Genomic DNA, 71,234 nt, shown 5'->3' on the forward strand with positions numbered 1-71,234 from the left:
ACTAAACATGTTTGACCACATCAGTTATTGACACACTAGGTTATCTTTCCATGAAAATGGGTACCACTAGGTATCACTCTAAGACAGAACCATAATTTGGACTCTTTAGAAAACTGAGGTGGATGTTTTGCCTTAGCTATGGAAGACGCTGAGTTCAGATTATGGGGTTTGAATTCCACTTCCTCCTACAGAAAGGCCTGGAGCAAACTACAGGTCTAGAACACAGTATAGAGGTGGGCAGGCATAGGGACGTGAGGAGGGCTGAGCTGGAGAAATGAGGAGACAGAGACCCCGAGACAAGGAGAGGCATCCCTTCAAGGCTACTCCAGATGACCCTTCAATGCTGATAAAAATAGGTACTTCTTCATGTCCCCAGTGTCCTTACCTGGGTCACAGCTGCTCCAGACATCCTTAATCACACCATGTCTCTGAGCATCTGCTTCTTGGAGATCCCTGACTCATGCTGTTCCTCTGGCTATGGATCATCGAGCGCTACTGTCTCCAATGCAGCCCTTCCTTTGCTCTGGATTCGTAGAATTGTCAGTGAAATGTCCTGTCCAGCTAGGACCCAGGACACTGAAAATGTGTGGCCGGGAGCAAGGGTGTATGGGCAGACCCAGGCAGAGACATTCCTTTCTCTGGGAGCTGCCCTAGTTAAACACTGGTGTCACTGGTTCAGTTTTGTCGACACTGTCGATGGAGTCTATCTGATTATCAATCACCCTCAGGTGGAGAGTTTTAGCTTCAGGGATGGAGAAAGAGAAGGGAAGATGAAGGTCACTGGTCCTTTACTCCCAACTAGTAAGATGTATGAGCACAGAGGCACACTTTAGCTTCCCTCTGATTGCTATCTGCAATCAGAACTCCTGTAGGACTGAGCATACCCTGTTTTCCTTGGGAGAGACATTTAAATAACACTTATTGTCACTGTGATAAAATACATGAAAGCAGCAGATTAAGGAAAGATTTGTCTTGGCTCACAGTTTGAAAGGCTCACAGTTTGAAAGGCTCACAGACCCTCTTGCTGTGGGAAGCAAGGTCTCAGGGCTGGCTCCTTTTCATGGCAATGATAAAAGCCTAAGGCGGCTTGCTCACATCTTGGTGGATCAGAAAGCAGAGACAACAGCTGGAAGCTGGTCCATGCTAGAACTCCATGCCCCCCACCCCCTACCCAGTGATCTATTTCTTCCAGTTAAGTCCCAGCTCCACAACTGCCCCCAAACAATGCTACCAGGGATACATACCTGAGCCCAGGAGAGACACTCACCTTCAAACCACAACAGGGAGGTAAGGGCCAAAGAGCACAGATTTGAAACTTCCAGCTAATATGGGCATTTGGGTGCCTGAGCAATCATTAAGTAAATAATGCTGAATGCCTTAAAAATGAGTACACCTGTGTGTATTGGGAAACACGGAGGAGGGAGAGGAGGAGGAGGAGGAAGGAGAGGAGGAGGAGGAAGGAGAGGAGGAGGAGGGGGAAGGAGAGGAGGAGGAAGAGAGGGAGGAAGAAGAGGGGGAGGAAGAGGAAGAAGGAGAAGGAGGAGGAAGAGGAAGAGGATGAGGAAGAAGGAGGAAGAGGAGGAGGAGGAGGAGGAGGAGGAGGAGGAGGAAGAAGAAGAAGAAGAAGAAGAAGAAGAAGAAGAAGAAGAAGAAGAAGAAGAAGAAGAAGAAGAAGAAGAAGAAGACCTCTATATAATAGAAGAGTGTTAGTCATTGCCCCAGCTGGTAAGAGCTTTTCATTTATCTGTTCTCTATTTTTCCTCTACAATGATCGTGTAGTTACTTAGGTTATTAAAAACACTTTACTGTGGTTCAAAAAAAATTAAATTGGTATCTAGAGGCCACAACAAAAGGCTGTGTCTGTTCCTACTTATCCTATGAGGAGAAAGGGAATATATCATGTTTTGGAAGGATTTTGCCTAATCCCAAATGGTTAAAATAAAGAACTGGTACCTTCTGGGGTGTGTTTAGTTGTCTGTAAAAGAATCAGTTGCACACCTGAATTTGAGCTGCCTGCTGGGAGAGATGGAGTCAGGAGAGGAATAGGTAAGGAGCCAAAAAGGTGGAAACAGAAGGAGGTGTAGGCAGGATCTCTGAGGTGCTGCCCTGGGGCAGTGGAGCCCACAGAGACTCACATGCATAGGTTACAGGGATTCAGGCTGCTGGACAAGCTTCCCTTATATGGCTTGCTTGACAGGCATATCCCTGAACCAATGTCTTAGGAAATGCTGTAATAAAATGACCTCAAACGTCAATCAACAAATGTATTTGTTCCCCAGTGTGACGTCATTTTAAACGTGACAGGAGAGTTTGTGGGGAGGAACATGGAAAGAAAAACGGAGCATAAGATACAGCTAGAGGCTGGGAAGACTAAAAGCAAGATATGGTCATGCTGTGTGGGAAGGTAGGTCCCAGTTAGTGTAGCTCTGTAGAGACTGAGGAGGTCCAGCCAGTGCAGCCTGGGGCAAGCAGGAGGAGGTCCAGATTAAAGACAAAGGAACCTGAGGGAAGAGGGCTGTGAGATTCAAACTCGAGCCCATATAATGCATATGTGCAAATTAGAAAAAGGTGCCCCAGCTAAATGAGTGCCTCTTGGCACTCAGGGATGTGGGCGAGCAGAATTCGGGCTAGAATTTATTCTTCTGTTTGTTCCTGTAGCCAGCTGTCCTCACGAGGCAGACATCTTGCACACATGACAATAGAGATTCCCAGCAGTGTTGCTGTTGGGAAGAGTCTAGGCTAAAGCATGGTATAGACACAGGTCACAGGTGAGGGGGTGGGGGCCCAAGGCAGGTTTATAAGACTAGTAATAAGCTAGCGTGTGAGGCAGGGAAACTGAGTCAGAATCCCACTTGTATAGACACAGGCTACATAATGGGTACACAAATGATTTTGGAATCACTTCTTCCAGAGTGCCTCTCTGGCCATGCCACTTATTCCAGATGCTTCTGGAGTATTCTGCCTCTATAGCCCAACTCTGGTAGAGCCAGGAGGGAGCTACAGCATCCATAAGTAGAACGGGTCCACAGAAGCATTGGAGTCCCTTGAGGGCCAGGACTGGCAAGGGACTGGCTGAGTAGGTGCAAGACCTCTTAAGTGTTCAGCCATCCTTTATGAAGGTGGCTGTGCTGGCCATCTGAAGGAGAAAAACCTCAATTAAGAAAAAGTTTCCAGGACTGGAGAGATGGCTCAGTAGTTAAGAGCACTGAATGCTCTTCCAGAGGTCCTGAGTTCAAATCCCAGCAACCACATGGTGGCTCACAACCATCTGTAATGAGATCTGATACCCTTTTCTGGTGTGTCTGAAGACAGCTACAGTGTACTTAATAAATAAATAAATCTTAAAAAAAAAAAAAGAAAAAGTTTCCATAAGATCAGATTGTAGGCAGGCCTGTAGAGCATTTTCTTAGTGATTGATGGAGGACGGTACAGCCCATTGTGGATGGGACACCCTTGGGCTGGTGGTCCTGGGTTCTATAAGAGGCTGAGAAAGTCACCAGGAGCAAGTCAGTAAGCAGCACCCCTCATGGCCTCTGTATCGGCTCCTGCTTCCAAGAACTGTTTGAGTTCTGGTCCTATCTATCATGGTGAACAATTCTAGGGAAGCAAAACCAATTTAAACCCATTCGTATAGGATTTGTATAGGATCCCATTTGTGTAGACAGAGGAAGCATGGTGGGTTCTCAGAAAAACTTGGAATCACTTCCACTTGCAGAGAGCCTCTCTGGCCACGCCATTTATTCCAGGCACTTCTGGAATCTGCTTATACACTTCAACTCTATAATAGCCAAGAGGGAGCTACAACACGGGAAAGCAACATGCGGTCCACCCGGCCCCAGTGTTGCTCCTTTCCTCCCCCTGGTTGCTTTACTTGTAGTGTGTTATCTCAGCCACAGGAACACTGACCAAGATAGCTGCTTTCAAATATTGCATGTGTTAGAGCCACTAAGAGGTTCCCAAGGCTCACCAGTGTCCTACTCTGCAGTTCTGGGGTTGGGGGACGGGATTCATACTCTGTCCTTTTATTCTGAAGAGGAGATCCCTTATTTGAACTTCTGCTCCTCCTCCCTCCACATCCCAAGTGCTGGGATTTCACGAATATGCCACCACATCCAGTTACGTAATGATTGGGATAGAACCCGTGTGCCAGGCAAACACTCTGCCAGCTGAGTTGTATTGACAGGGATCAGAGGAGAATGTTGGCTGCCCTGTTTCCATCCCTCTCAGCTTTATTTCCTTGAGATGGAGTCTCTCACTGAACCTGGGGCTAGTGGGGCTAGGCTGTGGGCTAGTCAGCCCCAGTGGGGCTCCTGTCTCCACTCCACCCAGTACTGGAGTTACAGGTATGTGTGTAGTTACACTCTTATGTGGGTGCTGGGATCTGAACTGGGGTCTTCAGGCTTATGCAGCAAATGCTCTTACACACTAAGCCATTTCCTCAACTCTTGTGTGTGTGTGTGTGTGTGTGTGTGTGTGTGTGTGTGTGTGTCTACTGTCCACTATCCACTTTTTGTTTAAGGCAGGGTCTCACTGACCTGGGGCTTATTCAGTAGGCTAGGCAGGCTGGCCATCCAGTTCCAGGGATCCACCTATCTCTGCCTGCCCTGCATTGGGATTACAAGTGAGCACCACCCGGGGTTGGGGATTTAGCTCAGTGGTGGAGCCCTTGCCTAGCAAGCACAAGGCCCTGGGTTTGGTCCCCAGCTCCGAAAAAAAAAAAAAAAAGAAAAAAAAAACAAAAAAAACAAAACAAAACAAAACAAAAAAAAAAAACAAAAACAAGTGAGCACCACCCAGGCCACCAGTTTTAAAGAAAGAAGTGGGTTCTGTAGATCAAATCCAAAGTCCTTATGCTTATGTGGCAAGCATTTACTGACTGAGCCATCTCTTCAGTCCTGAATGCTGTGTTTCTAGCAAGTTCCCAGGTGGTGTGAATGCTGTTGGAGCAGTGGAAGTACTTAGACTCCCACTATTCCAGAGATTTTTTTTTTTCTAAGACCAAGGCCCTGAGGGTTTGGTCCTCCACATGTCTTTGTTGGATCCAAGGTTCCTGAGGGTTCCGTTGGAGGTCTCTGCAGGGCTGTATCTCAATCCTTTTCCTGGCTGGCTGTTCCATGCCCTCCTAACTTGTTCTCTGTTTTGTCTCAGTCAACAGATCTCTCTGAGGAAGAACCAAAGGGTGGTAAGGAGAGTGTATTGGCAATGAGGGTATTTTCTTGTTGCTATGACCAAATACCTAGCCAGAAGCAACTTAAGGGAGGAAGGGTTTATTTTGGCGTATAGTGTAAGAACAGATACAGTTAACCTGGTGAGGAAGGCATGAATCAGCTGGTCACATGGTCTCCAAATCAGGAAGCACACAGTGACAGGGAAATGGGGGAAAGATTTCAAACCTGAAGACTCAGCCACTTTCTTCCTTCTGCTAAGGCTCCACTTGGTAAAGGTCCACAGCCTTCCAAAAATGGCAGCACAAGACAGAAGTTTTAAAACATAAGTCTATGGGAGACATTTCCTATTCAGAGCATCACAGAGGGGCTAGGGCAATCTCCAGACCTCCTCCTACCCTGGTGCCTTGGATGTCCCAGAGGCGACCCTGGCATTTCTGGGACCCTACCTCTGGAGGTAAAAGGAACCCTGAAATCTCAGCTGAGTTCCAAGTGAATCTAGCCTCTGACCCAGAGGAGTTTCTGCCCCACTTGGAGTCTCAGTTTCCCTCACGTAGGCGGCCCCGGATGTTTCACACCCCCCCCCCCGAGATCTTTCCTGGCTGAGGACAGTGGATCAGAGGAAAGAGAGGGTTTGCTGAGGAGTGGGTGGGAGCAAAGATGACATCATTATGGTGAGCTGGGCTAGAAGTTTGGTGTGAGTCACACATGACAGGAGAGCAAGGAAAGGCTTGACTAGGGAGTCATATAGTCAAACCATGGGCCACAAGGCTGGGGGTGGCATGTTTGAGGGTTCAACGGGGGACAAATTCTCCCATAGTGCCATTTAACTCGGGTCCCAGGGGGTGGGAGTGCAGTTCTAGAAAACTGTAGTTCCTTACTGAGAATGGTCACACTGGAGTGATGGCCCAGTGCCACACGGATATGTGACTGATGGGAAATCGTCATGCAACCAAGCTTTGATACAAAATCCCTACTCCACGAGGCCTGCCCAGCCTCATCCCACTGTGTTCTTGGCTCTGGTTTCCGTGGTGAGGCTACCTTTTACATACGCCTCTAGCTTCTGCCTGCCTCTGAGCACATCCTATCTGGAAACCAGTAATTGTTAGCATTTGTAGCCCAGGTTTGTTCAGTGATGGATACCCAGTAGGGACCTCCAATGAGGAAACCACCCAATGTCATCAAAGGGTTGAGGGTCTAGTGTCCCTTCCTATTCCTTCTCTGATTGTCACTCCTTTGGCTTTTTCTGGGATCTGTTGGTCATTCTGTGAGATAAGTGGCTCAAAGCAAGGCTCACCACCTAGATGGAGACTTATCATGCAATGGCTCCAAAACTCTGTCTCTTGGGCGCTGGGCGAGTGACTGGGAGGCTTTGCTTGCATTCTGGGTCACAACTGGCTACACGTTCCTTCTGTCTCGCTTCTCTCTCTCTCTCTTTTTTTTTTTTTTTTTTTTTTTGGTTCTTTTTTTCGGAGCTGGGGACCGAACCCAGGGCCTTGCGCTTCCTAGGTAAGCGCTCTACCACTGAGCTAAATCCCCAGCCCCCTGTCTCTCTTCTCTTAAGGGCCCCCCTCAGCTGTCAGTTGGCAGCTGTTATCCGTGTGTGTGTGTGTGTGTGTGTGTGTGTGTGTGTGTGTGTGGAGAGAGAGAGGGAGAGAGAGAGAGAGAGAGAGAGAGAGAGAGAGCGAGCTCTTTTATTGCCCATGAACTCATGGGGGTAGGCTAGACTGACTGCCCAGCAAACTCTGGGGATCCACCTGTCTGTACTTCTACAGCGCTGAGATTACAAGGGTCACGCCATTATGCTTGGCATTTTCTCTTTCTTCTTCTGGCAAGGCTGGGTTTGGGGGATCCAAGTCAGGTCCTACCACCTTGGCTGCTGATTCTAACAGCTGTTACTCCTGAGTCCCCCCCCCCATCCTCCCGCCACACACACACACACACACACACACACACACACACACACACACACACACACTCCCTGACACAGGTCACAGTTACCAGTGTATCTATTACTGTCTTATTAAAAAGGCTTCAAGGCGGGTAGATTGTCATCCAAGTGCCTGCCATCTCTAATCCTTGGGGTGTACCAAAGCTCCAGGGAGACTTTGGCAGTGGTACAGGTTTCTATGGCCCTTAGGGTCTGCAGGGAGCTCCCAGCCTATCTCAGCTGCAATCGGAGGGAGGCGAGGTCTCCTCAAAGCCGGGGCTGTGGTCAGGTGGGGGCTTGCTTCGGAGGTTATATGAGGTACAGGAAATATCTGGAATCTACGGGAATGAGAATACGGGTCAGAGGTCACCTCAAATTAAAATGGAAAAAGTCCCCTGTGTGAGGGCAATCAAAGGAGGTGAGGACATGTGCTCTTCCGGGGCCAGATGTTAGTGGTTAAAATTCCTCTGGGGCCAGCGGTAGGCCCAGGAGCAGCCCTTAGGGCCCCTCGGGGTGGGAGCTCTGAGAACAAAAAGGGACTCCTTAAGCCCTCCAAGGCACTGACCCCAGGATTTACTGAGCATACAGGGCCTTGGCCCACCAAGCAGGGTCCTGGTGGGGACTTGGGAGGGGGGAGATGGGCAGTCTGGGTCTCAAGGTCCTCAGGAACTTCTCACTCAGACCGCCCCTGAGTGAAACAGGATCTTGGTCCCTGCTCCAGCCGGCCAGGACAGCTCATTAGCTGGAGGGCCAGATTCTCCAGATTTATAGCTGGAGCCCTCACATCTGAGAGCCAAGGTCTTTTGATGTGAGCTCAGGTTAGGGCAGGGGGATTCAGCAAGGTTGATGCTGAGTGACTTTGTCTTAGCCCTCAGTCCCTAGCCCTCGCCTCCCAGGCTGATGGCCATGGCGGTGAAGGAGGACAAGGCCCTGCTGGAGTTCATCTAGGTCCTGGGGACTCCTGGGTAAGAACTGGAGTAGAGTTAACGGTCCCTCCCTCCCACCCCTGGACCTGGCCCAGGTCTGGACCCCATGAGGACAAGTCCAGCGGAAAGGCAACACATATAGAACTGGAAAAAACCGACAAAATGATAGGGTATGTTATGAAGACTCCAGCTTGCTTAGTCCAGGGACTTCCATTGGCCAAGGGGTTTGTTATGGTTCATTCTTGCTTTCTGGCTTAAGAAGAATAAAGCAGGAGCTGGAGAGATGGCTCAGTGGTTAAGAGCACCGACTGCTCTTCCCAAGGTCCTGAGTTCAAATCCCAGCAACCACATGGTGGCTCACAACCATCTGTAATGAAATCTGATGCCCTCTTCTGGTGTGTCTGAAGACAGCTACAGTGTACTCATAGATAATAAATAAATAAAATATTAAAAAAAAGAAGAATAAAGCAGTATGTGTGTGTTCATGTATGTGTTCATGTATGTATGTGTTTATGCATGTGCACCTGTGGAGTGGCATATGCAGAGAATAGAAGGTCAGGAGAGAAAGAACAGGCAGAGCAGAGAGACATGAGGAACAAGACATGAGAGAATGAACCAGCAACGGAGAAGAGAAAGCTCCAGAGGCTCTAGTTCTTGATTCTGAGACCTGCCTCGTCTGAGTCTAGCTGGCCCAATCTAGGCCTTTCAGGTGTAGCTCAGCAAAGTTCGCAGGGCTTGAGCTGTCTGAACTGCTCTTCCCTGTGCAGCAGAAGTAACAAGTATTTAGGAGTAAATATTAATTCTAAAACACGGACAAAGTATCCCAGCCCTGTCCCCAGATCCCTGGAGTTCCAGGGAAAGGACAGAGGGAAGAGGAGGAAGAAGCAGTGTGGCAGATCAAGTCTTCCTCCCTCAGTGAAATAGAGCCAACACCCCAGAGTGAGAGCCGCCGGAGGGTGTTAGTGTTTAGAGGCAGGGAGGGCAGAAGGGCAGGATGGGATAGTCTGCAGCAGCAGATGCCAGGAGGACCAGGCTTGGGGTGGGGAAGAGAGGTCAGTCTTGCCTGAATAACCTGCAGAACTTTCCAGAAGTAAAAGGTACTGCATGCCAAGCCAAGTCTCACCCAAGCTTGGCTGAGACTGTACCCCTCACCCTCGTGCTAGGCAGGAAAAAGGAAACAAACAAACAAAACAGTGGTGTGACCAAGGGAGTACCTTTTGATAGTTATAAAAGATGGCGCTTTCTTCAGATAGATCCTGGAGTGAGGCTGGCAGATATGGGTAGGGGCACGGTGACTCAGGGAAGGAAAGAAGGAAGGCTAGGGTAAGTATACCAAGACTGAGTCCACTCGCCTGCAGCCGGTTTAAGGCCAACACCTCTGCCATGTTCCAGAATTATCTTCTTCCAAGCCACTGCTTTCCCTGGTTACTTAATCGTTTACTTGTAGGGGCTACACACTCCCTCTGTGTTTCTTAGAAGTTTTGCCCCTGGGTGTGGCCAGGCACATCTTACCAACTGGAAGATCTTTCCCTGCTAGCTTTATTAAGGTTTAGCAGTGGTGGGACTTTATACTCAGATGCATAGTTTGATCGTTTGAGTGTCTTTATCTCCCTACAAACACTCCCACCCTCCATCGCTCAGGCAACCCTCCTATTGAGTTCTGCGCTACAATGTTACCATTTGCAGTGTTTCTACAAGTTGGAATTTTGTCAGCCGACTCACTAGGCTTCTCCTAGCTGTTTCACGCTAACAAGCTAACACAGTCATTTCTCAGGCTGCTATAGGACACACTACTATTTTGTTCTTGATTCTTGATTTTTTTTTTTGGTTCTATTTTGTGCGTGTATATGTTGTGCTTGCACCTGTGCATATGCGTCCTCACGTGTGAAATCGTGTGTGTGAGGGAGCACGTGGAGGCTAGAAGTTAACTTTGGGCATTTCCCTGTTCACTGAGGCGTAGTTTCTTGCTGAACTCTGAGCTTGCCAGTTCTAGTCAGGTTGCCTGGGCTCACGGGTAGCTCCCATGCCTGCCTGGTTTTCGCGGGGGGCATTGCAGATCTGAATTGAGGTCTTCACACCTGCACAGGTGCTTTACATGCTGAGCCATCACCCTGTCCCTGTGTTGTCCCTTTTTATGGTAGAGGATCACATTATATCGATATCCAAGAATCAGATCATCCACTCCCCAGGGTGTGTCCTTCTCACGTTTCAGGGATAATGAACAGAGTCCTGGCGGGAGGAGACCCATTTCCTCATCACCCACCCTGCCCAGGAGAGGAAAGAAGGTCAGTGTCTGAGCTCAGGACATGAGAGGTGGACACTACAGAAAGGCAGACTTGGCACCTAACTGTTGCAGTATTTGAAAGGACTTCCTGGACAGGTTTAATGTCATAAGCCACCACCACTCTTTGAGGCCTACTAGGTGACCAAGTCCACCTTGGCTCCCCTGCAAAAGTCAGAAACAAACCCTCATGTGTGTGTGTGTGTGTGTGTGTGTGTGTGTGTGTGTGTGTGTGTGTGTGTACTCATTCAGGATTGAGAGCTATTAGGAACCAATTAGGACTCAGCCCTGAATTGTTGGCAGTTGCTTCTCCCTCCCACACTGTCTTCCTGGAGGAGGCAGCCTTGTCCTGGGAGTTTCCAAGGATACTAGCAATAAGAACCAGGAGGCAGCTTTGAGTCCCTGAGAGCCCAAGAGCCCTTCCCACAGCACTGGCTTGACACAGACGGCCCTTTGGAAGGCTCTCCTGCCTCTGATTAGGAAAATGTTCTCTCCAACAGTCCTGGAATGTCTAAGATAAACTTGAGGGTAGCAACTATGTAAAAACCAAGGCACTATAGTTGGGATGTTCAGGGCCAGGCAGGCCCAGACAAATCTGGTGGCCTCTGCCTCTACTGTTCTGGCACCACCAACACCCAGGTCACCACATCAGCCTTTTTTCTGGGAGGCAGGGTGAGAATGCCAAAAGTCAGGCTTCAGCCTTCTGCTCCCTCACACCAGCCCCCAGCCTCCCGCAGCACTCGGCCTCTGTCTTTGATCTTTTCCATGCCTTTCCAGAAGACACAGAGGGACGAGGATGGGCTGACAGTTCAGAAACCAGATTGAGGCCTGTGACGGTTATCTGTCCCCTTCTTCTTGTGGTCTCAGTTTCCCCACATAAAGCATGAACCAGGAAGAATTCTAGATCTTTGAGGTACTAATGTTAAGGGGGCTAAGAACTTGGAGTGACCCCCATCCCCCTTGAGGATGTAGAGGACTGGTGCTTCTCTTTGGCATAGAGAATGTCTCAGCGCTGCTCCCATAGTCTCCACTGGTTGCTTCCTCAGGGACTATCTCCAGCCTTGGTCCCCCATGTGGACTTTGGGTGAGGCTTCTTGGGGCCCAAGGCTTTGGTAGTGGGGTAGAAATGGGCCAGCAAGGCTGGGACAGGGCTAAGACTTAGATCCTGGCTTCCGGGGCAGCACGGTTTTGTTGTTGTTTTGTTTTGTTGCTTTTCTCTCCCTGAAGAAGCGACTTGTCCTAGGACACCTCTGAGAACTTCCTTGCTTTTCTGGGCCCTGATAAAGGACTGGTCTCTCCAGAAAGAAGAAGGAATGTGGGGGAGGGGGGGGAACCACAGGACCAGGCCAGGCGAGAGGAGAGGAGGGCCGCTCCACCGAAACCAGGTCAGCCTCCTGCCATTCCTGACGAGTATCCCAGCGAAACTGGCGAGCACACACCTGAGGCCATTTGCTCAGCGTCTGGGGTTTTACGATCAGAGCCGTCTGAGAGAAGGAAGGGATGAGTTCATCCCCCCCCCCCCCCCCGCCCCCGCCCCGCCTCCCTCTTGTGGACCATGCCAGGCCCTGAGGCCTCCACAGCCTGGCCCTCGGGCACCAGATCCATGGAATGCAGGGGAGAGATGATGTCTCCTCGGCTTGGAGCCTGCCCACCTTGGCCCCGTGGCTGTGGTTAATGGGAAGAGGCTGCCACAACATGTCCTAACCAGGATGGGGGTGGGGGTGGGGGAAAAGAATGGGGAAGTTGAGGCAGACAGGCAGGCAATCAATTTTTGTCTACTCCTGCTTCACCCCAGGTCCTGTCTCAGCATTGAGATGACAAAGCATTTTATTTCACAGGCTTGACTTATAGTCAGAAACACGACAGAAGGTGACCCTGTTTTCTGGAAAGTTCTAGAAGGTCATCGATGATGTCTGCTTCCCAGAAGGTACCCTCCCCTTAACCTCTTTCGTCATAGGACTTCCTCTTCATCTGGGACCTGCTTCCCTTTTATCCACTAGAGTCCCTGCTCAGGACATTGGGTGATGTGTCAGATAGACTTTGAGATGCAGTCTGCTGTCTCCTAACCTCTTTGCACAGCCCAGCTCAGAAAACCTGTCTCATTTTCACTACGGTGGCTCTGTATGCAGGGCCTCAGCTCTTTTCTTAGAAACTAGCTCTGCCAGAGATCCCATAGACATGTCCCAGACCCCCGACTCTCTGTGGCATGGCAAAGGCTGTGGAAACAGCCCTTAGGGCTGTTTCATGGTTTCTATCAGCTGCCCCAAAACTGTCCTCCTCAGCTCTCGTACCTTAGTCAGACCTTGGGGGAGACTTTCTGAACTCCAAAGGCTTAGTCCTAGGGTAGGGGCAGCAGGCTCAGGGCTGCCTTCTGTGGTGAGGATTAGACAAGGTTGTGGGCCAGCAGAACACTCTAGGGGTCATGGGGTCATGGTCTCAGGACAGACTGGCTCTAGTCAGATTAAGAGTCTATGGTCAGTCTGGCTTCTACATGCTTGCTTTTCTAAGTTCTTTGTGCTGCAAAATGAGCTGCTTCCCCCTCTCTCCCTCTCTCTCTCCCTCCCCTCCCCTCTCGTGTTTTGCACAAAAATCTATGCTAGAGAATTTCTCACATCGTCAGTCCCTCTCAGTCATGGCAGAAGCCAGATTTCCCCACAACCTCCTTAGAGAAGATTATGGGGACAAGACTCTACTGTCCCAGTGTCGCTGATGAAGAACGCAGGGGTTTTCTTTAGAGCCTGCGGTATGGGGAAGTCTGATCCTTCAGTGTAACAGTAGCAGAAATCTGGTCTAGCTACATAGTGAAACCGTGATAGCAGCTCCTAGCCTGTGGCTTCTGTATTCTTAGCTTCCTAACCTCCAAGTCAGCCTTGGGTCTCTCAAGGGCTCTGAGCTTCGTAATGTCCTTGATGACTTAGCTAGCTGAGTGGATTGTGTTGTGGTCTACTTCTCTGCAGAAGTCTGTCATTCAGAAAGACTCACTGGGTAGAAAGAGATGGCAAAAAGGAGCTGGGCCATAGCAACAGGTTTTAGAAGGGCTGGGGACGGGGCTGGGGATTTAGCTCAGTGGTAGAGCGCTTACCTAGGAAGCGCAAGGCCCTGGGTTCGGTCCCCAGCTCCGAAAAAAAAGAACCAAAAAAAAAAAAAAAGAAGGGCTGGGGACTCTGGGGATGGAACCTGGGGGCAAAAGTGCTTGCCCGACTGCTGTGCTAGCTTGGGTTCTATGCCCAGCATTGGGGGAGCATAAAGCAAGACTTCTTGTCTAATGGTCCAACTATGTCTGCATTTATGGGCCATGCCCACACTTAGCATCTCATTTGTTCCATAGGTGACCCATATTTTAGTTTTTGGGTGCCTTCTGTGTCTCAGGTGATAATGAATCACATGGTAATTAATTTAATTGGTACAGAGAAGTGAATCCCTGTTACACATAAACTGAAGAGGCTAAATGTTCCTCAGGGTGCTTTGGGGACCGTTACAACTGTTTGTGTGTCTTCTGCTTCCAATATTCTGCTGCTGACTGAAGTTTCTTCTCTTCTACTCTCCAGGCCTTGTACTATATCACACATCAGGTTCCCTGAGGTCCTTTGCTCCCTAAAGAGCACCATGACAAAGTGGAGACCATCCCACAGAGTGGCAACTTGGGGACAGTAAAGGGAGAGAATTGGTGACCGCAAACCATCTTTTCCTTTAAGTTTAAAGGAACCTTTTATTTCTTTTGGTTTATGTGTATGAGTTTTGCCTGCATGAATGTCAGGGTACCATGGGTGTGCCTGGTGTCCTCGGAGGCCAGAAGGCAGCACTGGATCCATGGGGACTGGAGTTACAGATGGTTATGGGCTGCCTTGTGGGTACTTAGAATCAAACCCAAGTCCTCTTTAAGAGCAAACAGAGCTTTAACCCACCGTGCCGCACATACGACCAGAGAGCCAAGAGCAGTACAGGGTCCCTGCAGCTGGACCACCACTATCAGGAGGGCAGCAAATTGTCCCTCTCTTCCTTCTAAGCCCATTGGTTCCATTGAGATCTCAGGAGCAGGGTAAATCCCAGACTCCTCTGGAGTAGTCCCTAGGCAAGGAGAGAGGGCACGGTCAATATCAGACAGGACAGCTCTTACTCTGGGCCACACGAATCCCAGGTCTATCCAGGGTTGGAAGGACGTCCGGAAACTATTGGCATCCAGGGGAGCTAAGGCTGTTGCTTGGGTTGCACATCCAGTTGTGATTGTTGCCCAACCATCTGACTACCTTGTCCTCTAATGCCCCTCCCCCACTGCTCTTTGACCCTTTCTGGTTACCCTTAGTTTGGAGGAGTAAGTCGCTCCAGACAAGAAAGGTTACATGGGAAGGAATTTTCTTGGGATACCATGTGTCTAACATCCCTGTTCTCATGGAAATGAGGCGCTAAAGGCAGATGGACACTTTCCTGTTACTTTGTGTCCTCTTTCCCTGTCTTGTGTTCTAGCCCTGTTGACTGGATGGACCATCAAATCCATCTAAATCTTCAGATTTGATCGCACCCCTTAAAGTTTACAGAAGTCGTTTTGAAACATGTTACATACCTGGTGCCCAAAGAGGCCAGAGGGGGTTCTGGATACCCTGGAACTGTTGTGAGATAACACGTGGCACCTAGAATCAAACTCTGGTCCTCTGGAACAGTGGCCAGAACTCTTAACTGCCGAGCCATCACTTCAGCCTTGCTTGTAGACGTCTTTGTCTAAAGATCCCCTTCCGTGCACTTGGCTGGGGACTGTAAAGATCCCCTTCTGTGTGTTTGCAACTTCTGTGGCATGGGACTATTTCCAACCCCAGCCAATGTTCTTGTCTTCTGCAATTTCTGTGTTTATTATTAGATCACTTGGATTGATGCTCTTATATTTTAAATATTTCTTTTTCCCTCTGCCCTCTCATCCTCTCCCCCTCCTATCTCCTCTTTCCTTCCCTTCCTCTTTTCCTGTTCTTCCCTCTCTCTTCCCTTCCTTCCTTTCCTACCACCTCCCTTCACCCAAACCCTCTTTTACATAGATAGGGTCTCGGTATCCCAGCCTAGCCTCGAACTTGCTGCCTCCTAGAGGATGACCTTGACCTTTAGAACCCCCTCCTGCCTCTACTTTCCATGGTCTGCAATTTCAGACTTAACCATATACCTGGCTTGTGAGGTGTAAGGATGGATCCAGGGCATCCTGCATGCTAGGCAAACACTGAATAATACTCCTACCCCTATTTTTAAATCTCTGTCCTACTTTTCATCTTTTGGTTAGTTTGCCTTAATGTCTAGATTGCCTGAACCTTATCTCCCACCACTTCTGTTGCTGCCGCCATGGTTTTTAGTTGGCAAGGGTGTTTTGCTTTTGTTCTTAGCATGTTGGTTTTTACACTATGCTAGGGTAGGGCTTGCCAAACACAGACTGCACCGGGAAGGACCCTGGGCACGTCTTTTTCAGGGAATCCTCAGCATGAGAATGGAAGGTTTTCTCCCAAGCTGGCCAGATTTTTCAGTGTTCTCTGCTCTCTGTCTAGGGGATCCAGTATTCACCCCTCAGCTGAGTTTAATGCCCTAGAAAGGGGGAAGCAGAAGGAAGTCAGGAACAAAAGGGTTTCCTGCTCTTCCTCTTCCTTTCCCTGTTCTTCCCTTCCCCTTCCTCTTCTTCCTCTTCCTCTTCTGCTTTCTCTTCCTCCTCCTCCCTCTCCTCTTCCTCTTCCTCTCTCCCTTCCTTCTTTTCAACTTTCTCCTTCACACCTCCTTCCTCTCTTGTGCCATGACTTGAGCCCGGGGCCTTGCATATGACAGGGAAGCGCTCTACACTGAGAGGCATTTCAGTCCCTGTAACTGTGATTGAGCTTCATTTTCACATGCTCTCTTCTTGAGCACCTTTCACCTCTCCCTCATTTGAACTACCTTTACTCCTGCTGCAGAGGTCTGACCACGAAGGGTAGAACTGTATCCATTCTGATTCCCTCCCTGGCTCTCCTCCTCCTCCTCCTCCTCCTCCTCCTCCTCCTCCACTTCATCACCCCATCATCTTCTCCTCCCCTTTGCCCCTCTCCCCTACCCACTTGTTTCCCTCATTCTTGTGGTTTATGATCTTTTAAAGGTCACCATTGTTGCCGCAGTGAGATGTCAGGAAAGGGATTAGATGTTCGCTAAGCTGTCCTTTTAGCTGGAAACCTCAAGTATCCCTTCTCTTCAGTCCTGGCATCCTGAAGTGAGAGGATTTCCCTCCTGCCCTGTCTTCTCAAACAACACTTGCCTGTCACTCTGGAACCTCCAACTCAGGACTTACATTGGGTTTGTGTCTGTTTTCTTCCCAGTAGTTCCACACCCCATGTGAAGCCTGCACGTAGTGTGGACAACCAAGCACCAACTGGAAATCTCTAGAAGGTTCATTGTCCCTAGGGTTGTGGCTGATCCTGGATGGGAAGAGCATGGACCAACTTGTGGGTATTCCCAATGTTCTACAACCAGTGTCAGGACACAGGAAACAGAGGATAGGGTGAAAGCCCAGCGAAGCTGTCTCCTGTGGTGTCAGGAGAGAGCAAGGCAAGCCAACAGAGCTAAGTCAAAAAAATATGAGTAGCTATTGAGCCAGGGAAGGAAATGGGAAGAGGAAGATGATTCAGGCAGGCTCTCTGAGAGCAATGCTGGTGTCTCGTGCGAGATAGATCTGTGCTAACACACCTGTGAATGTGATGGAGTGCTGGAACATGCCTGGTTTTGTTTCCAGCCACTGAGTCTGCACACTCATAGTTAGAGAGTCAGTCACGCCAGCGTGCAACATGATTCATGGAGAAACATAGTGGCCTCCCATCCACATCTTCCTCCTGCTGCCGTTCCTTTCCAGGGAGCCTCACAAATATGATTAAGTTAAGGACCCTGAGCTGGAGACATTGCTCTGGATTGACTGGTAGCTCAGAGAAATCACAAAGACCCTCAGTGAGGTGAGCAGCAGGATCAGAAAGAAGCAAAAGGGAGATGTGCAGAGGTCAGAACACAGGAGATGTGAGGATGCTGTTTTTCCCCAGAAGAAGAAGGGAGGGACCAGAAGCAGGTCACCCGGAAGCTTTTAAACCTGGGACAAAGCAGGAGTGAGCAGGATCACAACCCTCTTGGTATCCTGGTTTTCCCTGTAAGGACCCATTCTGAAACTCCTGACCTCCCGAAATGTGAGTCACTGATTTTAGCTGTGACATAAGGCTATGGTGGTTGGTTGTAGCGATCCTAAGAACAGTATAGCAGCCGTGGGGCTTCCTAGGAGGAACTGAGGTACCTGGAGCCTAGCTAGAGTGAGTGGGATGTGTGAAAGAAGCCAGGCAGGTAGGCAGGGATTACAGGCCTTCCTGAATCATAAACATTGGCCTCAGGCCTCAGGCTCCTGGTTCAGGGGCCTGCTGGGGAAGACAGGATAAGAGAAATGACTGGGGGCATAATGACAAGGGAGGGGTGGTTCAGGGGCAGGGACAGAGCCTGGGAAAGCAGAGTCTGGAGACCTGAGACACACAAAAGGGCAAATTCCTCCCCTTTCCTGCCTCACCCAGCAGTGGGGTCAAAGGCCCCAAAGGGCTACTGAGATAAGAGAATGACTTAGTATAGACAATAAATTCTGGGAAGGTTCCCAAGGGCTCAGCTTGGAATAATTGGCTTCCTGTGTGCCCAGCCTCTTGACTACACAGACATACACACACACACACACACACAGAGAGAGAGAGAGAGAGAGAGAGAGAGAGAGAGAGAGAGACAGAGACAGAGAGAGAGAGAGAGAGAGAGAGAGACACCTACCTGGGATCAGCTTGGAATAATTGGCATCCTGTATGCTCAGCCTCATGACTACACACACACACACACACACACACACACCCCTACCTGAAAGTGTTCTAGCATGCTTAAGACCTTTGTCCTTATCCGGCTCCTTTCTGACAGTCTTGGGAAGGCTGCTAACCTCAGGGAGTCACAGATCTAAAGCATGGCCCTAGGGATTCTTCTGATGCCAAGGCTTCCAATAACGGCTTCCTTTAGGGTGCCCATGCCAAGGATCCAGACATAGGTCAGAGGTCAGAATCCTAACCAGAGATGTGTGGTCAAAGGATGCTCAAGCTAAACTCCAGTCACTTGTGCTGAAAGATGACAATAGTTCAAACATCTGGGGTGTGGGGCACCCTGCTCCCCCGTCCACTTTGCCATGTAGGATCCCCTAGAGTTCACTCTTTTTTTTTTGGTTCTTTTTTTCGGAGCTGGGGACCGAACCCAGGGCCTTGCGCTTCCTAGGTAAGCGCTCTACCACTGAGCTAAATCCCCAGCCCCTAGAGTTCACTCTTGTTCACTCAGAACCTCCTTGCCCGCTCCTCTGCAGATACCTGGCTCTCCCAGTCACACACCTTCCCTTCTGCTTGACTTGGTGTCGGAATAAACCTCTCTGGGCACATCAACAAACACCCACGTCTTTCCATTTTTTTTTTGTTGGTTTTTGTTTGTTTTGTTTCCTTGAGACAGTCTCTCCATGTAGCCTTGGCTGTTTGAAGCTCCATAAGTAGACCATGCTGGCCTCAAACTCATAGAGATCCTTCTGCCTCTTGACAAGAACCTGTCAAATGCCAAGAGGCTGGAGCGGAGTATGAGGAATCTGGCTCTGCACCTCACCAGCTGTGCGATCAGTTGAGAGTCTTTGAAAGGCAAGGAACGAGAGAGCCCATCCCACTCCGGCAGACTCAAGCAAATATGATTTATGTGGGATCCTGCCCCTGAGACATAAGGCTTCACTCAGGCTTCAGATAATGGGACCCAGCCTAGGCTTCCTGCTTTCCACTTCAGTCTCCAGCCCTCTGCCAGTGTCCTCTCAGACACACTCTGTCCTGTAGTCTCAACATAGCTGTGAGTAATCCCCACACAGTGTACCACTTTGTCAAATTATATTTTCACATTTAAATGCACACAGCACGTAGACCTAAGTAAATTTAAATCAGTTCTGTGTTGTACAAAATGTAAGTGGATTTATACTACTTATGCGTTATAGAATATTATCCTATATGCTTACATAATTTAGATGGATGTATTTATATATTATGCTGGTTGGTTTTCGTCAGTTTGACACAAGCCAAGACGTGTGTGAGAAGAGGAAAATCATAATGGAGAAAAATGCTTCCCTAAGATTCTCTGTCCGCAAGTCCCTGGGGCAGTAATTGATGAGTGGGGAGGGCCCAGCACACTGTGAGCAGTGCCACCCTTGGACAGGTAGTCCTGCAGTGCCTAAGGAGTCAGGCTGAGGAAGCCACGGGAAACAAGCCAGTAAGCGGCACCCTTCCACAGCTTCTGCTTCAGCTCCTGCCTCCAGGTTCCAGCCTTGAGTTCCTGCCCTGTCTTCCTTCAGTGATGGATTGTGACGGGGGACGTCTAAGATGAAATAAACCCTTTCCTTCCCAAGTTATTTGTGGCCATTGTGTTTCATCACAGCAGTAGAAACCTTAGCTAAGACACTAGCTTTAAGCAAACTGTGCTAATTGTATTAAATCATTTTGAATTTTTATAAATATGAAACATAGTTAAAGAGAAAAGGGGGAGTTAGTTATTTTAAAATAAAGGGTTATTGCTTCTTAATCTTTTGTCAAAGATCAAGCATGAAATGAAATAGTGTCCTCCTCTCCTCTTCTTCCTCCTCTTCTTCTACCTCCTCCTTCTCTAACTCCTCCTGCTTGGGTCTTCTGGCCACAGCAGAGGACTATGCTAATTGTAGATTAGAAGGAAAACTTTATAAAGCTCTGTCATGTGTTTTTAAGAGTTGGGTGTCCTTAATTCAACACTTTGATGTCTACATATACATGAAAAATAATTTATATACATGATTATTTATTATATAATATTTGTAGATAGTGAACAATTTAAAAATCAGTATCCAGCAATATAGGCGGCTGGCTAAGCAGGACGTTTCTATGCTAATACCGTGCACTTGATTGGCATGTTCCTCGCGGTTTGGAATGAGCTCTCAAGGTGTCAAACAAGAAAAAGGATGAAGAATATTGTGTGACCATTCCTGTAAGAGTGTGTGTGCCGTGTATGTGTACAAATTTGTTTTCTGCATAAAATATGCTATGTCTGGGTGGTATGAAAGGTAAGATACGGGGTTCCTCTGGGGGGGGGCACGTGAAGTGGACCTTTTAAATTTGACACTCTTTTAAAGCACTTTGAAGAAAGGAGAACAAATACCTAAGTGAATGAAGCAGTGGTACCAGAGTCTGGCCTGGGGTGATGTGAAGTGACTTCCATTCCATTCCTCCCATCCCTACGCTCATCCCTGTGCCCTTGCTATATTGAGCACATGCCAATATCCTATTGTGTCATTACTATGCTTGTCTGCTCTACCGGACCACACACAGCTCCAGGGAAATCTCTCTGCCTCTAACAGGCCCTTGAGCATGAATTCATAAATGACTGGTGGATCCACGGGAATACACTGAGGAGAAGAAACAAAGTCTGTTTTCTGGAAATCCACAGGCCCATAGTGTGAGAAGCATCACGTATGAACGTTCCAATGACTAGAGTCCACATTTGACAAAGACGCTGTACTCTGGAGGGCTGAAGGAAAGGTACCTGACGTGGTTTGAATCTGAAATTCCCACAGGCTCATGTATTTGACCTATTGGTCCCCAGATGGTGGTGCTATCTGCTCAGGTTGAGTGAGGAACCATTAGGTGTCAGGTCCTAGCTGGAGGACGTTGGTTGCTGAAGGCTGGATCTCTTATGGCCGATAGCCCAGTCTCAGTTCTGGTTCAAAGCTGACCGATTCCTGATCCACCAAGATGTGAGAAAGTAGCATCACATCCTGCCACCACAGCTAAGAGCTAGTTCCAGCCCCCAGCCTTCCCTGTTGTGATGGACGGTTTCTCCTTAAAGCACGAGTTGAAATAGTTCTCTCCTCCCCACTGAAAGTGGCTAAAACAATACCCTTGAGCCGAGATAGGGTCACAGCTCAGAGGTGTTGTCCAAGCATCCCAAAAGGCAGAAGTTGGGAAAGATGAAGCATAAAGGTTGCAACAGAGGGATCCCACATGATAAGACATGGGAAACAGGGGAAACACAGACTTGCCTGGGCAGGATTCACTTCTCCCTCAGGCAGAGGAGAAGGACACGACCTCTTTCTACTGAACCACAAGCCTTAGCATCAGAAGCCTGTTGGGAAGTCTCAGTGACACCGGAGCCTAACCTTCAGCTGCTAGGTCAACACACAAAGATGGAGCTGGTCATCCAGTCTGTCCCCCTGCATCATTCTCCAGCTCAAAGACACCTTCAACTAATGCAGAGAAAAAACGTGCCCTTGTCCTGCCCAGTCTTCTAAGGAAGGTTTTACTTGGGAGCTCCAAATTCATTGCCGCAGCCCAGTGTTTTCAACCTGCGGGGTTTGCATATCAGATATTTACATTATGACTCATAACAGTAGCAAAGTTACAGTTAGGAAGTAGCAGTGAAATAATTTTGTGGTTGAGGGTCACCATAACACGAGGCATTTACTGTATTAAAGGGTCACAGCATTAGGAAGGTTGAGAGCTCTCACGGGACTCCACAGGATTCTTGGTCCCTTTTACAAGAGAACAGAACAATCATGTTTAACATCTGGATGTGCTGTTGCCCTACTGTGAAACTAACTCAGGGATAAGAACACTGGGCTTAGCATTATCTCCTGATAAACAAGCCGGATGCATTATACAGGAGCTTAAGAGGTGTGAAGTATCAAAGAGAGTACTGCTATTCAAGGCAGAGGTCCTTGAGTGCTATTGATTTGGAGTTCTGTTTGTTTGCTTTACCACCCCAGTTGTGCTAACAACAACAGAGCCTCCTTCCTTATGCCCGCCCCCTGCAGTTCACACAGAGCTAGCCTGCTGGAGAAGTAGGTTCAGTCTCAGAGCTAGCCAATCAGGGAACTCTATACCCCAGTCATAAGGATTGTACAGAATTGGGCAGTGCCTTCATACTGGGCCAATCAGAGTCCTCTAAGGCTTTCCTGGTGGAGCTCTTGAGGAAGCTCCATGCTGTGATCAGTTAGGTCTCTGATCTGGTAAGAACACACTGGGGAAGCAGAAGTAGACACAGAGTGCTGGTGACATTACCCTGGCCTTTGGATCCACTGCTACCTGAAGCCAGGTCAACTGTAAGTTCCACCAGTAGATTCCTTATCGTCATTTGCATCCTGAAAGGTCAAATTTATTGTGTCTTTAAAAAACAAAAACAAAAAGCCAAAATCTTTCCTTGTTTTCACTATCCCATGATTCCTTAAGGCCCAGGTGACAGCCTCTTCCAAGAAGTCTGCCCGAGCCAAGCTATTATGTAGAATATGCATTTGGACTGCGTTCCCTCTTCCTGCTTTGTGTTTAAGATTACAACTGGGGAAGAGGGAGGCAGAAGTTTCTAGATACTGTGGTTCCTTCCAAGTATCAGAGGAGCTCCTGAGGTTAGGAGTGTCATGCTGGTTGTGAAGGTCTCTGTACTGGGGTCACCGCCAGGATGGAGGCAGGGTGAGAGAAGAAGTGAAGTGTGTGTCTGTGTGTGCGGGTGAGCGTGTGCACACAGAGACGGCGTGCATGTCCGTGTGTGTGGTGAGTGCAGGAGAACTGAGCAGAAAGACAGGCTCTTCAGGCAGCAGGACCAGTTCAGAGACAAGTTTCTGCATGGCTAGAAAGCACCCCGGAGCCCAGGTGTGTGTGGTGATGGCCCCAGCAATGCCCTCTGTGTGAAGAAGGGTGTAGTCTTGAGTTGGGACGTCCTTCACAATTACTGTCATAGCTCAGCTTTATCTTGTCACCTATAGAAACCTGAGTTTACTCATTCCTGTCTCTCCAGCTTCTACATGGGCCATTATAATTCAGACATAGGAATTATCGATGAAGGAATATATGAGGAAATAAACAGGGTCCTGATGATGGGCTGGCTAGAGTATGCTCTCCTCCTGTGAGCATCCCAGAGAGGAAGAGGGGCCCCTTTGTGCAGTCAGTGCTCCCCGTCTCCTCTCCCTCTTACCCCTCACCCTGCCGCCTCTGCCTCTGCCTCTTCTGACCCCACCTTCTTCTCTGTCTCAATTTGGACATGACACCCCAGGAAGCCTTCTCATGCACATGTTCAAAAGAGGTGTCCTTCAAGGTGCCCAACAGGTTTGTCCCACAGTTTGTGAACTGCTCATCTAGTGGCATAAACGCCAATGTGCATGTTGGCATTGTTCTTCTATACGGAGTCCCAGAACAGGGACCTCTAAGGTTCTGTTTGGCGTCCCTTCCAGTTTTTGGTCACCATGGTTAACATTTATATAGAGGATGTACCTTGTGTACCATGGTGGCCTCTTCTTGCCATCACAGGCTCACCCGCTGCCCAGCATCACAAAGGAGGCCCATGCTGCACATGACTAGCCTGGAAAGCAACAAGATCTTAAATTCAAAGTGACTAACCACCACTTTCACACCAAGGTCAGGGCAAAAATTCATGCTGAGTCATGTGAAGTTGGGGACCATGACTCGGTTTATTTACTTCCACTGCCTACAGAGACCTGGGTTTAAATGGCTGACTCTCTCAGATTCTATGCACCATAGCTCATTGCCAGACACAGGAGTTAGTGCTAACGGGATAAATGAAGGAATGAGTATAAAGGCCCATCTGTGGAATTTGGGTTGCACGTCCTCATCCTGGTCTGCCTGTCTGTAAGATTATGATTAGGGGAGAAGGTAGAAGTTTCTGGATATTGTGGTTCCTTCCAAGTAGCAGAGGAGTTCCTGAAATTGAAAGTGTTATGCTGAGGTTGGGGATTTAGCTCAGTGGTAGAGCTCTTTCCTAGCAAGCACAAGGCCCTGGGTTTGGTCCTCAGCTCCGGAAAAAAAAAGAAAGAAAGAAAAAAAAAAGAAGAAAGTGTTATGGTAGTTGTGAAGGGTTGTACACTGGGGTCACTCCTGAGCAGAGGCAGGGTGGGAGAACATGTGGAGAGAGAGAGAGAGACACACACAGAGAGAGAGAGAGAGAGAGACAGAGAGACAGAGAGAGAGACAGAGAGACAGACAGACACAGAGAGACAGAGACAGACAGAGACAGAGAGATAGAGACAGAAAGAGAGACAGAGACAGAGAGACAGAGAATATTTGTACACATGCGTGTGCTAGGAGCCCTCCTGGCCATCTATAACGCACATAATCTGTATGGTCTGCAGTGTGCTTGTTGCTATGTCCTGGTATTCAGCAGGTTGCTCGCATTAAATACACTTTGGATCATGATAGTTTCAACTTACAATGGATTTGTGGAGATGTAACCCACTTGTAACTTGACAAGAGTCTGTACACCCTACATCCTTCCTCAGTGTCTCAGGAGTGGGCCCACATTAACTTGGGAGCCATCCACACTGAGGTGTGTTTTAAGAGCCACTGGGATGCTTTCTATTCTAAACTCCAATGTGTGTTCCTGCTGTTATCAAGACTGGAAAGACCAGGTTGGGGTGGGGACAGAAATGGAAAGTTCTGCCTTATCAGTGCTAATCTTGAAAACCTGATACATAGCCAAAGGGAGGTGACATGTTGTGAGCCTTTTTCTCAGTAGAGAAATCATAACGGAAGACACAAGTGTAGGAGGCAACAAATAGGGTGGCTCTGAGAGGAACAATGACATCATTTAGGTGGAGGAGTCTGCGGGAGGACTGAACGTCTGTGACCAAGGGCTGACATAGAGACTGAGCCCAAAGATGAGCCTGAGATATGGGAGGGAGGGAAGAAGGGAGAGACAGAGAGAGACACACAGAGAGAGACAAAAAGGAAGAGAGACGGGAAGAGAAGAGAGAAGAAGATCTAGAGAGGAAAGGCAAGGAGAGATGAGAACCCACCCACTGCAAGCCCAAAGAACATTCCTGTGAAAAGACTTTGGCAGCCAGTAAATGCTGCCAGCAAGTTGAACAGGAAGCCATCATGGCGCCAGCAACATGAGCACCTTTGGAGACCTTGACTAGAACATTTTAGTGGAGTGCTGGCAACATATGGTTAACTGTGGTGGGCATGGAGAGGATAGAGTGTGAAGATATGATAGTTATGCACTGCACGGTGAGGTTATGTCTGGCGAGAGTGGTCCAAAAAATCATAATGAAGTTGAAAAAGCCCTATCACCTAGTATCGTACCTTTTCTTTGCTTAGAGATATCCAAATACACAGATAACGTCCCACTGTGTTATAGCTTTCTGCAGTATTTCCTATGGCAACATGCTCTCCCATGTGTAGCAATGGGCTAAGCCATTCTCTCCAATCTACTCTAAGTGTGTAATAGGATATAGCATCTAGGTTGTGTAAGTACTCCCTAGGACATTCACACAATGACAAAGTTACCCAACAATGCACTTCTTCGAAGGTATTCCCATCGTTAGTGACATACAACGACTTGCAGATCTCATAGAAGAAACTGCCATGGTACAGAGAGAAAACTGGAGCTGCTGGAGAGTAAAGGACCCTTGGCAGAGGCATCCATCCTCATTTGTAAAGGAGTGGCCACTCCTAAAGCCTGCATGGCCATGGGAGAGCTTCTAGAGACACAGGTAAATGTGGCACAAGACCGATTCACGAGAGACATGTTGTTCATGCAAGAGGGAAGGTTTCTGCTCATTGATAGGCTGGCTTCAGATGGGAACTCGGGTCAGTGGGACAGATGCAGATCAACTCATTGATTACATCAAATCAATGAAAGGATTCTTGGTGATATGCCAAGAGAGAGAAGAGACATAGAGTGAAAATATCAGGCACAGAAGGACATCTCTTAAAAGACTCAGTGAGATGCAATCGGTCAGCACGTTCTGCACTTCTTCCTGAACCGCCTTCAGCCCCTTGGTTTGAAGGTGGCTAAGAAGGAGCAGGTGGCTAAGAGGTAAGTCCCTTGGGGAACCAGAGCTTCGGCCTGTCTAATGGGATGGGTCTTCTCTGTAGGCATGTAGGGACCCAGTGCTTTCTGGCCCAACCATGAACACCAACAGTCATGGTCCTTGCTCGTCTCGGACTCGCCAACAGAGAAGTCTGCTCAGGCCTTGGCAGACCCTTAGTATGTCCACCCCTCAAGCTACAGTAGCCTGAGGAACCAGAGGGGTGAGCTCACGTGCTCAGAGTCTCAGGGAGCAGCTTTCATCAGCAATTCACACCTCCCTGCAGGGTGACACAGAGCAAGCATTTCTACATGGCAGATCAAGGAACACATAGATCTTTGTGACTGGGGCTCTGAGCCCCAACCCCAAACATGCTTGAAAAACAAGCAGGCTCTCCTAGGACACAGCCTAGCCAAGAACGAACTTCTGAGAAGGCGGTTTATTGGGGTGCGTGCGTAGGTCTATCTCCCTCTTCATCAGGTACCCACTTGCTTACAGAGAAAGGACTTGTTCATCTCCATCTTAGTCATCCATCTATCCCTGCACAGCAGCTGCTTTTTCCACAGCTTACTCACCCTTCCTGGAGCAAGCCTAGTACGGTGCCTTGCACAAGCAGGTGCTTCATTAATTCTCACTGAATAAACAAACAAATGGGTACTGCAGGGCAGCCATTCACGAGAGAGAGAGAGAGAGAGAGAGAGAGAGAGCCTCGACCTCCTCTGTAACCAGGTTGTCACAGCTCAGTGACACAAGCAGTCCCCAGACCCAGAGCTGGTCATCACTGGCACAGTAAGGCTCTGACCTCTGTATAGCAAGACTCCTGATGGCCTGCTGAGCTAGGAGGTCTGCTGGCCAGACATGTGGGGAAGGGCTCACTCCTTCCATGAGGCTCTCCATTCTGGGGTGCATAGAAGAGAGCTCGAAAGGGTTTCCCCCCACAAATTTCTGACCTGGTTGCAAGTATTCATGTGCATGTGTGTGCATGATTACATATGTACATGGGAGCTAATAGGTATGCATGTGTTTGTGTGGACAACACATGGGTGCACAGCCTGCTTTTCGCCTGCTAGGTGCTCTTGCCTGAGGAGAGATCAGCTACCCTACCCCATTTCTGCTCCTCTTTCTGGTCCTGGTGCTTCTGCCCCTGGAAGAAGTCTGAGAAGCCAAGAGAGAGCTCTGGGTGGGTCATACCGTACTTGCTGCAGTCAGGCCCGGAGCTTGGAGTAAGAGACTAAGGCAGCCAAAGGTCCAGGGAGCAGCCTAGGGCAAAACAAATGTTTCAAGCTGCTGAACAGAGAGGTCCAAGGTGCCCTGGTGCTTAAAAACCCCATCCATGACTTGCCTTCAATTGGCAAGGAAGGAGCTACTCAGAGGAGAGTGGGGTGAGCCTGTGCTAAAAGTGAGGGCTGAGAGAGGAGCTAACCCTTGCCCAGCAGAGCTGGGTTCAAGACAATAGCTCCTGAGGGCTTGAGGACAAGCAAGGAGCCTGTGAGTCAGCCTGGTGGCTTCTGGACTGTTTTAAGTTTCCTGGGTCTGCCGCAACAATAGCCTGGGCCCTTGAACATCAGAAGTATCTGCTCACAGTTCTAGAGGCTGAGCACGGTGATGGAGGAGTTGATGGGCAATTTCCTCTGAGGACACTCTTCTAGATGGCCATAGTCACACTATATCCTCACGTGGCCTCTCCCCTGTTTGCATGGAGGACAGTCAAATGGAATTAAGGCCCAGTGACTTTGGGATCATTGTCCTAACTGTGATTGTGAGTTACATAATAGAGCTGCTTCACTAGATAATATTGATCTGTCAATAGGGTATGAGCTCCTCCCATACATAGGTGCTTATGTATGCACATGTATGTATGTATGTATGTATGTATATATGTATGTATGTATATGTTCATATGTATTTAGATCCAATGTGTACTTGCATACATGAGTGCTCATATACATATAAGAATTTGTATGCATATAGAGAAGTGTGTATATATGTGTGCATGGCACATATATGTAGCAGCCTGCTCTGTGCCTGCTAGGTTAATTTGCCTGATTTTCCCTGGATCTGGAGAGAAGGATGGGCTAGGCAGAGAGCATTTTGTGGTTGAACTGAAGGAGCAGTTTAGGTCCATAGCAGGCTAGAAGCAGCACCAGAATGCTTACCCTATGTCCTCAGTGTCCCTGACTCTCTGTCTACTATTCTAGTCTCACTGCTCAGAAGTTAGAGTCCCCAGCAGCCACCCGTCTTTTCTTCCTGTATCATGTGGGAGGGAAAAGAGGCTGCTCTGGGAAGGTGACGTGATTCACTGCTGCCAATAGGGTTGGTAGCCCATCACGATATCTTGTTTGCCATGACTCACTCAGAAACCAGGCTCTAACAAGTGGACTGATTTACCCTAGATCTGACAGGTCCTAGTACTGTGGAGGGCAGGGCTCAGTCCCTGATGTGCCTGATCCCTTAGAGACCCTTGGGTGACTAGAAATCATCCCTGAGCTCCACACGCCGCCCCCCCCCCCCAAGCAGACTCCTCAAGCTGGGCCTAGACTGCATGCTGTTTTCATGCTGACTCCTTACACCAGAGAGACCTATGCCCTTTGCTCCTCCCCCTGGTTTCATCTGCTTTGAACTGGCCCTGCCTAGTTTTAGCAGGAGATGAGTCTTGACTGAGGCCTTGTTTGGGTGTCCAGTTGGAATGCTCCACCTTAATGTTTCTAAGATAGTTTGAGGTGCCTGGCCTTATAGTCATAGCAGTATGGAAGCCCTAGGGGATTGGGGGGCAGGAAGCCTTCTTTTTGCTGGCCATGGCAGGTGAGAAAATGCTAAGGATGATCCTAGGGTAGGACTGGGGTCTGGAGAACTTATCTCGACTGCTGGATCCTTCAAGAAAGGCCACTAGTACAGGGACTGTAGAGTGCTTCTATCTGCAAACTCGACTCTCCTCATGAACTGCCGTCTCTCCATCCTGGCCACAGAGGCCTATGAGTGGATAGATGGCCATGTTGTCTCAGCCTCCAGGACAGCCAGGTGACCTGGGCTGCTTGGAATCTCTTTTCTCACATAGCCTCAACATCTAGGCCTGTTCTTAATCCAACCTCCAGCAGAAGCTAAGAAATGGTGACTAAGGGTCATACATGACAGAACTGGACAGTCTCCTTCAGAAACCTCCTGTCTTTCCCTGGCTGTTCATAATAGTCCTGTCACCATGCCAGGAGCGTGCCTTTGCCACACACAGCACCTGGGAGGAGGCAGATACTCTAATGCACCTGTATTTGATGAATGAATAAAAGGGTCTCCAGACAATTCACATCCTGTTCCCCAGACGTGAGGTTATCTTCAAAAGACTTGTTATTCAGTTCCTGGGTGCAGGTGGTGGTTAGGGCTCCCTCCTCTGTTTACCAGGAGCCCAAAGGAGCCTGCAGGAACCAGAAGAGGCTTCAGTTCTGTAGGTCTACTGCTGTGAGTATGAGTCCTTTCAGTGAATTGACCTTGAGCCCTCCCTGCAGGGAACTGAAATTGATTATTTCCTTTCAGACCAAACCTGAGGCACTTCAGGCTTGGGGCTGGCAGGGCAGTGAGAAGTTATGACTGAATCTGGCTGGCCTCCAGCAGGAGTGGCATGGGAATGTGGCCTTTTGGCCCTTGAGGGCTGCCTAGGGGAATAGGTGGGGCAGCTACCCAGAACCAAACCTTAGTGTGGCCTCTGACTGACACTTCTGAACAAACCCAGCCTTGGTGGTCCCCGGGGAGCCATTTCTTCATCTTCCCTCTCTATCCGGGTTTTCAGTCCATACCTCTTAGTGGTTGAGGGAGCCCTCAGAAGGCCCCCAGGATTCCCTTGATCCTGTGATGACACAGGCTAGCAGAGTGGAGCTCCCTAGCTGTGTCCACTGCCCTGCTCCCAAATACAGTGACACTCACCTTGGTTGGAGATGATGTCATCTTTATGCGGCTTCCCACCCGTGCATCTGATAAGCTCCATGTTTCGCTGTGCTGCATCCTAGGGAGGTTAGTTAGTTTCCTAGGGTGGAACCTATCAGACGCCTTGAACATGGGAGATGAGGGCCATGTCCAAGGCCGTGAGAAGAGCTGCTGCCCTGCAAGTGACAGCCCCGTTCTGCAGGAAATTCCTAGTCTGGCCTGGTTCTGCAGTGCCCAAGGGGACAGGAAACCTGCCTTTCCTGCCCCATACTCCCACCCTGTTGCCAGGGGAAAGGCGGGCACTCTCACACAGTGCCCTGGGGTTGAATTCTAGAAAAACAAGCCGCTGGCCCACCCAGTTCCACACCATTCTCCTTCCCCTCTCTCTGGTACAGGGAAACATGGTATGACACCATAATGAGTCTTGGGTTTGAATCGTGCCTCTCACCTTCCTGAATCATTTTCCAAATTCTTGCTGTGGAACCAGGGCTCCCAGTACCTACCCTGATCGGGTAGTTAAGAGAACCCAAGAGAAGATGCAGGCACAGCTCCTTAAATGGGACGACTTCTCCCATCTTGGGCACCTTAACCCTATCCCATTCTTGTGAGACTTGAGTGCAGGTTGGACCCTGACCCAACCCTGAGCAGGGCATGCGCTTGCAGGTCTTGCTCTCGTTTTCTGTCCCTGCTTTTCTTGCAGCTCTGTGTTGGTTTCAACCCTGTGGGAAGGGGTCTGCGCTGCCTTCTTCCCTCCCTGAGGCCCATTTGTCCTTTCCCTGTAGCTCCATCCTAGACAACAAAAGTTTGCTTGCTGCGTTTCCTCCTCAGAGGATCCCTTGCCCCCAGATGGTGACCGCTATCAAGGAGACACACAGTGTTGGTCCCATCTGTCAGCCAGCCCATGGCCATCCTTGAGGATTCTAATGAGCCAGTTCCCACACTCTGGGCCTGGTCAACACAACCACAGTGTCCAGCCCCCTGAGGAAGCCAGGCAGTGCTGTCAGCATCGATATGCCTTTCATATACTGCACAGTGAGTGGGTTGTACCCAAGGGCTCAGTCTTTACAGTCACAAGCAGGTAGGTGGTATTATCCACACTCGCAGAAAAGGAAACTGAAAATCTGACGGTGACCTTCCTGAGGTCACGTGGCTGTTTAATGTCAGGGGAGGAACCTGGCCCTAAGGTTTATGTGCGTTCTACTTCATTAAAAAAAAAAAAGACATTTCCAGAAGGGTGCAGGAGAGAAGTGACCTCGGAAGTCATAAGGGCAGTTCAGGCAGAACTGTCACAGTAGCTGACAGCTTGGACTTCAGATACGTCTTTGGAATTTTGCTCCTTTGCACATTTAGTACCTGTTTTCCAACTACCCAGGGAAACATGCAGCTTCGGCTGTCCCCACCCTTAACCCCCGCCTCTGTGGGATCCCTTCTTGCCTGCCAGCCCTCTCTCCACCCTCCACACCAGGGCAAAGTTAGGATAGAGACTGGGTTCCTTTGTAGACCCAGAGCTCAGGATACAACAAATCACGGTGTGGTGTCTAATCCAGAGTCTGCCAACAGACGACCTGGGTTCACAGTGTTGCCAACGTTGATTAAGGCGATAAAACAATCAACGTATTTGGCTTCCCTCAACCTCAGTTTTCTCACTTGACCATACGGGTTACTTTCAAGATTATATACTTCAAATTTTTCCTATTAAGCTTGGCGTGTCACGCAAATCTCGATGACTTTCTGTAGTATGGCATAGGGCGGCAGTGGTTAGTATTTCCCTAAGCCTGGCAGCTCTTTGGGGGAAATCACTTATCTAGGCATTTAGAAAGCTTCAAGGTCTCATTTCTGTCCTGCAGTATGAGGGCCTGAGGGTGGTTATGGGAGAGCAGACGACATTCGGGGAGAGGAATCTTGGAAGGTCAGAAGGCATCCTTTACTAACTAGTCCAGGGGCAAGAAAGTAGCTCACAAGAAGGAGTGGCACCCAGTACAGATGCAAGCACCCTTGCTAAAGGATCCCTCTCCTGGGATCCATTCTCACTGTGGCTTTACCGCCCCCAGAACAGGAACAGTTCCTACGAGTGAGTGTGAACCGAACCCCAAGGCACAGTGGATCTCCTCTGTGGCTGTTGCAGAAGGGCACTGCCCAGGTAAGGACCTCTGGGAGAAGAGGCTGTGTTTTCCAGAGGAAGGAGCAGGGAACAGGAGGCGAGAGAGGCTAGAAGGAAGCCAGGCTGGCTGGTTCAGAGGCTGTGGGGAAATGGAGAGGACAGGCTGCACTGAAGTGACTTCAGTCTTAAGAAATAACTTTTGCAGGGCCTGCTAGACTGGCTTGTGATCAGAACTGAGTCACAGGGGACCCCGGCATGTCTGGAAGTTGAGGAGAGAAGCCAGGGTAAGGGTAAGGGGTGGGAAGGAGTCAGACCCAGTGTATTTATGCTACCCGGGAGGAAGATTCTTAGCTGGTTTGACTGGATTGTTGGGGCTGCAAGGCTTGGGAATGGGACTTTAGGAGAAAGACTACCCCAGTGGTTCTCAACCTTCCTAATGCTGTGGCCTTTTAATATAGTTCTTCATGTTGTGGTGAACCCCTCCCCTCCTGCCATAACATTATTTCATTGCTACTTTATAACTGTAATTTTGCTACTGCTATGAATCATGATAGAAATATATGATGTATAACCCCTGGGGGTCGCGACCCACAGGTTGAGAACCAATAGACTAGCAGCAGAGGGCCCTTCCCCAGGCTTGGGCTGCCTCAAGGGTTCTAAAGGCAAATTCACACATCTCATTTTCATCTACAGAAAAGAAGCTGCCAAAGGGAAGATTAAACAGCTGTCTGCTTCCATATAAGGTGGAGATTTCAGGCCAATAGCCTGTTCCTCAGGTAACTTGGCATCCCCCAAACACATGCCCTTGCTGGCCACAGCAGGGGAGCAAATTACATGTTATTAGAACAGTCTGGATGGGGAAGTCACTGCAGCCCTCATCTTCTTTATTTCAGTGACAATTTGGCAAAGCAGTCGATCGTGCCGCCAATCACGTCTCTTCTGGCTGGTTCCCTAAAAGGAACTACTGTCAGACATGACTACAGGGAGGAGTCCTTGTCATGGTCTCAGTTTGCCATTTGCCACTGTATTAGTGAGGCTTCCCATTGCTATGATGAGACACCATATCCAAAAGCAAGTTGGGGAGGAAAGGGTTTATTTGGCTTACACTTCCCCATTGTAGTCCATCACTGAAGGAAGTCAGGAGAGGAACTCAAACAGGGCAGGAACCTAGAGACAGGAGCTGATGCAGAGGCCATGGAGGAGTGCTGTTTGCTGGCTTGCTCCCCATGGCTTGCTCAGCCTGCTTTCTTATAGAACCCAGGACCACCAGCTGAGCAATGGCTGCACCCACAGTGGGCTGGGCCCTCCCCCACTGATCACTAATTAAGATAATGCCCCACAGGCTTGCCCATAGCCCCAGTTTACAGAGGCTCCCTCCTCTCTAATGACTCTAGCCTGTGCCAAGTTGACATAAAACTCATTGGTACAGTCACCTTTTCCTTCCTGGTGGAAAGTTCTTCCAGAGGAGCCTGTTTGTATGTCGGGCTGCATTTTCAAATTGACGTTGCATTTAAATGGACGTTGCACTTCCAATTTCAGCGCGTTTAGAGACACAGTGTATACAGATCCATCTCATGTGTGCTTCTCCGTGTTTCCTACTGGGTGGTGGTCGGTATCACCTCTCTCGTATGCTGGGAAACCTTGTGACTGCTTTGGTGAGCGGAAGTCACTGGAGCAATGGCTCTACGACTTTGGAAGCTAGATCAGAAGAAAGACCCCTGCCTCCAAACGCCTGAACTCCTCTCACCTCCTCTCTTTTTGTTTGTGGAACCAGATGCCATGTTATGAGGAAGCCCAGGCTAGTTGAGGAGGCCACAAGTGGGTGTTCTGCCTGACAGCTCCTCTCTAGGTCTTCACTGACCACCAGCACCAGCCATCAGGATGTGAATGAAGACACTTTCTGGATGTCTCCTGCCCTGGCACTTAGGTGCGACTGCTCAAAAGGCCCTGTGTGAGAACTGTGTGGCTGCACTCTGCAATCTGTAGTCCTGTGTGAGGGGTGAAGGTGATGCGTATTAGTTGACAGCACTGAACAGCAATAGTTCACACTCCTTGTCTCTGCTACTGAAACCTGGAAGCTCACGCCTCCCAAGTATTTCATCCCAAGCTCTGAAAGTTCCTAACATCTGGGCATTGCCCCCACCTTTCTCTCTCAATCTCTCTCCCTCTCCCTCTCCCTCTCCCTCTCCCTCTCCCTCTCCCTCTCTCTCTCTCTCTCTCTCTCTCTCTCTCTCTTCCCCTTTCTCTCCCTCTTTCTCTCCCTCCCTCTCTTTCTCTTTCCTTTTCTCTCCCTTTCTCTCTCCTTCCCTCCCTCCCAGGCTGGCCTCAAATTCCCTCCCCCCTACAGCCAAGGGTGATCTTGAACTTCCGATCTTCTGGCCTCCCAAATGCCAGGATTACCAGGCATGCGCCATCATGCCTGGTTCATGCAGTGCTGAGGATCAAACCTAGGGCTTGTTGAAGACTCTGCCAATTTAACTGCTACCCTGACCCTCTAGCAGATTTGAAATTAGGAATTCCAGTTGTCAAAAAGCTTTAAGGCACTCTAACATTTCCAAGATAGGCAGTCATGATGTAGTGGAAGTTTCCTGACTCCTCAGTCAGGCACTCACTGTCCCAACTCTGCCACCTTCTGGTGCTGTGTCCTTGGATCAGTCACTTTCTGTGCTTCAAGAGCTCAAGTTAGGAAGCAAGCAGACCAAGCACTTTGCTGAATCGGTGTGACACCGAGATTCTTTATACCTAGGATTATGGTGATGGAAGGGTTTGAGACAGCGTACAAAGATGACACGTCAACAATGATAACCGATTTGTTGAATATCCATTCATTTCTGGGCACTACCAAAGGTCACATGTACATACTGGTTTATTTGATGGTCGTCACTGTGAGTTAAGACATCACAATGGGAGCTGACAGAGTTCAGAGGGTAAAGACACTTGCTGCCAAGCCTGGGGACCGGAGTTTGATTCTCAGGAGCCACACGGAGACATGAAAGGGCTGTGAGTTGTCCTTCTTTGTCTTCTATGTATACACTGTGGAGTATGCATCAGAGGGAGAGAGAGAGAGAGAGAGAGAGAGAGAGAAATTTTTATTTATTTAATCACTTGTGACCCCCATTTTACAGAGCAGGAACCCAGTGATGTTAAATCACTTTCTCTAGATTACACAACTAACAAAAGCAGAGATGGAATTTGAACCCAGGAAGTTTATCCACTGTGCCACACTGACTCTGGGTAAACGTTTAACTCTTGAGTTATAGGTGCTCATGGCACGAGTGCTCAGCCCAGCCCATCCCTGAGGAGACCGAGTGGATAAACCAACAAGAATGGAACCGGTGGTTGCTAGCACTGAAACAGGCTGATGAGAAAACAGGATGGGGGCCATGCTTGCTGGCCTAGGGGCAGTGGGCAGTGGAGCAGGGTGGACTTCTGAGGAAGATGATTCCTTGCAGTATCAGGATAGAGGCCCTCGTCTGGTACTCTAAGTCAGCCTGGGCAGAGGTAGACATGTGGTGTTACTAGATGGCAAGACACTTGACATTAACCCCTGATCTTTTCCTGACCCCCCAGTGAGTCATCTGTCTTCATCCCTAAAATGCTAATAACATGGGCAACTCCTATATAAGAACACACACAGAGAGCATTTGGGGAACCAGAAATAAATGCTTTAGTTAAGTCTTCCAGTTGACAAAGGGTATATTATTTTGTTTCCTTTAGATAATTTTGTAGAGAGAGACAAATTTTGTAGATTTCAAAGCTCTGCCCTGTCGAGGTGTGGCCCTTGTCCCCATGTGGGGCAGCTACTGAGATTTTCAGGTCCTCAGTATAGGGCTGCAGAGATCAGCAGTCCCGTCTACCACTAAGGTGGGCGACTGTCACCTGTAGGGTACTCTCAGGTCATTGGCTTCAAGGAGTTGAACACCACCTTGGTTTGTCTCTCTAGTCTACTTCAGACTTACAATGCAGATATAGTATTTGTAATATTTGTAGTGTTTGCAAAGGTAGGAATTCCTGAGTCTGAAACAGGGGACTGTGGCTTGGGTGAAATGCCTGGTGTTTGTGACATCTGTAGATGGCTCCCTCTGCTGGCTTCAATGACTCCGGATGAGAGGGACATGGCGGAGGTGAGTGGCCCATAAGATCTCTCTCCATTTACTTATCTTTTTTAACATATCTGTTTCTCTCCCTTCCTACTCCTGGCATTTGTTGCCTTCCCAAAACCTCTGGTGGTCCGAAGCTGTAGTCCAGCTCTCGAGAAGTGGAGACCAGAGGACATGAATTCAAGGCCAGCCTGGGCTACAAGAGACTTGTCTCAAAACCACAACACTACTCTAGAGAGAGGGCTAAGAGGTTAAAAGCACTTGTTACTCTTGCAGAGGCACTGAGGTCAATTCCCAGTACCCGCCCTGTGGTTCGCAACCACCTATAACCTTAATTTTAGGAGGTCTGATGCCCTCTTCTGACTTCTGTGGGCATCAAGTATGCATATAGGGCACACACATATGTGCAGGCAATGTGTGTGTGTGTGTGTGTGTATGTGTATGTAAAATAAATAAATCTAATAAAAATTGTAAAACCCCAAAGCTAAAACAAACACCCATCCCCATCCCCCAAATTCCAATAAACTCATTACCAGCTCAGGTCATTGTCAAACACTGCCACTTCTGTCCCTTCAGCCTCACAGCCTCTGCCCACATTTTCCTCCCCATCCTGAGGCTACACTGGCAAGCATTCTCCAAGTGTTCCTGAGAGCCCAGCAAATGGCCAGGCTCTCAATAAGGACAGTTAGAACACAAGCTGAAGCCAAGGTCAGAGTCTGGCCATATGGCTGAGGAAGTGAGGCCAATATATAGAACCAGTTAAGGACACAGCCAGGGTGACAAGGCATAGACAGTTCGGTGTGAGCTGTGTTTCAGTTTAAAACAAAACACTGGTAGTTGTGAGGCCAGACTCTCCTGAGAGAAATGAGGCTGAAGAACATGGCTGGAGGCCTAAGGCTGATGGAGAAATCTTGGGTCCCTTTAAAAGACTTGGAGATGTCTCCGAGGCAGGGAGAAGAACACAAGGGAAAAAACATTGGGCAGAAGATGAATCCAGGAGGGGGCGGACCCTTAAGAGCAAGCAGGTCCTGGGAAAGCAGTGGAGATCCTCCTAAGGGTGAAGGGAGTTGTCACTTGGGGGTGGTAACGACCACAACCGAACCCTCAGTATCCCTGAGGGGCTGCCTAGGCTGTTGGCAAAGAAGGCCTATTCCGAGCTCTCCAGCAGACACCCAGGCTCCCCAGGGGTTCTGACCTAAGGGTCCTGGAAACCGTTGAAAAGCGCAATTAACAAAGTAAAGGGTAAACAGAAACCGGAAGCCTTTTCACTCAATCACCTTGAAGTGGTTTCCAGCATATTAACTAGGAACATACACTCCCTGGCTGGCCTCAGGAACACACATGCCACAAAAGGAAGTTTCCTTTGCAAATTTGCAAGGGGCGGGGAAACATGGCAGGCACAGAAACTGTAGTCCAGTGACTATATTCTCACCAAGCAAGCTGGTATGAATGCAGATGCACTCCAGGAAACAGGGCCCTGAAGAGTGTGGGGAGCCCCCTCCCAACGGCCCCCCTCCTGCCCTTAACCCTGACATTGTTAAACCAGAATCTGTGCATAGCCCACACCCATCCTTGCACTGCCCCAGCACGCCTGGTGTCCCTGCTCTGAAGACTCACAAAGAAGCAACTGCGCTGGCAGGGTTGGGTTCCAAAGAGTAATAATTACAGGGGCAGGAACAGTGTGGGACTCTGGTCTTTGGCCCAGAGGCCCCAGGAATTGGAGTAGGGTGACTGCGTAACTAGCATACCGCTTGGACACTAGCATCTACATTTAGTACAACTAGTTGGCCAAGGTCACAGAGCTGGTGGCAGCAAAGCAGGGGTTCCTTGCAGTTTTTAGGCCTGTTCAAAATGACCTAGGGAGGAGCCTGGGGTAAGGGGTCAGAGGATGACGATGGTGGTTCTCACCATTTTGTCATGCAGAGAGACCCCGTGCTTGGAAACCACCCACAAGACTTGAGCACCTCTGGTCAGCTGATATGTTGATCCTGTGAACCGCTCCTCCAGCTGGGTCCCAACCTGGAAGGACCCTCAATTTAGGGACTCTGCTTCCTCGCTGTGTCCCATTCAGTCGGGCAGGCCCCTCCCCAAAGCTTAGGGTATACAGGACAGTGTTGTTGAGAGGTGGGTGACCTGGGATTCAGCTAGGGCTGGGGTAGGTGACCAGTATCTCAGAGGCAAAGCTGGAGCTGACCTTGTGGCTCGCAGCATGCGTCAGGATCAGGACTGTGGAAGTAGGTGCTTTACAACACCTCTGGACCCCAGGGGTCAGAAGACTCCAGCAAGTGTGTCTTTGAGCATCATCGGGATTGGAGAGTTAACCTCCTTTCCCACTGAGTATCCTCTACCAGGACACAAGGCAGGAAGGAGTTAAGAGACCAAATGAGTGACGGAAGTCAAATGGGGCAGTGGCAAGGGGTGGTGTGTACGAGAAGGAAGACATCAGACCATGTGATACTGGGATTTCCCAGAAGAGATGAGCAAGGATGTATTGAGATTGGAGGGACGGATGAAGTTCCAGGGTTCGGGGTCCTGTGATGGAGAGCAGTTACAATGCCCCCTAAAGAGCTGAGACCTCCCCTGGAGGATAATCTTTCTCAGAGAGGGACAATGATGGAAAAATGGCGCCCCTCTTCCCAGAGGTATTTGAGATGTGCAAAGAAATCCCCAAATACAAGTGGGCTTTAGTGGGCTCAAGACTACCTCACTGAAGATGAGGCTTAATACTTTTTTTTTTTTTCAAGACAGGGTTTCTCTGTGTGGCCCTGGCTGTCCTAGAACTTGCTCTTAAGACCAGGCTGGTCTCAAACTCACAGAGATCCTCCTGCCTCTGCCTTCCAAGTGCTAGGATTAAAAGCCTGTGCCACAGCCACTTGGTGAGGCTTAATACATTTAAAGATGGATATATCGTGGGAACTAAAATGCAAAATCTCCTTGCGTTTTTCAGTTCACACAGGAGTGTTCTCTCTCAGTTAAGGCAAGTAGCTGCTTCAGACTGTGTCCACACACTGAGGGCCGTCGGACCCCTGCCATATCCAGCAAGGCCTGGAAAGAGCTTTGATGGCAACAGATAGTTAGTGGCATTCTATAGAAGTCACTCAAGCTGCTTCAATGGAGGCTAGGGGCCAGGAAGGAAACAAAATGATCTGGAGACTGCTGTCACCCTTAGGAAGAGAGCAGTTAGTGTGAGACCTGAGTGCTCAACTTGGGTTCCCTTGGGAGTCTACTGATCAGCCTAGCACCCACCCCCAAGGAATCTCAGACTACTGGGGTGGAGCAGCAGTTTCTGGACGTGACAGAACTCATGGACCCCCAGCAGCTGTGGTTGCCTGTACAAGACCTGCACAAAACCACACCATCCAGCAGTAAATGGAGCAGAAGGAGTTTGTGAGCCCCCACACCTGATGCTGGGGGTGGGGAGATGGCTCGGCAGTTAAGAGTACTTGTTGCTCTTGCAGATGACCTGGATGTGGTTCCTAGTATAGACATGGTGGTTCACAACCCTCCACAACTCCAGTTTTAGGGGATCAGTGTCTTCTGCTGAACTCCATGAGCACCAGGACACACACACACAGGCAAACATTCTCATACATTAAAAAAAAAAAAAGAGTAAGTGATGGCTGCTGACTTGGGCTAAGGTGGCAGAGAACAGAGGCATGGCATGACTGAAACAGAGTCTGGGTATGTCAAGAAGTCAGTGTCTAGCTATGAGGACTGTGCCCAGGTCGCAGCTGACTGTGGGGAACGAGTTATCCTCAGGTGAAGCTTGCGGATGGCAGGCAATGCCCAGTGCAGTTCACAGGGCCAGGGAGCCGGCACCCAGGCCCTCAGGCCCTCGCAGAGGTGTTTTGGGGAATGGGTTGGGAACAAAATTGCTTCTGGGTACAATGCAGACACCAGCCTCCATGTGTTAGCAGGGAGAACTGTTGTCCCAGCTTCTGCTGATGGGTCAAAAAGATCTCAAATCTGCATCAGAGCTGAGGGACCAGGTGCATGGAACAGAACAGTGGGTGAGGGAAGTTTCTGGAAGGCTGAAAGGTAGTTGACCAGCAAGAGGTGGCTGAGATGCAGCCCATGAACAGTACCCTCTGCCTTCAATGGACATCAAGGGACAGAGAGTGGTTGCTTATGGACATCTCTTCCCCCCCTCCCCCCGAGCATAGACTAGCACAGGATTGGTGTATACCTTGTCCATCTTCAGAGTCCGATAGCTTCTTTGGTTGGGGAAAGACATGAGACTTCAAACACCAAGACAGTCACTTAAAAAATATTTTTAAGGCTGTGCAAATGGCACTGCTCATCGGGTTAAGGGCCTGCAAGGCAAGTCAAGGGTCCAAGTTTGGATCTGCAGCTCCCAAGTAAAAAAGCCAGGGTGTGGCCATTTGTGCCTGCAATTCTAGCACTTGGAGCATAAGACAGAAAGATCTAGGTGAATGGGGTGGCTCACCAGCCAGACTGTCTAGTCAGTCGACATGCTCCAGTTTCAGTGGAAGAGCTGGCCTCTAAATAATCTTAAATAAAATAAATATGGAAAGCAATAGAGGATGATAATGGACAGTGACCTCTGACCCACACATACTCATGCAATTGCTCCTGCATCAGTGAGCTAGCGCTCTCTCTCTCTCTCTCTCTCTCTCTCTCTCTCTCTCTCTTGCTATTAGACTAGGCTGGCTAACCAGCAAGCGCCTCGGGGGGGGGGGGGGTCCTCCTGACTCTGCCATATCAGCATTGGGATTACAAGTAAGCAACATTTTACAGGGGTACTGGGGATTCAACTCAGCTAGGTCCTCACACACGCACAGCAGGCACATTACCAACAAAGTTGTCATCCTCCAGACACTCCCCCGTGTGTCTACATCCTTAATTAGCAGTTCTCAAAACAATCTGCCCCCATCCCCCTCAGTTTCCCAAGACCATCTCAGGGGAATCCCAAGGTCAAAATGTCTCCATAATAACATGTAGTCTTTGCTTGCCCCTTTCACTCTCGCTGTCAGCACACAGAGTTTCCCAGAGGCTATGTGACCTAATATGGCAAGGGATTAGGGGCAGAAGTGAACGTGAGAATCAGCTGTCTTCTGTTAATCCAGACACTAAAGAGAGATTTGCAAACACATAAAATAATGCTGGCTTTGTGATGAATGTACTTGCTTTAGGAAATTAAGCGCTCTCTCTCTCTCTCTCTCTCTCTCTCTCTCTCTCTCTCTCTCTCTGTGTGTGTGTGTGTGTGTGTGTGTGTGTGTGTGTGTGTGTGTGTAGAGGTCTGAAAGCAATCTGGAGAGTTATCCTCAGGAACATTGATCATCTCCTTTGAAACAGAATCCAGAGCTCACTGATAAGGTTAGGCTGGCTGGCCAGGGAGCCTCAGGGAGTCTCCTGTCTCTATTTCTCCAGCACTGAGATTGCAAGCGTGCATTTGCCATGTACAGCATTTTCATGCGGTTTCTGCGGATCAAGCTCAGACCATATCCTCTCAGTCTCAAGGCAGATGCTTTACCAACTAAGTCATCCTTACAGCCCCCCTATTTTCATAAAAATGTTTTGCTGTTACAAGATGCTATTTTAAGTATATTAAGTGAATAAGCAATTTTCAAAATAGTTTCAGTGCTAGATCTTAACGTGGGATTAATCTACAGATAGGAGCCACATAAACACATTGGGATCTCCAGTCATTTATAAGAATGTAACTGTGCAATGCATCTTAAGGGAAGCCTTTATCCTAGCTGAGGTCAGAAACCCCCTGATGCTAGTCCTCCAAAGGGCTGGCTGAAGCCTCATGGTTAGAGTCTTCAAAGTTCTGACAGGTTTGCTTAATGAAAAATGATGAGAGAGGAAGCCTCTTTTGAAGCCAACTCAAGTGAACATTCCACCACACAGACACAGGAGGGCGCTCCTACCAACCAGCTGATTTCTTGCCGCACTTGAAACAACGTTGCTGACAGGCACTTTAGTTTTATTTACTACATTAACAAAGAAAGATGTATCTCTTGTCCACGGTGATGTATTTTCAATTTCTCGTGTCCATCTATTATTAATCAATCCCATGCAGGCCTCCTGGTTTGAGGTCCTCCATTCCTTAGTCACAACTTAATGGTCCCTTAGGTGATGTCCCGTAGGAAGGGCAGGGCATGAAGCACTTATCGCTGTTTCTGGAGGTGGTTGCTGACCTTGGATTCTGTAGAGGACAGAGGGATCTTTCCTTTCATTAGGTGCAGTAGTCTAGTTAACCACTTCCAGCTCTGGCACATGGCACACTTGTCTGTGAAAATTTGCAAAACTGTCTAGAAGGTGGCTTTTTCTTTCTGTCCCATCACTAGAGTGCCTTATATTCTATGTCATCCACAGGAAATAACCATATCTAGTGTTCAGCGGGAGAGTTAGGGCAGGGGTAGCAGCTGGGGGCCCTGGCTGGGTTGGTGCCTACCTTTTATTAAAGGTCTTTCCCAAAACATCACACCATGTTTTTGCCTCTGGGAGACACATCTTTTTATGTTTTGAAGGGAGTTCTTCATGGCCACTGAGCTGCTAAGGACTAAGGAGGCCCTGGCCATGGCATGACTGTAGTCAGCTATGACACTAGAGTCTGAGTACCTATGGAAGGTTCTTCTTTTCTCCTTTGGAATTGAAGACTGGGTGAATTACAGGTTTGTAATAGGTGTAGTCTGTCGTATGTCTTATGGTGGTTCTCCAACTTCCTTATGCTGCAGCCCTTGAATACAGTTCCTCATGTTGGGGTGACCACCAACCATAAAATGATCTTGATGCTCCATTACTGTAATTTTCCTACTGTTATGAATTGTGACGTTCCTCAAGGCGGCACAAGGTCTGTGTCCAGGAGCCCCAGAGGGCCGTTGCTGTGGCCTCAGTGGCTCCAGCTGGCACTTCAGTGACTGAAGTCTCCTAATCTGGGACTGACACATTTTCCCATGATCAGAGGTCCCTTAACTATGCTAATCAACCTAAGTAGGCAGACACAAGCTTACAGGCACTACTATATTCTTTTACAAGTCATTTTTCTTTTCTTTGATTTTTTTTTTTTTGAGACAGGGTTTCTCTGTGTAGCCCTGGCTCTCCTGGTTTTCACTCTGTAGACCAGGCTGGCCTTGAACTCACAGAGCCCTGCCAGCCTCTCCCTCCTGAGCGCTGGGATTAAATGTGTGTGCTGCCATCACCACCACCTATTACATGTCATTTTTAATATTGACATAAATAGAGTTTTGGAACGTAAGAGCTCATAGAGGCTTTGAAATGAGGGTCTCTTTTCACAAGGTCAGTTTAGTGAACCACATTGATAGTGGAGAGATCTCAGAGCATAGCGGCACATACCTGTAATCCCAGCACTCCGGATGCTAAGGCAGGAGGATCATGAGTTTGAGGCCGTCTTCGTCTACATTATAAGCCCTTGGTAATAGGGAAATTTACCAATACTGTGAATGTGCTACTTAGAGACCATTACACAAACAAGTTGGTACTAAAATACTGATATGAGTGACTATAGAAACTCAATCCCCAGGCTGTGACTGCCCCTGACTGACTTTCTCCTGACCCTCAAGACCAGGCAAGCTCCCCTCACTCCCCGCATTCTGCAAGTGTGCTAATTCTAAGAAGCCTCTGCCGTTGGCTAGTCCCAATGGTGTCACATCCAGGTTCATACCCAGACTCCAGGCACTCCTTAAAAGACAAGCTAGTTCTGGACTCAGATTTCCTGGGAAAGGCGGTGTCCTTATTAATTTGATATCACCTTGACCCAAACTAGAGTCATCTGAAAGAGGGGAAGCTCAGTTGAGAAAATGTCTCCCTAAGATCTAGCTGTAGGCATTTTCTTATTTGGTGATTGACGGGGGAGGCACAGCCCATCCCTGGGCTGGTGGTCCTGGATTCTATAAGAAAGCAGCCTGAGCAAGCCACGAGGAGCAAGCCAGTCAGCAACATCCCTCCATGATCTGTGCATCAGCTCCTACCTTTGGGTTTCCATACTGTTTGAATTGCTGTCCTGGCTTCCTTCAGTGATATCTTGCAATGTGGAATTGTAAGTCAGATAAACCCTTTCCTGCCAAGTTACTTTCTGGTCATGGTATTTCATAGTAACAATAGGAACCTTAACTAAGACAGGTGGAGTGATAGTTAATTGAGATGTTACTGTGTCTTCTAGTGTTTTCTTCTTCCCACGGTGGACAGGTAGCCAGCCCTCAGCTTGTTTTGCAAAGCAGGCGTGGTTTCTCTAATAAATGCCCAGGCTCACTGGAGAGAGGGTATTAACATCCAGCACTGTTGAGAGGGGCGTGGTGAGATGTTTTTCTTTTCCCTGACTGGAAAGGAGAATGCTGGAAGCTTGTCAGCCAATGGCATACTGGTGAGGCCCCAGGGCCACTTGGAACCTCGATCTCAGAGCCAGGCTTGCTAGATGATTCTGTACAAGGAGTGCCACACAAGAGCATAGACCCTCCTGGCCTGAAGGACATGAGTAAAGCCACCTCCACCAGCAGGCACTCAAACAACAAATGAACAGAGGAGGAGACTGGGACCCACAACCTTAAAGTTATTTTTGTTGCTACTTTGTAACTGTAATTTTGCTACTGTTATGAATTATACATAACTGTGTTTTGGATGGTTTTATGTGACCCCCTGTGGAAGGATTGTTTGATCCTCAAAGGGGTTGAGAACCACTGGTTGAGAACCACTGTTCTAGATGCTTCCAGCTAAACTTGACAGAGGAAGAGACACTGAGAGTCAGCTAAGCGTTGGCATGTAATGGTTCTCAGAATCCACAGTATCTACAGCCATGTATGGTGCTGGGCCATGTGCTGACCTTCTATCAAGGGAGAGAAAGGCCCAAAGGGGTCAGGGTTCAACCTCAAGGCTCTTACCTCCTCCGTTTTTTAAAAACGTTTGTGCATTTACTTAGAGAGAGCATGTTTGTTTACTTATTTACGTATGAGCACATGTTCGGTGGTTAGAGACTAGCTGACTCGTGGGAGTTCTTCTCTCCTTCTATGATATGGGTCCTGGGGAACAAACGGAGGTTACTAAACTGAAGGGTTACCTCCCGGGACCGTCTCCCCAGCCCCCCGCCTTGGCTGTGAGATAGATGTTCATTTATACTCAACTCACTTTTTTATTGCAAGTCTCGATAGCCAAACAAAATGGGGCCCTCCCCAGTTACTGGAGCCAGCTGCTCCCTTACTGGGCTGCAGCCTGCACCTGCGAGGACCTGAGGTATCATTTACAAGAAAAGCTACGCTTCTTCTGTAGCCCAGACTTGAGAATGGGTTTTCCTTTTCTCTTCCTGAGAGTCAGTACGTAAGATTTCCCTGGCTCTCAGCTGCTGGGACTCCTCCAAGCTCTAGATAAGCGATTTAAAAGTCACTCTTTCGAGACTATTTCTTGAGACCCTTCTCTGTCCCATCCATAGGCTCAGGGGGGAAAATCATGGTCGAAAAAGATAAAAAAATGCCTTGAAGGCTCCCTTTACACAGTCTACACGGGCCAGCTCCACTAATCCCCTGCAGCTGTCCCTTCTCAAGAGAGCCAGGCCTCCCTTTGGCCCTGCCTACCCTGAGATTTTCAGCTGCTCCCTTCTCTATCCACACGGGTCCATTTTATGTTTTCTTTCCTGTGGCCCCCCCAGTAGTGGTCCTTCACACACATCTCCTGCCCTTGCTTTAAAGGATGTACAACCCCTGATAGAAAGCAATTGCCGTGGGTCTGGACTGGGGATGTCAGCTAAAGCTTCAAGGATCTGAAGGTTGTAAGAGGTAGAAGATATGGTCCTGGGGGACAAACTGTGGTTGCTAACCTGCGGGTAACCTCCCAAGAGGCTGTTTTAGGTTCCATTGGTAGCATTAAGCCAACAAGGATGGAAAGGCCAGTTTAACTCTATAATGCTTCACCACATCCAAATACCACAAACAGGCAAACCTCACAGCCTGCATGCTCTTGCCTGTACAGAAGGGCTCAACCTCAACTGAACCCTAAGAACTAAACAGGAGAGAGGGTACAATTTCTGACCCCAGCCACAAATGCTTCAATTCCCTGAAGGGGAGATCTTCCTTCCTTTCATCTTTTTCCCTTCTCCCTTCCTCCGACCCTTCCTGCCTTCTCTCTTTCATCACCAGAAAGGACACTAGAGAACCATGGTATAATGTAACCATTGTTCTTGGGGTAAACGGTAACGCATTAAGTATAAAGAATTATGTTCAAATGCGTCTGAACTGTGTCCCCAGAGTTAATGGGATTTTTAAGGGCTTGGGGCACAGGGGAGGAAGTGCCTGGAAGTAATAGGGTAGAATGATGATCCTATGCCTTAAGTATTGCTTTCCCTGGGGTAGCTGGTAATTACTGGGAAAGCATGTTGCTCTGAGCGACCATGTGCTCAAGAACTCAGTGAATTGTCTTATGGTTTAGACTTGAAATGTCCCCAGAGGCTCATACGCATGAACCTTTCGTCCCCTGCTGATCACACCTTTTGGGAAAGGGAGGGTAGCTGGTAGGGGCCAATGGGGCTGGCTTTTGAGGATTACAGCCCAGCCCCACTTCCTGCCTATACTCTCTCTGCTTCCAAATCCTCTGTGATATAACAAGCACACCCTATGCTCCCACTGTCACCGTGCCTTCCTACCACAATGGACCAGAACCCCTGAACCATGAGCCAAAATAAACTCTTCTTTCCGTGCTTCTGTTAGGCATGTGGTTAGAGCAATAAGAAAGTTAACCAATACAGGCCCCTTTTAGGAGACTCCCAGTAAGAGTTGATAAATCAAATCCGTAGTCCATGGGGACCTTATGTGGGCACTGACTTCAGGGTCCCCCCTTTTCATGCATATGTGTGTGGTGTATGTGCACGTGAGCTTAATGTGCTTATGTTTGTGGAGGTCCAAGACTGATGTTAGGAATCTTATTCAATCTTCTTTGTTCTCTGATAAGCATAAGTGTGCCTCAGTCAAATCTAGAGTTCCCCAATACAGCTAGGTTCACTAGCGATCTTGCTCCTGGGATCTCCTGTCTCTGCCTTCCAATGTGGGAATTACAGGCTAGTTGACACATCTACCTAGCATTTACATGGATCCTGGGGATTTGAACTCTGGTCTTTTTGCTTGTTGCTGAAAACACTTTAACCCCTGAGCCATTTCCCTATATATATATAACCATATGTATAACCATACCCATTCACCTATCCACATCACTAAACACACATAGGAAATTCCTCTCACAATTATGAATGAACAAAATCTTTTCTGGGCTCCATGGTCCAAGGGGACCCTAAGGTTCTGTCTTGGTTCCACAGATACCAGCAAAGAGAGCTGCCTGCTGTGGGGAAAAGCCATTTATTGAGGGTGCTTCAGCTCTGCCCCCAGCACATGAACTAATCAGGATACATATCTACATAAAGTAGTAAAAGGTCCCAGGTGTCCAGAGATCCCAGTCCCCACATTCCTTAGGGTGGTCAGAGACCTACCCTCAGGCCAGGCACAGGAGTGGGAGTCTAGTGTCTTTGCTCATCGAACTGTACAAGGACAGCTATCTCTCAGTGAGGTGATGAAGCCAGTGCTCTCAGTTCTCCTAGCCTAGATGTCCGTTGACCTGGGCCATTGGTAGTAGTATAGTTGGTAAAATATTCTGGATACTAATTTGAAGGAGCTTTTGAGGCCAACATGATGGCAAGTGCTTTTCATCCCAGCACTTGGAAGGCAGAAGCAGGCCAATCTCTGTGAGTTCCAGTAAAGCCAGAGCTCTGTAAAGAGAGGCTGTCTCAAACAAACAAACAAACAAACAAACAAACAAACACTGTAGTGGAGGTGTTTTGGGGCAAGACTTTGAAATTAGTGGACTCGAAAAAAAGAACGCAGTTTTCCCACCATGGACTGTGTTCTGGAACTATCCTACTACCAATGTCCCTGTTCCAACTGAAGTCAGGAAGTAGGAAGAAATGACTACTCTTGCTTTTTCCTTTTTTAAAAAATAATTTTATCCTTATTATTAATGTGTGTGTGTGTGCATATGTCTGTGTGTTAGTATGTGCACGAGAATGCCTGAGGGGGCCAGATGGGAACATTGGATCCCCTGTAGCTGGAGTTACAGCGAGTTGTGAGCCCTCTGAGGTAGGTGGTGAGGCCAAACTCAGGACCTCTGGAAGAGCAGAAAGATATGTTAGCTGCTGAGCTAGCCATATTTTCTTCTTCTTCTTCTTCTTCTTCTTCTTCTTCTTCTTCTTCTTCTTCTTCTTCTTCTTCTTCTTCTTCTTCTTCTTCTTCTTCTTCTTTTTTTTGGTTCTTTTTTTCGGAGCTGGGGACCGAACCCAGGGCCTTGCGCTTGCTAGACAAGCGCTCTACCACTGGCTAAATCCCCAACCCTTATTTTCTTCTTTTAAAGCAATCCGGAATTGCAGCCTGTGGAATGGCGTTGCTCACAGTTAAGGTCTCCCCAGTTGAATTAACCTGATCTGGAATAGAACACCCTCACTCCTACACTGCACAGGCGTGCCCAGAGGCTTTGTCTATTAGTAGGTCCTGTCAAGTTGATAACATTGACCTTTACATCAGGTTTCATAATTGCATGGGCATGTACTTTTAAAGACGTCTCTTTATATATACATATCCTTTGGTTCTGTGTCATTGGAATACGCTGGGGTTTCTCTGATCCACCTATGTGCTAGTGCACTTCCATATCAGATCCAGACAGTGGGTTTCATAGTCAACCATCAGGCGGAGGATGTGTGTAATCTATCACTGTTAGGGGATGGTTGCATTTCAAAAAAGGGGGAGGGAGCAAGCCCAAATTTGCTTTATATGTCTTACATTGGCTAGAAAGCTTCTACTTTTGTACTAGGTATTACAGTATTTCCCTCACATGTTGGAACAAGGCAGCATAGCCTGTGGAATTGTGGGGCACATCTCTGCTCCTTTATGACTTTAGGACATGACCTACCCTCAGATTCTTCAGCTGCTTTGAATTCCAGGGCTACGAAGACCAAAAATAGCGCCAAGTAATCAGGACTGAGTGAGCTAGGGAGGCGAGCACTTACCTTTGGGTCATAATCAGTACAAATAATGACGGCAAGACAGAGCTAGACACAACGGTGGCAGGACTTCTCTACTCTACACCCAGCTCCATGGAGTTACAAAGCTCGGTGTCAACTCACAGCACCAGCTGAGGGAGGTGGAGCATGTGCCAATATACACGAATCCAGAGGGTGCCTCGTACTTGCTTGGGAATTCAAGGCCTGCCACATTTCAGGAGCTATGACAGCTATCTATTTGAAACCTTCCAACAGTAGGAGAAACTTCATCAGAGACTCAGACTACAGCAAGGAGAAGGCACTGATGGGCCCGGCTAGAGGGACCCAATATGCTCGACACTGATGTACTTCTTTGGCCTGAGGGTCAAGCTGAGGATCCCCGAGTTTGAAGACAGGTGACAGTCTAAACTGTAGAGCACATCATACTCATTTGGAGGGCTCACTGGAAAAATCAAATTTCTGGGTCTTACCTCAGGATTTGTAAGCAAGGAGCTCTGAAGTAGATATGAAGAATGTTCCTGTCTAGAAAGTTCCAGGGTGGGGCTGATGCTACTTTTATTAGGTACTAACTAAATATCTCAACTTGAAAACAGAAATGGGCTGTTTGGGTTTCAGAAGTTTTAACTCATCGTCATTCGGCTCCATTGATTTGGGGCCTCTGTTGAGACACTGCGTCATGGGGTGTGGGGGATGTGGGAAGAGGGTGCTCATTTCACGGTGAGTGGGAAGGGAGAGAGACAGAGGCTTGAGCCCTAACTGTTCCTCCAAGCACATACTCTCAATGATCTGCCTTTCATTAGGCCCGCCCCTTAAATGTTCTAATACCTTCTGATAATGTAACGAGCTGGAGGTCAGACCTTTACGACACAGACATTTACCATGTCCTTTAAAGACTACAGATACTTGGGCTTCTCTACCAACACCTAAGACCAGTGCACTCTACATGGAGCCTGGCACCTCTGCTTTGAAATGCCTTTCAGGTTGCTTTGAGCTTTGATTTGAGAAACACATCCTAGATGTATGGTTTTTCATGTTTAAATCTACACGTTGGGGTGGTATATGCATGTGCATGTGTATGTGTACATTTGTGTGTACACATATGTATGCACATGTGGAGACCAGGGATCAACATCAGGTGTCATCCTGGATCACTCTCCACCTTATTTTAAAATGTTTATTTTATATGAATGAGCATTGTCTTAGTAAGGGTTTCTGTTGATGTGATAAACACTGTGACCGAAAAACAAACAAACAAACAACAACAAACCAAAAACACTGTGACCAAAAGCAAGTTGGGACAGGATTCATTTGGCTTACACTTCCAGATCATAGTCCGTCACTGAAGCATGGCAGGGCGGGAACCTGGAGGCAAGGGCTGATGCAGAAGTGACAGAGGGGGTGGGGGTGCTGCTTCTTGGCCCGCTCATCATGGCTTGCTCAGCCACCAAGCCTAGGGATGGCACCACTCACAATGGGCTGGGCCCTCCCCCATCAAATCACTAGAAAATACCCTGCAGGCTTGCCTACAGCTTCATTGTACGGAGGTATTTTCTTAACGGAGGTTCCTTCCTCTCAGATGATTTTAGCTTGGGTCAAGTTGACATAAAACCAGCCAGCACAAGTGTTTTGCCTGCACGCATGTGTGCATACATGGGTGCCTGGTGTTCCCAGAAGTCAGAAGGAGGCACTGGGTTCTCTGGGGCCACAGTTACAGAGGGTTGTAGGCTGCCATGTGCATGCTGGAAATCAAATCTTAGTCCTCATCAAGAGCCATTTCTCTAACTCCTTCTATCTCATTCTTGGGACAGGGTGTCTCAGTAAACCAGGAGCTCATGGGTTTGGCTAGACTGAACTGCAGGGGTCCTCCTGTCTCCACCTCACCAGTGCTGGGATAATAGACTCGGCTGCCATGTTGGTCTGATTTGTTAAAAGGGTGATAAGGAAGAATCTGAACTTAGGTCCTCATGCTTGCAGAAGCACTTTATCACTCCAGACCTAGCTCTCTATTGAAAATCTCTCTCTCTCTCTCTCTCTCTCTCTCTCTCTCTCTCTCTCTCTCTCTGTGTGTGTGTGTGTGTGTGTGTGTGTGTGTGTGTGTGTACTCCCATAGCCAGGCAAGGCCTCCAGTGGAAGAAGGGGACATCACAACCACCCACCCCCAAATCCTTCTACTCAAAATTTGTCCTGCCTATAAGATGTGCAGGGCTAAAGGGGGGAGAGATTGAATGAATGGCTAACCAATGACTGGTCCAACTTGAGACCCATCCCATGGGAGAGAGCCAACCCCTGACACTTATATTAATGATACTGTTCTCTGCTTGCAGACAGGAGCCTAGCATAACTGTCTCCTGTTTGGCTTCATCCAGTATCAGATGAAAACAGATTTAGAGACTTACAGCCAGACATGAGGAAGAGCTCGAGTCTGATGGAAGAGTCAGAGATAGGAATGACTGAGCACAGGGGTCAAAGACACCACTAGAAGACCTAAAAAGTCAACTACAGACCCATGCAGGCTCACAGAGACTGAGCCACCAACTAAAGAGCATGCAGGGGCTGGACCTAGGCCCTATACATTTGTAGTGGATGTGCAGCTTGGTCTTCTTGTGGGCTCCCTAACAACCGGAGCTGTCTCTGACTCTGTTGGCTGCCGTTGGGTCCCCATCATGGATCCTTTACATTTTTTTGTAATAACTACTTGCCTTTCTTCTTTCTTAGAAGTGTCCAAACGAGTCTGATTAAAGAGTTCAAAGGCATCCTTTCTGCATTCTCAGTAGACCAGTGAGCAGGGACAGCCTCAGTATGCAGAAAAATGCCGGCGAGTTTGTGGACCTGTACATACCGCGGAAATGCTCCGAGAGCAACCGCATCACTGCCGCCAAGGACCACGCGTCCATCCAGATGAATGAATGGTTGACAGGGGCCCAGCCCGGTTTAATGGCCAGTTTAAAATCTACAGCATCTGCAGGGCCATTTGCAGGATGAGCGAGTCAGATGATTCCATTCTCCGATTGGCTAAGGCTGATGGAATTGTCTAAAGAACTTCTGAGGCAGAAGAAATCGGGAATAATTTGTTATAAATAAAAGTGGTAAGTTTCTATGACAAAAAGAATAAAGAGTTCAGAGGCTTCTAGAACTTGAGCAGGGACCTTAGGTGTGGATCGACAAAGCTGAGAAAGATATGCTTGGCATCCCAATTTTAATGTAAAAATTAAGCTTTAGTGAGACGTCCTCATTCTGGTTCTAATACTAATGAGGCCTAGAGGAAGACACTCAGTAGTTTAAACAACTGTCAGACATCTCCTCACTGTGGCAGAGCAGGTCCCTTGGCCCCCCAGTCTACTCACACACTTCCAGCCACAGAGATTTTTTTTTAACCGGAGTGAATCCAACAGAGGTTTTGTTTAATATGTAAACAGGCCCCGGCTGTTTCCAGAGACCGTGTATGTTTGCTCTTGTTATACCACAAGTCTCAAGCTAGGCAGCTCTTTAATAACTATAATTAAATTGTTGAACTATAATCAACGGATGTAATTTCAAAACAAAATTGCTGCACTCAGATTCCCAGAACTGTGCTGAAGGGAAATCGAAGAGAAAGCACCTTGTATGCTGGCCAGGGAAGAGAGCTTGGTGAAGAACCAAGGGAAGTATAGCTTCATGCTTCACACCCAAACACAGACCCAGAAGCCCTTGGTGGCTCCATGCTGAGTTGGACCTGGGACTTTCCAAGGAGGGGCCATCGGGTTGAAGGAGTCTCTTAGATTGAATCCTTTCTTTTGCCAAGTCTGAGGTTCAGGTGCAGTAATAAGGGGTGAGAACAAATCTCCCAGAAGCCCCTCCAGCCCCACATCTCCAGGCCGTCCTGAAGAGCACCATAAGTACTGAGCTACAGTGAGTTTTATCCAGGAACCCTGTCTCCTAGGGGAGAGTGACTGCATTCCAGGGACTTAGAGAGCAAAGACTAAAGACTCTTCTCATGCTGAGACTGTCAGACTTGCCACGCAGTGGGAGCCACCGTAGACCCTGGAGGACAGAGGTAACCACATGCTGAGGGCCAAGTAAGGAGAAGACAGACCTCTGTAAGCTGGCTCTCCTAAACATTTTCTGCTTCTCTCTCTGCCAGGATCTACTGCCAAGGCCCCTGTCCCCTTGCTAAGGGAGGTCCCACAGGAGAGAAGGGGGTAAGAAGGTGAGATGTTTAGTGTTTCCTTGCTCATTTTCTTTCTGCCATGCTGAGCTGGATCTTTCTTCTGGGGAACTGAGGACCTACCACGTTCTGGTGGGCAGCGCCCAGTAACCACCCACCCTGGCTAACTTCCTACTGTAGCTAATTCTCAGATGCCCCTCATGAGTTGTTTCCCAGAAGAAAATACAGGCTGAATTTCAAATGATATAACTTTTTAGTACGACTATGTTTCAAATAGTATAGCTTTAAGAATAACTTAAAGGAAAAAAAGAATAAATTAAAGGATATACCTTAGTGTGTTTATTTATTGTTTGTATGTAATACAAATTGAGCTTGGCATCTCATTTGTATTTTTATTTGCCCAATCTGGCAACCCAATCATAATCTTCTTAATTCTACCCCTGGTCTGTAACAGTCCCTTGTTAAACATTTACAGTGGAGCCTCTGACAGGACTTAAATTTGTGTCCAGTCCAACTCAGAGACTTCCAATTCCTACTGGGGCTTGTGGTATTATAGCAGCTCACCCCGTCTCTCTGACAACGGTCTTTGCCAGATGTCTGGGTCAGCCAACATGCTCCACGTAATGCCTACAGGTACCAAGGAAAGTCTCTCCTGAATCAAGGGAGACTCGTTCTCTGCACAGAGTAGAGCCCGTGTTACATATGTCTGAGAACAAGATGAACCTCTCCTGACCTTCCCCATGGGCCTCGATGAGTGGGCAGAAACTCTCAGGGCGGACAGCAGAATATTCTCTCTGGAGGCAGCACATTGCTTCATCATGGGGCTGTTTTATGCTCTGGGCTCTGATATGCCCTGGTGGGTGGTGGCTTTGTCTGCTCTGAGGTTAAGTTTCTCAATCAGTAGCTGTAGATTATACTTGTTCCATGCCCCAAGTTTTGGGGCGGGATAGAGATAATCAGTGTAAAAATGTTACATGTGGACAACTGTCTCCTTTAAGGCTGAGCCCTTCCCCACCCCCCAAGGCCAGGAAGACAGAAGTCTTATCCATATTATGACTTCAGAGGATCTCCTCCATGGGCTGGGCCTGGGGAGGTGCTCCTAAATGTCATTCAAGTGGAGCTAAACTGAGAGGAGCATCTGACAAAGGTCATAAAAAGAGCAGAGGGATTGTCACTTCGTTGAGCTGCTGGGAAGAAAGATCTGATGTAGAGGAGGCAGATTGAGTATCAAAGGTCCTACTAGAGCCCCAGAGCCTAAGGTCACATTTCAGAAGACAAAGCATGACTCTCTTGATGAGATTTTTAAACTATCCTTCCTAGCTTTCTCTATATAGGTAACCAACCTTTGCTAGACCTTTAAATATGAGCAACACCATTTGTTTTATGACCCTGCATGGCAGCGGGTGAAGCTAGGGAATGTTTAGGGCAGTGACCTCCCTCCAGATGCCATTTCAGACCCATGCATGGTCTTCCACAGTTTCTGCCCCTTTGAAGCTGTGGGACCGCTTCTTCGATTGTTTTTCTTTGGGCCACGGCTCCGTTTCAGCTCTGAGTTGCCTTGGCCGGCAGCCCAGGGTTTTCGAGTTACATTGCAAAAGGGGGAGTCAAGAAGCTCATTTAGGAATCCTCAAGATACAGCTCATGCACACGTGTGTGTGCACACACTGACTCCCAGTTGACAAGGGCCTTCTAAGGACCCCCAGACCTGCCACTGAAGCTAGTTGCCTCTGGTTGATATAAGGCTCGGTGCAGCCTCTATTAGAGGCCACCCAGCCAGACAGACCTCATGTGGGTTTTGCAAAATAAACATAGTAGCACCGGGACACACAGAGGCCAGAGCCCTCCCCGGCCTCAGATCTCCTGAACACCCCATGTTCCCAGGGCTTGGGAGTCAGAGGCTAGGATTCAGGCCAGGAGTGAGCCAAGGAGGACAGGGAGAGTGAGAACTGCCTTGTAAATCCATGAGCTCACTGCCTTGAGGACACAAGCACGACCCCTTTTCTCAGATGCTACTCTGTGGAGAGGCAGGAGGAGGATTTCAAAGGTGAGGTGAAGCCTGGATAACCTGTCAGCTGCTGAGCAGATTGTGCAGACAGCTCCAGGGGACAGCTTTCCTAAGTCACTGAGGTGGCCTTACATTTCGAGTTGCCGAAGCTTCTGTAATCAACCCCAATAAGTTCGTCAGCTGAACTCCATAGAATTGTTTGTTTTGGTTTCGGTTTGGGGTGTTAGGTTTTTCGTGACATTTTCGTTACTATGTTTTTAGCCTTGGCTGTCCTGTAAGTAGATATGTAGAACAGGTTGACAGAGATCCACCTGCCTCTGCCTCCCGAGTACTGGGATTAAAGGGGTGCCCCACCACTACCCAGCCCTTGGTTTGTTTTGATGTCTTATTTCAGGACAAACATGTTTGAAAAGCATACAGTACCAGGGCCCCTGCTGCCTGAAGTCTGCCTCACTTTTCACTTGGCAAAGTCATTCTAGAACCAGCTAAGTTCTCCTGTGTGGCTTCCTTCCTTTGGCAGAATTAATTGTGGATTGTGTTTTCTTGGGTTTGGGGAATATAGTACAGAGTCAGGGGTTCACCTGACAGACCCCGTCTTCATCTTCCTACCTCACCACCAACGCTGACTAACAAGACTGGGGACCCCTCAGGGACAGAGACTGTGTTAAATGAAAGAAGTGACTGGGTGAGGAAATAAATGTTTTCACTTTCTAGATGGAAAAAAACTAAGCCAAGGGTAGACTGGATCAGGCCCCTCAATGTTAGGGATTTTTTTTAATCACAAAACATAAAACACGCTTCAAACTGAGTCAGTTAAGATCAAGGTGAGGCTGAACATTTGCTCAATTACTTTCCTCTTTGTTTATTGGAAATGGAGAGAAGGGCATTTGAGGCAAAAGAGAGGACAGAAATCATAAAGAGCGATAGTTCTCAACCTGTGGGTCGCAACCCCTCTTTGGAAAGTGGTGGTGGAATGACCCTTTTGCAGATCACCAGAAAGACACAGAGATTTACGTTACAATCCATAGCAGTAGTAAAATTGCAGTTTTGAAGTAGCAACAAAAATAGCTTTATGGCTGGGTGGGGGGGGTCACCACAACACAAGGAACTATATATTAAAGGACCACAACGTTAGGAAGGTTGAGAACCACTGTTTTAGAGGGCTGGTGATTGGAGAATTTGCTTTCTTAACTTACCTCGGCAGGGTGATGAATGAGAAACACTAAATCAAAGACCCTGGAGGAAACCCAGGTTCTTGGGCTTGCTGTTAGAGAGAGCTCGGCCACTGACGTCAGTTTCATTTGCCAGAGGAACTAAACACTATAATGCAGAATATCTCTAATGGTGAAGAGCACATACCCAGGAGAAATCTGGGAAGAGGAACCCAGCTAAGTGCATCGTCTACCTGCTTGCTTTTCCGCCATGTTTCAAAGCAACACTAAACCTCTTACCCAAGGCTGGCGCATGAGCTGAAGCTACTCTGCCTAAGGTACTTTTCCTTTAGAATGTACTAGTCTGTGGTGTTCTGTTATAAAAGAAGTCTTGTGATTGGTTGGGGACATGTTGTACCCAGTCCACCAATTTCATTGCTAATGTCTTCTGGGAAAACTTTTAGATCTATCCAGAAATAATTGTGAACCAGTGGTCAAGTTGTGAACCAATTGTGGTCCTGTGGTCAAGTTGACCTGTCAAATCAATTATGAGAGGTCTGTGCTGATTGAGAAGTGTGCTCATTGTCTAGAAAACAGGCAACAGATCTTCCTCCTTATACACACAGCCTGGCTCAGACATCCCTCTTCGATGGAGTTATGGTAACAAGGATAGAACACCTCAAATCTTTTGTAGATTCACAGTTCATTCTCCCAGGAGACCGGGAATGTGCCTTTAGGAGTAGGACTGCGTTAGACAGTTCCCCAGAGGATCAAAGCCAATCGAATGGGGATAGAGCATAAAAGGCAATTTATTAGATTGTTCAGGAGAAGCCAACGATGGCTGCCGATGTGCTAAAGAGGGAGCCAGCCAACTAAGGGGCTAGACTTCTCAGCGATTAAAATCTAAGGACTTAGAATTTCCCCGAGAGCTTCTTGTATCATGTCAATATTGAAAAACCAGAGAAGCCGGAGTCTGATGCTGGAAGGCAACTTCGAGAAACACCTTCACTCAGCTGGGGTCTTGCCAGTGCAAGCCTCCTACTGCCTTCCTCCCATTCATCCAAGATGTCAGCCGTTGGAAGATTCTATCTAAATCCACACTGGGTCTCTCCCAGCTTGGTCATTGTGCAGTTATCAGTCTTTTCTGGAACACCCCTGTAGATGCATAGGTATATTTCATCATTCCATCACTCTCTTAATCAAGTTGACAGCCAAGACTGGTGATTGCAGACTGGGACCAAACACACCTGAATCCTTTCTCTCTATGCATATTTGGATGGTGTGGGAAAAGAAAGAAAGAAAAAAACTCGGTTTCATTTAAAAATAGATATAGAATGACAGTTAATCTTGAGTGTCAACTTCATCAGATTAAGAAATGACAAGGAGATTATAAAGTGCACCTTTGGGGTGTGTCTGCGACGCTGGTTTCAGAGGCAGAGCACAAGGGTGCCAAGCCATGGCAGGATTAATCTCTTGATGTAGTCATAGTATGATGGCATTATTGGGAAGTGTCAGAAGCTAGGAGATGGGGTGTAGCCGGAAGGAGTGGCTGATCGGTGCATTGTCTAGAGCTGCATCTTACCCATGCACCTTCTGCACTCCTCCTTGTTCTCCCCTGGCGTTCATGATGAAAACTGTTCTCTTCTGCCATGCCCCACCCCCAATCATGACGAGACCTGTAGAACTGTGAACCCACATAAAGAATTCCTCCCTTTAAGCAGTTTTCAGGTAATTTTGGTGACAGTGTCACAAGGCTAAGGAAGAAAAGAACTAACCTATGAGCCATTTGGCTTTTCTAGCTCTGGGAGCAAGCAATGAAGAAATGTCAGGATTTCGGAGTGTCCTTCAAACATGCACTAAGAATAGTTTAATTAGGCAGGTTGTTGCTGACTCTGTAGTCCGAGGCTCTTCTTGTAGAAGCTTCCTTGAACAGTTGCCTAGTCTAGAGCAAAATCTATACTCACAAGGCGTGCAGAAACACAGAAGTTGGGGCTGGGGATTTAGCTCAGTGGTAGAGCGCTTTACCTAGGAAGCGCAAGGCCCTGGGTTCGGTCCCCAGCTCCGGAAAAAAAAGAACCAAAAAAAAAAAAAAAAACACAGAAGTCAACGGAAACCTGTCTACCAGGACTGAAGTGTATTAAATTCACCTTTGCCAATTAAGGTTTTTAACTTTTTTTTTCTGTTTGTCATACATAATGGATTAATATCAAAGGCTCTCATAATTATTTTGGTTTTGCTACATATATTCTCAAAGTTACTTAAATAGGTTCTATGTAAGCTGATTGTACTATTTATCCCTAGCTGTGATTCTCTTATTTTTATTTTTAAAAATGTATTTTGTCTGAAGTCAGCTTGCACTGGTTACTGTTTGCCTAATTTATATCCTCCCATTCTTTGATATTTTTTTCTAGGCGGCATCTAGGTCAACAGAAGATAGCTGAGTTAAAAAAAAAAAAACTAAGTTAAAAAGTAGTTTTTGAGACAGGGTATCTTAGCCAGTGTTCTACTGCTATGAAGAGATACCATGACCAAGTCAACTCTCAAAAGTTGGGGGCCGGCTTACAGTCTCAGAGGTTTAGTTCATTACTGTCATGGCAGGGAGCATGGTGGGAGCATGGAAATACTCATGATGTTGGAGCAGTAGCTGAGCTACATCCTGATACGCAGACTGAGAGAGATGCACGCAGAGGTGGGTGGAGGAGACCGGGCCTGACCTGGGCTTTCAAACCTCAAAGCCCACTCCCAGTGACACACCTCAAATAGTACCACTCCCTCCCTAGTGACTAAGCATTCAAATAGATGAGCCTGTAATGGTTCCCCTGTTTCTGCCTCAGAAGAGTGGACATTAAAGGTGTGTGCTACAGTGTCCAACCAAGAGCCTTTATTAGAAAACTTAAGAAAAAAAAAAGATGACCAGCTCTGGGGGTTGGATGGATGGTTCAGTTGGTAGAGTATTTTCTTTGCAAATGTAAGGACCCAAGTTCGATTCCCAGCACCCATTTGAAAACTGGGTATGCCAATGTACCTGAAATCCAAATGCTGCAAATGCAGAGCCAAGAGGACCCCTGGAGCTCACTACCCAGTCATCTTAGCTGACTGAGTGAGCCCCGGATCTCGGTGAGGAATCCTGTCTCAAACTACAAGGTACACGAACACCTGAGGACAACACCCAATGTGTACCTCTGGCCCCTTCACATACATATGCACCCTTATGTACACATTGTACACACATGCACCCACACATTAACATGCACATACACCTGCATATAATCCACACCACTATATACAAGTACGAAAAAGAAAAAAGGAAGAAGTCTGTGAGCCAAGGTGCTAGATGAATTCCAGGTCCACCCGTCTCACCCATGCTAAAGGAGAGACAGACAAGTATATGATAAAGTTAATTCTGTAGGCGACTAAGTTCCATAAGTCAACTAAAGAGGATGTGACCTGGTTTAATTTCAGTTGCTGTGATAAGAATCATGACCACAAGCAACTTGGGGGAGTGTGGTGCTTCCAATGAAAATGGACTCCAGAGATTCATGTATTTGAATGCTTGGTCCCCAGTTGGTGGAACTGTTTGAAAAGGATTAGGAGGCGTGGCCTTGTTGGGAGGAGTATGTCACTGGGGGTGGGCTTTAAAAGCCCATGCCATTATCAGTTAGTTCTTTCTCTGCCTTGTGCTTGAGATAAGGATATAAACTCCCAGGTTCTGCTCCAGTACCATGGCTACTTGCCTGCTGCCATGATCCTGGCTGGCCCTGATGGTCATAAATTCACCCTCTGAAACTGTAAGTCTCCAATACACTTTCTTTACTATAAATTGCTCTTGGGATCTTAGTACAGCAATAGAAAAGTAACTAAGACAGGGATGAAAGGGTTTATTTGTTTTACAGGTTACAAGTCATTATTAAAGGAAACCAAGGTGGGAACTCAAGGCATGGATTGAGGTAAGAACTGAAACAGAGCCCCTAGAGCAGTGGCTCTCAACCTTCCTAAACCTGTGACCCTTTAATACAGTTCCTCATGTTGTGGTGATTCCCCCCCCCCAACCATAAAACTGTTTCATCATTTTGCTACTGTTATGAATCATAATGCAAATACATGTGTTTTCGGATGGTCTTAGGTAACCCAGTGAAAGGGTCATTTGACCCCCAAAGGGATCGAGACTCACAGGTTAAGAACCACTGCCGTGGAGGAGGGCTGCTTACTGACTTGCCTCCCCAATGCCTGCTTAGCTACCTTTCTTACACATCCTAGGCCCATGTGCCTTTGGAATGGTACTGCCCACAGTGTGCTGGGCCTCCCCTACCAATTAGCAATCAAGAAAATATTCCACAGACGTGGCCACAGGCCAATCTGATGGTGGCGATTCCTCAACTGAGGTTGAATTGACAACCAAGATTAGCTGTCACAGAGCGATGATACTGTTGGAAAGAGGCTCGCAAGCTACTTTAGGGAGGAAGGTAAGAGGTGGTTTATCTAAAACGAGACTCACAGGGAGATGGTGCTCTTGGGAAGGGCTGCGAGAAAGAGCTGAAGGTCCCTGCAGAAGGAACCCCAGACCACAGTCTGAGACAGCTATAAACCTGGCCTGTTGGAGGCAGAGTAGCTGGGTGGGGAGGAATGGGGCAGAAGACCACACCAGAAAAACGAGGAGAGAAGGGGGATGGATCCGAAAGATCTCAAGACTCTGATGAGGAACTTATATTTGAATAAAGAACATAGCATGATCTGAAATTTCAAAACTTTACCACTCTGTAAGCTGAACAACCTGTCCCAGATTGCTTAGAACTTTAATGTTAGCACTGAAAGTCGCATGTCACGTTGGACACATGAGATAGGTAGTCACCATAAGTGTGTAACAGGTATGAATCTGGGCTTACTTTCCCCAGAAAATATCACTTTCTTCCCAGGAGCTCAGCCTAAATCTATCCTCAGAACTTTTCCTACCTAAAAGCTCACTCAAGACCGTGTCAGTCATGGGTTCATCTCTATAACAAAACGCTTCACATAAGGGGAGGTAAGATTTATTTTGGCTCAGGGTTTCAGAGGTTTCAGGTCCTTTAGTCTTGGGTTCTCAGTCTGTGTTGAAGCTGCGCATCATAGCAGCAAGAATGTGTGGCAAAGGCACAGAGGGAAACACTGGGAACCAGGTCTAACCGTGAATGGTGCCTCTCCAGGGATTTAACTCCTTCAGCTAGGCCCCGCCTCTTAAATGCTCCATCACCTTCCATAATAACACCACCATCTGGGAAACCAGCAGGTCAATGCATGGGCCTATGAGAGAAATTTCATATTCCAACTGAAACAGAGACCCTCTTTTCTTTAACGATCACACAGGATTTGGAACTCAGAAAACAGCAGGAAGAACCTCAAGTTGGCACAGTTACCATGGGTGCCCTGATTGGTCAAGACTATCACATTCCCACTATGGCTGCCCTGCACTGCAAGTGACACCCCCTTCCATTGCTCCATAGTTAGCCTTCTCTCTGATTTACATACCCCCAAGTTCCCCTTTTTAAGACCTTGCCTGGGTTCCTCAGTGCTCTCAGGAATTGTAGCACTCCCCTTTCCTAGGCTGGGGAGGCAGAAACAGATTCCCTGGGCTTGGTAGCCAGCTAGCCTAGGTCAGTGAGAGACCTAGCTTCACATAGGCATTTGTGCATACAGGACACGTACTCACATACAGACACACGCACACAGTTTTTTAGAATGCCATCCTGACCTAACATCTGCAAATGCAGAGACACCATAAAGCTGATTTATGGTACGTCTATAACTCAGGAATTAGTTGTTCCTGAGTTAAAATAATGACAGAAAATATGACTTATTTAAAAAAGAGAGAGAGAAAAGGGAAGGGGGTTTGAAGAAAGGAGCTGACACAAAATAACTGCCCTCAAGAATAAACTTTATTAGGATAGAGATCCTCATGACCTTGGACAAGCAGGATCCAGCCATGATTGGGTTTTAAAGCTGGAGAGTGAGTGTTAGGAGAGATGGCCACCGTACATAGGATCCTGAGGGGAGAGTCAGAGCTCTCAGTTCCAGGGAACAAGAGAATTCTCATAACTGTTCAGGGGATGGACAATCCACGCTATGTCATCTAGTCTGCCCTGGCCTGGCCTGGCCCACATGTTAGGAGACAGGAAGGCACTGATAAAGGTAGTCCTTGGTCTAAACACCAGGGGGACCTGAGCTTGCTCTGAGACACGCAAGTGAGAGGGGGAGAGCTAGCTGTACAGAATGTTTTCTCAACAGTCTGCCCGGGAGGGAGAGCAGCACAGGAATGAGGCCTGCTTTGTGGGAGAGATAGGCAGCTAGAGTCTGTGTTCTAACAGTAAGGCCTGCCTTCCTGCCTGAGAAATGACTCGTGAGGAGGAAGTGAACCCCGGGAGGAAGAACAGAGACCCTTTCAACAAATGTTTCTTCCATGAGCAAGAGCTCATGGGTAGTAGAAAAATGGTGCCCTGAGTCAGACCGCAGACAGCACTGGAGATGGAGATGGAGAGGCTGGACACTTGTGGAACATTCATTGGAGGTGATGAGTGCCGACCGAGGGAGGCACCAAACTATTCTTTGGCCCGAGCAGCAGACATAGGAATACCTATGAAGGCCTTGCCTTGTGCTCACATACCAGGCAGGACTGAGCGGGACACACCTGCCTTGGACGAGAAAGCTTTGATGGGATTTGGAATTGAATCAGCCATCCAACCCAGAGGTTCCCAACCTTTCTAATCCTGTGACCCTTTAATTCAGCTCCTTGTAGGGTACTGACCCACAACCATAAAATTATTTTGTTTCTACTTCATAACTGTAACATTGCTACTGTTATAAATTGTAATATAAATGTCTGATATGCAGGATAGCTGATATGTGACCTCCCCCCCAAAAGGGGTCATGATCCATAGGTTGAGAACTGTTGGTCTAGGGGATCCCTCTGTGAGTTACTAGGTATAGGGTTGTGAGTCCTATGTCCACTCTGCCACAGGGCACGGCCGCTCAGTGAGGTGGGAAGTGGGAAGTTGACTGCGCTTACCCACACCATTGTCACGACAGGGAAGCCCTGGGACACAGCTCTGGGTGTGGGGAAGCACAATCTGAGGCTTGGGGCAACCAAAGCTGGTTTGGGGGTCCCCAGGCCTGCGATGAAGCTGGGGCCATCTGGTTCTCAGACTCTTGGACACCCAGGCTCTGCTGGAAACCTCAGAAGAGCTGAGAACGGATTAGGGGCCCATGGGCTGGATCTAGCCCAGGGCCAGAGGGAAAAGGGGTGGGGCTCCTGGTCCCACAGGGAGAGTCCTTGGCTTGACAGTGGTGGTGGGCTTGAGCTTGGTGGCAGTCCTGGCTGAAAGCACAAAGAGGCCTTCTACCGGAGATTAGACAGTGGCCCTCTAGGCAAAGGCCTTCTCTGTGGCTCCCCACCGCAGATCCTGATGAAAAGAGACAGTCCATGGTTTTAAGGCATTTATTGTCATGGTGAAAAGCAGATATGTAGAACCATAGCCCACTTCTCAGGGTGGGCCTGAGATTAAATACCTTTTGCAGGGAAGGAAAGCTTTTTGGCTAAGCCCTCTAGGCTTCTAATTATTTACTTATTATATATATTACTATCTTCAGACACACCAGAAGAGGGGATCACATCCCATTACAGATGGTTGTGAGCCACCATGTAGTTGCTGGGAATTGAACTCAGGACCTTTGGAAGAGCAGTCAATGTTCTTAACCTCTGAGCTATCTCCCCAGTCCTGCCTCTAGGCCTCTATATACCTCATTAGCATAGAGATCTGTCTTGAGCTTACATTACCACAGCTCACGTCCTTTTCTTCATCTATGTGTGGAGGGGTGTTGCCCTTACATGACCAATGGCTACAAAGCTAAGGGGGGCTGTGACTAGTGACAGGGGCCTGGTGCCCTGGAGCAGGCAAAGCTCCTACTGTCCCTTCAAGTTCTCCAGGGCATCTAGCCTTAGCTCAAACAGGAATCAGGCTACCTTTCACGGTCCCACAACTAGGAAAACTGGGTTTCCTTTAGGGGGCCCATATTTTCATTAATAAAATAAAATCATCTTTTTAAGGGGCTTAAAAGAAAACTTAAGGATCCTCTTTATTAGAGTTTGGGATGGAGGAAAAAAAAAACAGTCCTGAGGAACTGAAAACTCCAGCAGCCACCAGGAGAGAGAAGATGGAGAAAAGGGCTTGCCTTTTAATTTAGCTATGGAGGTCAGAGAAACAGAGAAAGCCCAGAAGGTCAGGAAAAGCATGCTTAGGAGAGCCGGGCCAGGGATCTCAGTTCCAAAGATGGCTAATTCTAGGCTCTTGTGCCTCAGGGCAGGGATTGCACAGGGACAAGGTGGCTAGAAGCAGAAGTAGAGACGTTGGCTAAGACAATTAGACTCAAGAATGGAGTGAGGTGAAGAAACAAACAAACCCTAAAACATCTGTTCCCACTGTGTGTAGACTTTCTACACAACCTTTCTGGTCCCCGCCTCTTCCGTTTGTACTGCTCAGTGCCGACTGCCCGCCGTTATCCACAGGTAAGGGAGGGCTTCTAGTCTTCCTCTGCAAACTGGTTTCATATGTTATCGCTTCAGTTCAGTCCCTGTTGTGCCGCAAGAGCATTCCTCACACCATCTGAGGACGGGGCCAGGAAGAAGCCCAAAGGAAGGAGCCTTACACACCAGGATGGTCAGCTCTAACATCTGTTAGTGGGGCTGGCTTGGCTGGAGTGCATGGGTGTGCTGCAGCGTGGCTCCCTCCTGAAGGTCAGTGAGAGGGAGGAAGGCTCCGGAGGGAGGGAGGCTCCACCCTGATGGCTGCTACCAGGGGTCAGAACGTGAAGTTTACAGTAAGGGTTAAAGAATGTGGGCTCTGAGCCAGAACCTGTTCAGTGTTTTAAGCAACAGCCTAATGGTCTTTATCAGTGCCTGGGAATGTTCAAGGCCCTGGATTAGGCCTGAGTCTGCTGGGAGCAGCCTGCAGCTGGCTAGTCACAGACCAGTCAGAGCACTCTGATTTTTTTTTTTTTTTTTTTTTTTTTGGCCTGGGATACAGAAAGAAAAAGAAACAGGGGCAACCAGGGGACACTGCACTTGTCACATGAGGCGGGCTTGCACACAACCACTGGCATTTTCATATTTTGGAGGCATAGAGGTCTTGGTGGCATTTATCTTCCAGAATGTGGTTTATATTGACATTGTGGGAACAAAGGAAGATACAAACTGGCTTTCTCACAACTACACGAATATGTGCTTAAGCTCCTGAAAAGGGGACAGGAAATGAACAAGAATGGAGTTTTTGGTTACAATGAAGAAAAAAAAAGGGCTGTTACATTTTTCAAGTCAATAATACCCATGGGACAAACTTTCATTAACTTTTTTCTTTTGAATTAACCCGGAATCAGTGGTTGATTCTTTACTGGGTCCTGAACCATGAAGCGGCCTTCCAAAAGGAAAAGGGAAATAGATGAATTCCCCACCCTCCAGATGATAAACTTCAACAAAGCACACAGAAATCTAAAGGCCTCCTTAAAAGTGAGCCCTGGCATGAGAGAGGGAGAGGTATTTGGCCTTGGCTTTGGACACAGTCATCCAAGCGTGGGCAGGCATCAAGGCCAGGTTGGCATGGGGGAGGGCCAGCCTGGAGCTTGGGGAAAGTGAGGGGAAGAGGGAGAAGGCAGGAGGGTGGTAGAGTTTGGAGGAGGACAGAGGGCTGCAGGAATTTGGAATTACACAGTAGATGTACCGCATCTCCTAACTACTACCATATGTGAGACCGAACTGCATCCTGTGCTGCCCCCTTTTCTCCTCCTAAAGCAAATCCCTATTATTGTGTAATCAGAACCTTAAAGACTTGAGAAGCAGCAGGAGTTCAACCGTCCATCCCCCACATCGTAAACTCCACTGCAGGAACCCTCTAGCTCCCAGGTAGGAAGAAGTCCCTGGACACAGATCTGTAAATCCCTAAGGTCAAAGCAAAGAGTAGTCCCTGGGGCCAAAGAGGTTTCAGTCGGGGAGACGTAGGGCCTGGGAATCTATGCCATTCTCCCTCCTTAGCCCAGGGGCCAGCAGCTGGAACTTAACTGAGGAGCAAAGGGCACTGCATGGCTTTGCCTCACCCTGGCTCACTCAGCTCTCTTCCTCAGTCCTCTCTGACAGAAGGATGAGTGTCGTGTGTGGCTTACACAGGTCACTCTAGAGCACATCTCCAGCCTCCCTCTCTCCCAGACCCCAATCACTGCCTCACTTGCTACGGACGGTTGTTTCCATCCGGCAGCATTTGGGAGCAGAGACTGGGACACGCCTCTTAGGTATGGATGCCAAACAGAGGCTATGTGCTCATGCCTACTCCCGGCCTCTCACTTTGCCTTTTTTGAAGCAAGTTTCTCCTCCTCCACAGCAATTCAACACAACCAAGGTAACCACATATATTATTTTTAAAATGTGTTTTTTTTTTTACACTGACAGCATATGCCCTATGTTGTCTTATAGCTGGCTTTTTTCCTACTCACTGTATCTTGGGTCATCTCAGTATATCCACACTCGTCTTTCGTTAGATGGTTGCCTAGTATTTCGTACATAAACCGGACGGTTAATTCTGTACCATCTTGGCTGGGCTACTAGATGCGTGGATACTGTGTTCCCTCAAGTTCTATTATGGAAGCGCCTATGTAGGTATCCTGGGTGGGGTTTGCATTTAAGACGGTAAACTTTAAGTAAGCGGACTGTCTTCCATATTGTGGAGGCACCTCGTTCAACCACTTTAAAGCCAGAATAAACAAAAAAGAAGTTGCATTCTTTTGTCCAAGAGAGAATTCTGCCAGCAGATAACCTACAGACCTGAAAGCAACATGACCAGGCTCGTGGATATACAGAGGGAATATCTTTGGCTCTGAATTGCAATTCTTTCCTTAGGGTCCAACCTGCTGGCTAACCTATCAGATTTAAGGCTGCCAAATATGAGCAGGAGAGCATTCCTTATAATATCCGCACATATAAACATACACACATGCATGCATATCCTATGTATATGTAACTGTGGTACCATAACCTATTTACCTAGGAGTACATTAGTGGACACTTGTGTTTTCATCTTTCTGCTCTTACGGGGGTACAACGAGTTAATCCTTCAAACCTGGCATCATGCACGTGGCATGGTCATGTTCAACCCTCTATGCCATTCTGCTTCATTTAAGAAAATTATTTATCCAAGCCGTGGCCAGACTGTTGTGGGTATGTCTCTCTTTAAGTCCCATTTTGAAAGTCACTAGTCACTAGAGAAGTACAAAATGTAATCACAATGAATTTTCCTACCCATTTTCCAAACTGGCTGAAACTTCCTCGGCCATAGGAAGTGAGGACAGGAGGTGAAGCTTTTAGAACTTGAATGCCTGGCTGATGGGAGTGTTAAATGGCGGTACATCTTTGTAAAACAGTTTGGCACCTCCTTACAAACAAACAAATGAATCTAGGCTGTGAGCCAGGCATCATCGCATTTGTAAAGATGGAAACCATAGTGTAAGTCCACACAAAGGATGCTATGCCCTGGCCCATGGCGGCTTTATTTGTAATAGTCAATAAAGCAATGAGCAAAAGTTCATTAGCTGACCAGTAACCTGTGCTCCTATGCGTATTGCACTCCTAGGGACAAAGCTGAGTCTCAAATTGATTATATGCAGTCAAAATGAATAATTAGAAAAGCCACGTTATACTATAAGACGTATACCAGCTTAGAAAATGCACATTTATGTACAGTGCCCAAAAGCTTATTAGGGTTGCCTGGGAACCATGGTGTGTGTGTGTGTGTGTGTGTGTGTGTGTGTGTGTGTGTGTGTATGCGTGCGTGTTGAAGGGGGTCAAGGAAAATTTTGGGAATGACAGGTGTGTTAACCGTCTTGATTTTCGCCGTCATTTCACAGACATGTAACCTGAGCCAAATTCATCAGATTGTAAACTTTACTGCATCTCCATTATAAATTAATGAAGCTATAAAACTCTTACTTTGAATGTATGGAGGTAAATTTTGATGCTTTCTTTTTGAAGTCTTTCTAGAATGGTTTTGATCTCCATGTAAACGAAACTGCCGTGCAGATTTCAGAGACAGATGTCACACTCTAGAGCAAAAGCATAGAAATGTTTTCTGAGGATTACCACCCAGTTCTAAGCTTATATTTGTATATGACCTTAACTTTACTTTGCCTTTACCTCAGTTTCCAGTGCTTCTTTTCAAGCAGTCAGCCAGGCTGCCCCATACAGAACTATCAGTTTTCCAGACACACCAGCCTGTTACCATGAGACCAGTTGCAACGGCTCTAGCATGGGCTCCCCTCCCTGCCCAGAGTCCAGCTTGCCTGGCCTAAGTGAGGAGGCAAAAGATGAGTGTGTAGCAGTGTGCACAGCAGAGCGCCAAGGGAGAGGCCAGACACTCCTCATCTTTTAGCAGCCTGAGCAGATGCCATCCAACATGCCCAGACAGAACCTTGGCAACTGCCCAGGGCCAGGGACTGAGTGCTGAGGTGGCCAGTGGGAAGCTCCTTTATGAAGCCGCTGGTGCCTGGTATTGTGAGCACTGGTCAGAGGCCAGAAGAAGCTGCTGCACCCTACAGGCTGAGGCTGAGTCAGCCTTCCTTCCTGGCTGTAGACCAGCGATGCTGGCCCTTTCCACATTCTTATATTAACTAGCACTCTGACCCTCAGGCCTGGTACTCTCCAGAACAAAGTCCTGGGTAAACTCTGACATCTTCCATGTCCTTTTTACAGACACCCACTCTTTCTCATTCCAGCCCACTTGCTCCTCATTTTCCCTGCTCCCGGGGTCCCAGCAGAAGGAGCTCCACATGCTTGCATCAAGATGAGATTATTTTTCATCCAGACAAACAGAGATGGAACAGATCCTGCCCCTCCCCTGCTTACCCAGTGGGAACAAAGCTTCATGTGACCCGCAATATTTATTATTTTTAAGAATTAGAGTCCAGATGTTTGGCAAGTCTGTATTTGTAGAGGGACGAGAGAGGTGCTTTAAAGCTGAAATCTTTGAAAACAAAAAGGCAAGTGATTCTGTGTTCTTTGATTTCACTTGCCCAAAAGTCACACACCGTTAATTTGCAGGCTTGAGTTAGCTCAGGACACAGGGTCTTCCTGTTCATGGACGGTGTCTACAGCTCATTAAACCTTGCTGTTTGTTTTGATTTTAGATACTCAACAATAATGTAAAATGAACGTTGATTTTGGTGAGCTGTTTCATTCTCATTAAGATGTACTTAGAAGGGGTTGGGGATTTAGCTCAGCGGTAGAGCACTTGCCTAGCAAGCACAAGGCCCTGGGTTCGGTCCCCAGCTCCGAAAAAAAGAAAAGGAAAAAAAAAAGATGTACTTAGAAGATTCCAGCATTAAAAACAGTGCCAAATACGCTAGATGTACAAAGAAACCCTAAATGGAGGTTGTGTGCAGTACTAAAACAAAACAAAAAAACCTTCAGTTAAGTGTATCCTAGAGCTTCCTTTTCAAAGTAGGAGCAAATTTATCCTACCCAATTAAAAAATATTTGACTCCCTGTTGTCTGGGTCATGAAGACACGGACTAGAGAAGCAGAGGGTGGCATGTTTAATATTTTCTGCTAATGCCTTGTAGAGTATATATCATGTGAGGAGTTAGGTACCTACGTCTAACAGTTAAAATTCCAAAAGAGATAGAACCAGAAGTGGGGTTGTATATTAAGAGATGATTTGGGCTGGTGAGCTGACTCAGCGGTTTACAGCACTGACTGCTCTTACGGAGGTCCTGAGTTCAATTCCCAGCAACCACATGGTGGCTCACAACCATCTGTAATGAGATCTGATGCCCTCTTCTGGTGTGTTTGAAGAGAATGACAGTGTTTCCGCATACATGAGATAAATAAATCCTTTTTAAAAAGAGAGGTGATCATGAGGTACTGGCCTGTAGTGGTGTGGACTGGCTGGGTGAGTGTGAATCCTCAGGCAGCTGTCAGGAAGAGGAGGATGGAAAGGTACAGCACAGAGTTGAAGGTGCTGTCCCAGGAAGGGTATTCTCCTCCTCAGAGGGAGCCTCTGCTTTGACATTTCAACTGGCAGAATCAGACCTGCCCTGATAACCTAGAACAAACAATCTTATTTAAAGTCAGAGCTTTACGAGCTTTTAATCCCATCCACAAAACACCCACAAAGCAGCACCCAGGTTAGTGTTTAAACACGAGAACTACCTGGTCACTTGACACATTACAACAGATTCTCCCATGGCTTCTGAGAAGGCTGGTAGGTCTCTGGTGAGGTCGTAGCTGGGCAATTGAGGTACAAGTCTCCTAGGATGGTGAAGGGAAGAGCCCTGACTGAGATCACCCAGCACCACTTAGTTGTCTTGTAGGCAGGGCTTTATACTACACATATCTCAGAAGGCCAGGCCATCAGAGTGGATGAGCTGCTAGGTGCACTTTGTTAAAACTCTATATTGAAGAAGTGTGTGGCAGATCAATGACCAGCCAAGCAAGGCCAGCTAGAAACAAAGTTGTAGTCACAATCTTCAAGAATGGAGAGGAACCAGAGAATTGAGAGGAAGGAAAAAGACTTGTTAGGATGTACCCTCAAAGCTCAGATCTGGAAGGAACTCTAGGCCCTTCGAGACACCCTCTTCCTGCAGACTTAGAAAAA

At 47.9% G+C, this 71,234-nt stretch overlaps 3 long non-coding RNA genes and 1 pseudogene across 4 annotated transcripts; 3 read left to right on the forward strand and 1 right to left on the reverse strand.

Moving 5' to 3' along the window:
* Positions 1–20,122: 20,122 nt before the first annotated feature.
* Positions 20,123–30,285, reverse strand: LOC148005139 (uncharacterized). Of its 2 annotated transcripts, XR_015622916.1 has the most exons (5): positions 30,065–30,285; positions 29,410–29,559; positions 23,598–23,685; positions 22,395–22,474; positions 20,123–21,679 (listed from the first exon to the last, which is right to left on the reverse strand). It is a non-coding gene; the product is annotated as an uncharacterized LOC148005139 (long non-coding RNA). The 2 variants fall into 2 exon arrangements; XR_015622915.1 differs by lacking the exon at positions 29,410–29,559.
* LOC148005140 (uncharacterized) lies at positions 22,294–36,804 on the forward strand. Its single transcript, XR_015622917.1, has 3 exons — positions 22,294–22,435; positions 25,651–25,709; positions 35,229–36,804. It is a non-coding gene; the product is annotated as an uncharacterized LOC148005140 (long non-coding RNA).
* A 15,270-nt stretch (positions 36,805–52,074) lies between these two features.
* LOC148005141 (small ribosomal subunit protein eS21 pseudogene) lies at positions 52,075–52,312 on the forward strand (annotated as a pseudogene).
* A 534-nt stretch (positions 52,313–52,846) lies between these two features.
* On the forward strand, positions 52,847–60,524 carry LOC148005142 (uncharacterized). Its single transcript, XR_015622914.1, has 4 exons — positions 52,847–53,310; positions 53,398–53,463; positions 56,631–56,915; positions 60,471–60,524. It is a non-coding gene; the product is annotated as an uncharacterized LOC148005142 (long non-coding RNA).
* Positions 60,525–71,234: the final 10,710 nt, after the last annotated feature.

This window comes from Rattus norvegicus, chromosome 6 (assembly GCF_021556685.1).
Source record: "Rattus norvegicus strain SHRSP/BbbUtx chromosome 6, alternate assembly SHRSP_T2T, whole genome shotgun sequence".
Lineage (NCBI taxonomy): Eukaryota > Metazoa > Chordata > Mammalia > Rodentia > Muridae > Rattus > Rattus norvegicus.